Source organism: Babylonia areolata, chromosome 22, assembly GCF_041734735.1.
Source record: "Babylonia areolata isolate BAREFJ2019XMU chromosome 22, ASM4173473v1, whole genome shotgun sequence".
Classification (NCBI taxonomy): domain Eukaryota; kingdom Metazoa; phylum Mollusca; class Gastropoda; order Neogastropoda; family Buccinidae; genus Babylonia; species Babylonia areolata.
This window is the reverse complement of record NC_134897.1, coordinates 27,042,112-27,114,200: the sequence shown is the minus strand read 5'-3', so window position 1 is coordinate 27,114,200 and position 72,089 is coordinate 27,042,112. Positions and strand designations below refer to the sequence as shown.

General features: G+C 41.1%; 2 protein-coding genes across 2 annotated transcripts; both read left to right on the top strand.

Annotated features, from left to right (window-relative positions):
- The first annotated feature begins 9,869 nt into the window (after positions 1–9,869).
- On the top strand, positions 9,870–23,374 carry LOC143296929 (uncharacterized). The gene is made up of 2 exons (XM_076608954.1): positions 9,870–10,032; positions 12,070–23,374. The coding sequence occupies exons 1-2, from the start codon at positions 9,922–9,924 to the stop codon at positions 13,465–13,467; spliced, it is 1,509 nt and encodes a 502-aa protein (XP_076465069.1). The 5' UTR covers positions 9,870–9,921; the 3' UTR covers positions 13,468–23,374.
- Positions 23,375–33,109: 9,735 nt separating this feature from the next.
- Positions 33,110–62,476, top strand: LOC143297233 (organic cation transporter protein-like). The gene is made up of 11 exons (XM_076609471.1): positions 33,110–33,292; positions 38,911–39,282; positions 42,422–42,641; positions 45,043–45,273; positions 46,845–47,041; positions 48,131–48,673; positions 50,205–50,339; positions 52,986–53,071; positions 55,300–55,402; positions 57,504–57,576; positions 60,441–62,476. The coding sequence occupies exons 2-11, from the start codon at positions 38,975–38,977 to the stop codon at positions 60,573–60,575; spliced, it is 2,031 nt and encodes a 676-aa protein (XP_076465586.1). The 5' UTR covers positions 33,110–33,292; positions 38,911–38,974; the 3' UTR covers positions 60,576–62,476.
- Positions 62,477–72,089: the final 9,613 nt, after the last annotated feature.

Here is a 72,089-nt window from a genome sequence, read left to right as displayed (position 1 = left end):
GAGTATATGACGACATGACAATTGTTTAGATCAATCATAGCTGAGCTGTGACTAACATGCCAAAGCAATAACTGAACAAAGCAATAACTGAACATACTCATATGAACACAAGTACTGTGTCGAGCAAGACAATTTACAAATCAACACATTCTACACACTAGTATTTACAGTGATACGTAGCGAGTTGTGAGAACACAGGACACACACTCACACTGCCAGCGATGCAGCAAGAGAGAGAGAGAGAGCAGCTCTGGTCAGATGACTGACCAGGTATGAAATGACCACTCATTACTCACTGTGCCAATTTATGCAGGTTAAGCGAACTACAAAGACAATCACGTGGGCTGCGAAGCAGATTGGTCCAAATCTGGCCAAATCTGACAACATCTGTGTTTCTTACAAGGTGTTCAGTGACAGATTTCTAAATGATTCCTGAACCGATTTGCGTCGGATAAGTTGCAAAAGAAAAAGCTTAACACCTACTTTATAATGAGTATAAAACGAAGTGTTGATTATTTACTATGAATTTATAATCTTAATTTCTGAATAGGGTCAATTTTAACGAGCTCGTCGCTGAAAATTACAAACTGCGTTAAATCAGTTTAACGTAGGCAAACACAAATGGAATAGACTTAAAGACGGATTCGCGACGATTCTGCCAGTATATAATGCTTGTAGTTTACTGATCTGACAAAAGATATATTAATTAAATACAGTGGACCAGAAACACAGATTCCAGCTCAGCCAATAGCACACCACAACGCTGGTCGAGGAGTAGGCTGTCTGGCGAGAACAAAATGATGTAAGCAGCTTTGCGTTCAAACTGGGAGTGACGTCACACATGTTCTGCCAACGGGTTAGCTGCGAAAACTGTTGTCTGCTAATACAGCTTGTGCATCAATCATTATCTGAAGCCTAAGAGCACTGTCTGAAGCAGGATGAAGCTAAGCGATTGGCTACATATATATCCCGAGTAATGCAACAATCAATATAAAATGTGTATATATCCCATACACAGGCACACACACACACACAGGCACACACACACACACACACACACACACACACACACACAACACACACACTTCTACTTGAACCTTCTATCCTCTGATGGATGCAGAAGTGACAAAAGGACTTTTGATGTTTCGGCATGCGTGTGTCTGATGAGTATAGTAACTTACTCCAGTGATGTGGAGCGGCAAAACCTATTCTGCACCCAGAATGTTAAGTCCTGTTGTTTGGACTGTGAAACAGTGTCTTGTATGCATAATACGTCTCTCAGCATTGATACACGCTCTGCTTCGTCGTTTATTCGCACACTGCCACATGGTGGTTAAAGCGATTTTGTTGTTGTTCTTCTTCTTCTTCTGTTTCTGTGTGTGTGTGTGTGTGTGTGTGTGTGTGTGTGTGACTATGCATTTTTGTTGTGTAGAACAGGGAGAGCAATGGACGTGCGATTTGCAGTTAAAGGGAAAAAACTCGACTTCGTCAGTATACTTGGAAAACGATTTCCTCCCTTCTGTGAGTCAGCGCGTGCCCCGGCACACACACACACACACACACACACACACACACACACACACACACACATTTCGCGAAGGCACCACACACATACACACACACATACTCACACACACACACACACACGCGCGCGCGCGCGCGCGCGCACACACACACACACACACACACACACACACACACACATTTCCGTCGCGAAGGCACGCACGTGTACTTACACATGCACGCGAACCAGTCGCACGCACTGCACGGACACACGTGCACGCGCTCATTTGAACGACTTACGTTTCCAGACGGAAGTGAAGAGAGAAAAGGGGGGGGGGGGGGGAAAAAGGAGGGGGGGGAGAAAAAAGTTAACTGTTCAATGAACATTAAGAAAAAAAGAAACTAACCAGAAAGTTAGCTAACAGTAATTTTGTTTAATTGGCAGTGAGTAATCCTGTTTAATTAGCAGTAATCAGTCCTGGCTGTCTTTAGTTTTCGCGCACAAACGAGATGCTCCGCAGAGGCGTCGTATCAGACTATGTCCTTCAAAGACTGCAATATTGATATTGGGTTTAATAACTGATGATAATAATAATAATAATAATAATAATAATAATAATAATAATAATAATAATTGTCACGGATCGTGGCATTCATTTGTGCGCGTGTTCGTGTGTTCGTCTCCCTTCCCCTCCTCTCCCCTCCTCTCCTCTCCCTTTCCCTTCCCCTTTCCCCTCTCCCTTTCTCCCTCCTTCTCTCTCCCCCTTTTTGCTCTATCGTTCTCTTGTGTGCTCAGTTCTGTTCCGAACTGAAGCACGTGAATCTGTTGCGATGTGTGTCTGACATGTCCTTAGTCCTTCTATCTCTGAACTCTTGAGATGAGTTCGGAGTTAACATCTTTTTTAAAGGAAAGGTTTTGCTTTGCCTTTGGTGCCGAGCTTTGGAAGAAGAAGGGTCGCCGTTCCAGCAAGCGAGCTGTTGGGTGCCATCTTGGACAGTCGTGAGGTTCGATTCTTGTGTGACCCCCTTCTGCCTCTGTGTGGGTCTGTGTTCTCTCCTGGGCCAGTGGTGTGCCTGATTCCTGGTGACAGGTAAGGGGGGAGTTGTTTAGTTAGTTTGTCCTCGTGGTGTTAGTGTTGTAACTTGTGACATTAATAAATTTGTTGGCATTTTGGGATTGTTTTAACGGAAATCTTTTAAATTCAATAGTCTTTTATTTCTAGATATTTTGGGGGGAATTAATAAGGTTGTGTTAAGTGTGTTATTTTGACATGTATTCAGCTCGAGTTATTGTCTCAAACTTATTTTCTTTTCAATGAAAACTGTCTAGATTTTCCAAAGCATTTTTGTATCGTGATTCGGAGACTTAATATTGCCTATTTGGGTTTTGTTTCTGGAGAAACCAGTTAGGTAAATATTGACTGTCATTTAGGGTTACTTGTAATGGCTCTTTCAGTTTGTGTGTGGCGTAACTCTTTATCGGAGAAACCATAAGTTCATGTATATTTGGCATTAGTAGTTTTTTTGGTGTGGAAGCGACTGCATCAATATCCGCTTACTCGCCTACTTAGCGTAATGTGTATTGCTTAAGGAAAGGGAGGGGGATGGGTACTCTTTCATAACGTGTTAGAGCAAAGTCTACAAAGATATGGGAGTCTTGTTACAGATTTTTTCCCTGTGAATTATTCCTGTGAGTTCCCCCTGACTGCCACCCCGACGGGACTCCAGGATTCGCCTTTTCAGTGGTCAGCATTCTACTTCATCCCCGTCCGTTCCAAACTCCCTCACTCCCACTCCTTTCCCCGACCCCCATATTTTCCAACGTCCTCACCCACAGTCCCTCATCCCGTTCCACTCTCTCCGATTCTGCAGGCGTACGACTAAAGCCAGTTCAGTGACGCTGGCCTTCAACGGGGGAGTTTGAGTTTGGTTTAAGTGAACTGACTTTTTTTTCGCGCAGATCTGTGCTGCCGTTATTAGGGCCTACTATGTCGTGGTCATATTGCTATGGTGTAGCTAAAAGAGAATGTTGCTATAGTTAATTGTTTAAATTTGTGTCTGGACCAGGGTATTCCAAGTGCAACAACAGTAAAGAATTGAGCTGAATTATCTATGTCTGTTTTTTGTGTTGTCGGGGTGTTAGTCTGGGAAGGTGCGGAGGGGTTCATGGGCAACCCCTTATGGGTTGTGACAAGAATAATAATAATAATAATAATAATATAATGACAATAATAATAACATATAAAAATCTTCAACAAAGACTGCAGTTGGGGGCCGTTTGAATTATCTTGAGGGAACTTCAAAAGCCAATTGTATGCCCGATGTGATTGCAGTTACGTCCCATGTGGAGTGAGAAAAACACTGGTGATGATCCGACAGGGCAACAGGCCGACATACCATCAGTCCGACACTATTTTCCTCCCTTTTGTTCGACGTGGTATTGGTCCGACGTTCGACAGCCCGAAAATATGCATAGTTCTGATCACACAGTGCCTGCCATTCTGGGTGTTTGCATCTCTCTCTCTCTCTCTCTCTCTCTCTCTCTCTCTCTTACAAGAAAGTACTGATGAACGTGTTAGATGGACTGAACTAAACCACATGTTTCTTCACCCACAAAACAAAATGCTTGTTAATCACAACCAGACAAAAGAGACAAAACACTATATATAATTTTTCTTCCATCCAAATTAAAGGTGAACCTACTGAACAGGTCAGTGATCATAAAGTTCTGGAGATCATAATTGACAACAATCTCACTTGGAATCCTCACATAGATTCCCTTTGTAAAACGACAGCCCAGAAAACCCATCAACTGTCCAAAATCAAACATTTCTTTGGCCTTCACTCACGGAAATGATTTTTCAAGCACACTATATCCAGTCTACAATAGATTATGCATCAACACTATGGGACTCCGCAAGTGCGAACACCATGAAGCCATTACAGAATCTTCAGTCATGAACGGGGACTCAAGCTGGTACTCCTGAAAAAGACTTCCATTTTAGACTCGGACTGCAAACAAGCGAATATTCTCCCACTAATCCGTAGATTAGAATACAATAAAGGAATCACGATGCAAAAGATTATGACAGGTAATGCACCACCAACATTGATAGACAAATTTTCTGTAAATTAAATCATACTGATCACACTGATATAAAGTTAACCACTGTAGTGGGACGGGAAACATAATTAGATTTTGATTTTTAATGTCAAGATTCGTGTGGTTTTATTGCTTCTGTCCGTGTGAGAGCGCCTTACAAAGAGTCGCAAGGCAAGAGCAGGTGAAGGTTACGTAAGCGTGGTTTGTTGGTCATCAGAGGAAAGCGTGTAGCGCGGTACAGTAGCCTATATGTGACTGACTGCTGCCCGGCCGCGCTGATGCTGATCTGTGGGCAGGACACCGCGGCAGTTTCAGTTTCAGTAGCTCAAGGAGGCGTCACTGCGTTAGGACAAATCCATACACGAAAAAAAAGTAGTAATAATAATAATAATTAAAAAAAGACAACAATTATGATAAATAAGCAAATAAATGCAAAACACGGAGACACACATTCACACATACACCAACATATGCATAACAGATATGCGCCAAACATGCAGTTTCACAGATACGAAAGCACAGTCAAATACACATCAACGTACATCAGCCCCAACACTGACACACACACACACACACACACACACACACACATTACCCCGTGCACCTCTTCTACCCCCCTCCTTCACACACTCATTTCTAGGCTACGTATCGCAGCTTCCATGCCACACACACACACACACACACACACACATACAGATGAACCCTTACTTGTACAAGCACACACACATACGCCCATATCCCCCACCCCCACCCCACACACATATATACAGAGATATATAGATATGCACACCTGCACGTTCCAATATTCCGTTGCTCCCACAGTGTAGGCACTGCACACACACGTACTTCATCATCCAAACCCCCCCCCCCCCCACACACACACACACACACACACATACGCATGTGCACAGAACTCTCCTGACACTTGTGTACACTTACACCCTCGCGCATGCACAAACGCACTCAAACACACAGACCCACACATACACACAAACACACACGCACAGAGGCTGCCACTGACTGGTCGCAAGAGGGATGGGGAAAAATCCCTGATGCCAAGAACGTGGCGTCTAGTGTGTTTCTCAGTCTATTGTATTTGGAACAGCCCACAGAGACCTGTTCCGTTTTGAAGAAATTTGCGCTATGTTGGTTTGGAAATGATGCCGATATTTGATTTGCAAAGCATCGTGCTCTACCTTTCATGCTAGACTTACGACCGCTCCCTCTCTCTGCTTTTATTTCTTTGAGGCGATCGATGGTGTGATGGCCTCAGTTGTACCTGTTCTTTTTGATATTCTTTGACTCAGTTTTCTGAGGATTTCCGATTTTCCTAGATGTAGGCCGCTCGTTAGTGTTGCGTTACCAGCAAGTCTGTCAGCTCGCTCATTTCCCTTAACACCTGCATGTCCCGGGCAGTATGACCATGTGAGTTTTTTAATCTGAAAGTTGCGCATTGCCTTATGCCACTCTGGGCTTCCCATTCCGTTTTCAATTTTCTGTATGAGGTTCATTGAGTCGGTTAGAATCATGGCATGTTGGTTTCCGGGCGTATGGATGGACGATAGCCTCTGGAGGGCATGTGTCACAGCTTCAACTTACATCGTTTGGCTGGAGGTTGTGACTTTGTAGGCAGCATTCTCTTCCCTAATTGTTTTTCCATAGTTTTGTTTCGCAGTGAATCCCCATGACCGGATTGCTCTTTGGTGTCTGAGCCATCTGTGTATATGATGATATCCTCTTCTTTACTGTTTTCTTCTATGAGTAGCTTCACTTCCGCATCAGTTTTGCCCTCTGGCCATTCCCGACAATGTCTTCCAAGAGTGGGTGAAATGGCTGTGTTGAATAGATGGTTGAGGTTTTCAAAAATATTGAAATGACAGTCTACTGAAAAACAAACCACTGATTCGAAAAGACATTCCATTCACAGAATCACAGAAATGTTTGCCTATAGGCTAAAAGCCTTTTGCCCTCGTAATCAGTGTCCATTTATGTGCTTTTGGATCACTTGTTGTGAACAAACCCTTGTTTAAATCTGGCATAGTGTATACTATATTTATCTACAGCTCAGTAAAGATTTAACTCTGTGGAAAATACATGGTTCTTTAACTTTTTGTCAATGTGATTTTTGAAGGCGTTTACCGATGGTGCATTGATGGTGTCATAGGAAAGGTTATTCCACAGATTTATGATACGGTTAGTAAAGAACTTGCGGAACTGGTTAGTTACGAAATTAGTTTTGTTTATTTTGAAGTTGTGCCCTCGAGTTTTATCGTAGTTAGCCATAGTAAACAATGAAGAGGTGGTGCAAGAATCATAAATATTGTGCATGATCTTATATACTTCAATGAGATCACCTCTTAATCTTCTAAACTCAAGGCTAGGCATATTAAAAAGAGCCAGGCGCTCCTCATAACTAAGATCACGAGTACTAATAGTATTACTAGTTATACACTTGGTAAATCTGCGTTGAACTCCTTCAATCATATTTATGTGCTTTTTAAGGTAAGGGCACCATACTGAGTTTCCATATTCAATAATGCGTCTAACCAGAGCTTTGAACAATGGAATCATAATTTCGGGAGATTTATTAGTAATAGTTCTCACAAGAAGACCAGAAATTTGATTTCCCTTTTTCACTATATTATTTATATGTGCCTCAAAGCTTAGTTCTGGGTCCATCGTGATCCCTAAATCTCTTTCCGCTGTTGTACTATCCATTGTTCGAGTTACCCCCTTTTCCTGTATCGTGTACTGATACTGTGGATTATTCTTTCCAAGGTGCAGAACTTTGCATTTCTCGCTGTTAAATTGCAACAGCCAAGTATTTGTCCATTTAACCAGATTATGTATACACATTTGCAAGTGATCTCTATCTTCTATATTTCGGATGGCAGAGTAAGCCTTGGTGTCGTCTGCAAAAATTTTTACTTTACAATCTACCTCACCAGGCATATCATTTATAAAGTATATGAACAAGGTTGGGCCAAGAACACTACCTTGTGGTACACCACTAGTTACCTTAACCTTTGATGATTTACTACTATTTACACTTACAAACTGTGATCTTCCATTTAGAAAATCTCTGATCCACAATAGTAGCTTGCCTTTTATCCCATAGCCTCCTAGTTTATTCATGAGTCTGTGATGGGGAACTGTATCAAAAGCTTTCCTTAAATCAAGGTAGACTGCATCGACTGGTACCTTCTCATCTAGCATGACTAACCAATCTTGTAATGTAACAAGTAGTTGTGTAACACACGAGCGCCCTCTGGTAAATCCAAACTGTTCTCTAGATAACAGATCATGTTTGGTTAAATGTTGGCAGAGAGCGTCTCGAATAAAACCCTCAAAAACTTTACATACAACTGATGTTAGACTGACTGGACGATAGTTACCCGCAGAATTTTTGTTACCTTTCTTAAAGATAGGACGTACTTCTGCTTCTTTCCAAGCTTTTGGTATTTCACCCTTATCTAGTGTTCTATCAAACAAGATCTTAAGTGGGTGAGCAATAACTTCAGCAAGCTCTATTAATACTCGTGGGTGTATCTCATCAGGTCCTGGGGACTTTGATGGGTTTAGGCTCTTTAGAGCTTTTTTCATCTGTTCAACTGTGACCTCCACGTTGGAAATTTCAGTAACCTCTGTCTTACATGAAAACTCTGGGACATTTACGTTACTCTCCTCGGTAAAAACACTAGCAAAAAAATTGTTTAGCACAGCTGCTTTTTCTGAGTCATTTTGTGTTAAGGTACCATCTTCCTTTATTAGATTAGCAATTTGTTCTCTTGGCAGAGTTTTACTTGCAACATAACGGAAGAATCCTTTTGGATTATGCTTAGATTCTTTAGCTAATTTAATTTCCTAAACTTTCACGTTTTTTCTTGACTCCCATGTTACCTGGTTTCTAGCACGTGCATACATTTTATAGTTCTCACTAGTGGGATATTTCTTATATTTTTTAAAGGCTCTACGCTTTTGATGAATTTTATCTAAAAGTGACTGGGGAATGGGATCACGTCTTTGTTTATTGGAGGGTCCTTGTTTGAATGATTTGTTTTGGAATAAATTTGTTCATGGACTTTATTATTACATCATGAATAAGTTCCCAGGTTTCATCCACAGATGTCTCATTTTTCAAAAGGTCATCCCAGTTAATCTCACCTACGTAATGCTTCATGCCTTCGTAATCTCCTTTATCTAGTTGATATTTCACAGAGTGACCAGATGGATGTTCCCACTTGATCTGAACATCAAAGTAGAGGGCAGAATGGTGGCTCTCCCCTAGAGGGGGCCAGTAATCCAAAGTGTAGACGTTTTCATAAGAGTTAGTAAACAACAGATCTAGCACATTAGGTTTTTGTAAACCTCTATAATGAGTGGGCTCGGAAGCCATTTGTACAATGTAATTTTGTTGAACACAATCCAAAAATTTCGTAGCTGGGTGGTCCTCATTTTTACAACTTATCACATTTTGCCAGTCAATTTCTGGATAATTAAAATCTCCAGAGACAATAACCTTGTTTTTAAAACTGTTAAATACATAGTTTATTAGTTTAATTACACTAGCATGATCCTCATAATCTGAGTTGGGGGATCTGTACACTACACCAAAAATGATGTGCTCGTTACTACCAGGTAATGATATTTTACAAAAAATTGAAGGAGAAAAGATCCTTTCAATTTCTACAATCCTGGACACCTCCCACCCTTCCCGCACGAACAGACTGACACCCCTTCCCTTGTTGTTTGTAAAACCTGTATAACCAGGAAGTACAAAATTTTCAATTTTAACCTTGGAGTTTTTTGGTAATACTTCAGTTAAAGCAATAATATCAAAGTTGTGTATGTTACACAAATAAACATCTAAGGAAGATTCAAACATGTGCTTTAAGAAAAATGTTCACGTCTTCAATAAAACCATGAATATTGGATTATCGACACGTCGGACCATTGCTACGTCATACTGAAATTAATGTTTCAGATCAGCGGTTTCGGACCATTGCTACGTCGGACAATCGACACGTCAGGGAAATATACGTCGGACTATTGACAAGTCGGACTGTTGACACGTTGGACTATCTGACTGTAGCCGGTATAACGTATAGTATGTGGATTTGACCAAACCATAGACACTATAATTTTAGTGTATGTCCGAACGTGGTAACGTCGCCACAGTGGAGAAACTGAAACAAATGTGATCGCGCTCTCCAAGGAAGACAACTTGAGTTCTTTCCGAAGAGTTCCGTCCCATAGAATTACATCCGGGTAGGAGCTGGAGTCAACGAGTCGGTACTTTGAAGACAAAACACACCATGGAAGACAATGCAGAAATTTCCCATGACAACGTCACAGATTCTTTGCTGGAAAAAAATATTAAATTCGACCCGTCAGACTATCTACCAAGGCGCACAAGTCGAGCATCGGTAAGTGCTAAAACTAGGATTGGGGGGAGCTGGGGGAGATAATCCGCTTTTTAATTTCAGTTCAATTTTCATTGTCATCTGAATCTGTGCCGCAGCATTAGCAGACGATCGACTGCGGATATGAGGATTTTCGCATGAGATTTGTCATGAGAAAATAACTTAAATGATGAAAAATGACCAAACATAATGCATAACAATATGATTTGAATATTATACTTGGAATATGATTCCCCGGCATATTTACAATGATTTCGTGTACAAAATGAATATTCACCAATTCAGTTGTTTGTTTTTAACAGATTTGTTAAGCTAATTGGATATATATTAAATCTAATTAACTATAAAAACGTGATAATCAAAATGAGAGCCCTCATCAGCCCAGAGTCTAAACTGTTCTCATGATACTTAATCTTATGCCTTATCAAGTATTGGCGCTTTTTTAATTTATCATTATCATACCGTGAATTTCATGAAAATAATAATGCCAGTGATTTGGATATATAAGATCAAAAGGCTTAGTTGGTATACTGTTTATAAAAGTTTATATATATATATGCTTGCTTATGCATGCACACATGTACAAAATAAACATGCACACTCACACTCACACACACACACACACACACACACACACACGCGCGCGCGAAATTGCAGGACTGTTTTCTCAATGCCCATCAATCCATGAGTACTGCACTGTCAGTCATGAGAAATGGTTGGATATGTAAAGTTTTGGTGAATCCACAATCAACTGATCAGGGTTCAGGCAAGTAGTAGCAAACATAATGTTAACGTGAAAAGAAGAGGTGGTGAAAATCAGCAGCCCATTTCATCTGATTTTCAAACTAAGAGTGGGCATTATCAGTCAGTAGCAAAGGATACATAGCTAGATTCATTTTAGGACAATGTTGTGCACCTTCATATTCTCAAAAGTGTCTCAATATTATTCCACTGGTCTCCGGTCTGCTTTGATTTCATAGATCATTAGATGTATCAGACATGTAATGATGTATACATCATCTGTTCAGTAACAAGGGAGTAACTTTTTGATAACCTGTACAGGCTGTAGTAAGTAAGTGACTTTTTCCAGTGTTAGCAGTCTGGTAATAAAGTTACCATTATTTCTGTTAATAAGTTAATAACCAGTCAGCGGTGATGGTGTAAGCATGGCTGATATAATTTTTCTCAAACAGATGTTTTGAAACTAACGGAAACAGTAGAGCAACTGGAACTCTTGTTCCCACCATTGGAGCCCCACAGTAGCTTAAAACAGTGGTAACATTAACAGACTTAGTAATACATAAATTTAAGACAGCAGCAATTCAAGGACCTATCATTTTGCCTTTGCTGGAACAAGTTGTTAATGAAGAAAAAAAAACTGTTCTCAAGTGATTGAGCAGATGACATATTTTGTTAGGAAATGAAATCAGACTGATCTGCATTCAAAACATCAGTGCGCCCAGTGACTCCCATCTTTGCATTGTTGTGGGTCATTCACTCATAGTTTCAAAGACCCACCACCAGTGATACAAGACACAATCCTAAATGAATTTTGCTGCTGTTTGTTCCAGTTCACTTCAAGATATTTCCTCCCAATGGTTCCTTGGTATGTTTAGCTTTTCACTTTGACTCTTTGGTTTTAGACCATGAAAAAGACTTGGACCAGTCAGCCGACAGCTTGTGAGACTCAACAGGAGATTAGTTGTTTCTTTTGAAATGAAATCATGTTCATGATGTTGTTCATACCTCTAGCCAGTCTGAGGAGAGGACCATAAAACAAGTTTGCAAAATGTACTGCACTTGGATAATACCACCACCAGCCACTTAGCAATGACAGAGGACAAAAATGTTTGAGGTCATTCAAAATAACAATCAAATTAAACAGAATGTATGCCTTAAAAAATTTTTTTAATCTTTTTGCCTTAGTTGACAGTATAAACTGACACCAACTGACACGTTATCACCAACAGCCCCCCATCCAAAAAAGTAGTACACTTTCTTTCTCAAGTTCTTACTGTAATCCTCTTTTTGTGTGTGCAGGCTCATGCAGCATCAGAAGCCATCAAGATGTCTGTGAAGGATGAAAAGGCAGATCCCAGCAAGGGGAAAGCCAATGGTGGGTCAGGCAAAGAACAGAAAAAGGAACCCTCTAGAGCTGGAAAGACGAAGAGCTCTGTCAAAAAAGCCAAACACCGGCGGCGCTCTGGCAAACCCTATGACTGCTGTATCAAACTTGTCCGATGTGATCAGGACCATAAGGTGAAGACACGGATGCACAGTTCAGAAGATGGGTGTGAGGAACATGACTCCACGTACAAAGTGGTCCGTTCCCCTGTGGCTGTGTCAGAAAATGACAGAGTGTTCAAGTCCCAAGCCAACGGCAATGTTCAGCAAAAGAAAAAAGACAGTCCCTGTGGATCACAAACAGTGCACAGTGGTGCTGAACAGAGGAAAAGTAAATACCTGAGTGGTGGGCCAGGCATGTCCAGGCAGCGACAGACTGGTGTCAAGCCGTCCTCGCTGAACGTGGTGGTGGTCCACCCCAAGCCTGGCTCCAAGATCATCAACACGGCTAAGGGGCGACAGAGTAAGTCTGTACGTCTGCAAGAGCTGATCTCTGACCCCAGCATGGTGATTTCCACAGAGGTGTCACGGATCATGACCACTGGCGGCAACGCAGAACTGCAGTGCTCCCGCTGCAGCAAGACCTACATGGTGGCACGAGACCTCATCAACCACAAGCGCATGGCGCACAAGGTCTCGGAGTACATGTGCACCACTTGTGCGGACGAGTTTCCCTCGGCATTACAGCTGAACAACCATAAATGCAAAGCAAAGTATCGCTGTGAAATCTGTGGCTGCTGTTGTAAATCTCCATCTGCCATGTTGAAGCACAAAAACATGGCGCACCCAAAGACACTGGGCAGCTACATGTGCTCGGTGTGCTGCTTCAACGCTGGCTCCCAGCAGGAACTCAACGCTCACGTCTGTGGCGGAAGGCCCAAGATCAAGTACTCCGCACGGGCCTCATCGGCGGTGATGGTGTACCCCACATGGGAGGACCAGCCCCAGGCCAGCAGCAGCTCGGCCCCTCGCCCCAACATCTACGTGGACATTCCAGGGCCGGTGGTGCCAGGGAGCGAAGCTGTGGGCAGCAAGGGGGATGCAGGGTCCAGGTCCAGTCCCATGCAGTTCCTGTGCGAGGTGTGCCTCAACATGTTCCCCACCGCTGCTGCCCTGGCCTCCCACAAGTGTGACGCAGATGTGGTGGTGGACATGGATGCTGACCCTGGCCCCCAGCCCAGTGTCTCTGCCACACCCAGGGTGCCACCCCAGCTTCCCAGTAATGCTTCACCCATGGTGCCGCTTGGAATGGAGGTCATGCCCGAAGTGGAACAGCTGGCCAAGTTCTACAGTTCTGTTGTCTTCATGGAATGAAGTGTAATACAGTATATTCCCTGTCTCTTTCCACGGTTCTGCTTCTATGATAACACTTTTTTAAGACTTGGGGTGAAAAAAGGGAAATTGTAAAGCGACCAAAACCCTTGATGATCACAGTGAAACTGTTGAAGCCCCACAGTAGTTCTAACTCCATGACTAACAATAACAATACCACAGTGTCACAAGGCACAGTAAAGCCATGATTCTCTTAGTCTTATTCTCATTAGTCATTGGTTTATATTGCCTGTTCACTACAAGGTGATGTAGACACAAGAAAACAGAAAAGTGGGGTAGGTTTGTTTTTTTTCTTTTTCTTAATGAAGTTGGCAAGGGTGGAGGAAGAATTAGTCATAATATTTCCTGCTGCTGAATGGAATATGACTACAACAGTTGATGTTACAGATTGCTGAGAATCATATAAACATTAAAAATACCTTGAAGTTGAATATTTCACTGAATCCTATGCTCAAATCTAGCCCTCACCTTCCCCCCCTGTTCCCCTGTCCTATTGAGTTCAGAGGATAGGACAGACAGGTATTTATTTTGTATTTAAATTTTAATTCAGAGATCTAGAACCGTATTGTCAGAAAGATAAATGTTTCACCATGGCCGAGATGACCATAAGTATAGCACCTGTAACCAGGGCGACCACTGTCATCATTGAATCATTGTCATTGTGTGAGTGTCGTTGGTGGTGTAACATTTTCATCAGTGTCATTCATTACTGGAATGGAAGTGACTGACAAACATATCAAGATGGTGTATGCATATATATATGGATACATCACTGCTGGCTGTCAGTAGTGTCATGCATGTGACCATCCTGTGCAGAAAAGATCGAACATCCAACTTCACATCACATTGTGCAATTTATTATTTGAAGAACAGATAATTCAACTTCATCTACTCTGCTCCACAAGTTGCAGAACTCCCAGACTTTAGTTACACACACACACACACACACACACACACACACACACCGTGCTTAATGTTTAGCTTTAAAGTTATTTTCCTTGGTTAGTTTCACCTCACCAAAACAGAGATAGATGAATCAAATGAATGTTTTTTATAATGTTTTAAGACCCAATAAGAAAAGCGTTCACTACTTTGTTACTTTTTTTCTTTGTTCAATCAAGTTATACTTTTTTGCTTATTTGTTCATTCAAGGCTTATGTTGTTTTTTTTGTTCACTTGTTCAGTTTCTAGAGGAAGGATTGTTACTGTTGACATTTGGAGAGAGAAAGTGTTTTTTTATTTGGATTGTTGAAATGCCTGCCTGTCTGTTACTGAATTGTATGATATTCATTATTTGATCTGTTGTTTGTAGAGGGATCCACATTGATCTTTTTTAGAAGTTGTACATTGCCAGAAAGGAAAAGATTAACTTTTTTTTTTTTTTTTTTTCTCATTGGTTTTTTTTGTTTGTTTTGTTTTGTTTTTTTTACAGTTCCAGTGTGGTCTGTGATTTGCTTTCTCTTTACATTAAAGGGTATTAACTTCAGAGTACTTGTTCTTGGGAGTTGCTTACTGTTTGTCTTTGGAAAATTCAATAAACATTGAAGGGGAAAAAAAGGTGAACAGACTTTAAGTAACAGGCTTTTACAGAGTTCATGGATCATATGACAAAAGCATGCCATGAAGATGAAGACAACTCCAGCTCTTACTGTCTTAATCTTGTTCCTGGTCTGATAGAAGCAAAGTACACAAGTCACAACTTGTAGTTGTGCCTTGACTACTGGTATGCCAGGCCAGTGTGTGTCATGGAAATCAGTTTCCAGTATCTGTTGTGGAAAATATGATTACATTTATTTATTTACACTTGTTCTTAGAAATCAGCTGTACATGTATACATCTCGTGTATGGCAAGCAAAATGTCAAAGGCATACAATGTGGTATGATTTGGATTGTTTTTCTACAGGTCTCTGTCTTACTTTCAGTGCCTAGTTCTGAAAAATAACTTTGCACCATTTTTTTTTTTAACTGGGGAGGAGACTGCTGCAGTTGTCTGTGGCTGTTTCTGCCCTGTATCAATCCCAGAAACTTCCAGGTCTGGATAATGCTTCAACTTATGCTTTGTGGGAATTTTGTCCTTGAGAAATGTATATTTTGTCTGGAGCTGTCAGTGTATTATAAATGTGTGTGTGTGTCTGTGTATGCTCCGTGCATGAGATTTTAGATTGATAGGTAACACACTCTTCTGCACATGTGTAAATAAGATTGGTTTGGAAGTGCACCGTTAGAAATGTCCAATGTGGCATCAATCTCAACAAATGGGAGAAAGTTTACACGTATGCAGATTATATGGGGGAAAAAAATGCGAGCATTATTTTCGCAATCACTGAGTTGAAATAAACACAGAATAATGGCAATGCTAGCATGGTAGTTCTAACATAATGTAAGTGTGGGTTGTCAAACATCCATTGCACAAACCAGGTCACAGAATGAGAATGCAGCTTGAGAAACTTCTTCTTTTTCTTCTTTCTTGGGCTGCAGCTCCCACATTCACTCATATACACGAGTGAGCTTTTACGTGTATGACTGTTTTTACTCCGCCATGCAGGCAGCCATACTCCATTTTTGGGGGTGACAAACTTTTTAATAACCGATTCTGACATTCTCAGAGTCAGCAGTGTGGTGGCCTGCTGAACTTCCAAATGAACGGTAAACAAAAACATTTTGGAACCGTGATGCAAATAATGTAGGAGCCAGAATTTTGCCCATGCCAACTTCAAATAACCCTTGGGTGATGGTCCAGTGTGCATCATGTTAAAGAACCACAGCAACTGTCATCTCTGGCAAAGCAACTTTGATCTGGCACTGGTGGCACCCTTCCCATTAAAAATGGATTGTGACTTTATAGACAATGATTCAGTACAAAACTTTTTTTTAATGTGAGTTTGGCAATACAACTCAGTGCAGTACAAAAGTACTCAGTATAGTGTTGGTTTTTTGTTTTTGGTTGTTTTTGTTGTTTGTTTGTTGTTTTGGGGGATTGTTTGTTTTTTGAGTCTGTTCAGATAATGATTACAAGTATGCTCTTGCTGGTGATGAAAACAAAGAAATTAAATATTCTCTTATATTCATCCTTTTTTTTTTCTTTAATTTCTGGTAGTTGTTAGATCTTGAAGCAGTATAAATTTTAAACTTATTCGATACATCTGATGTTGAGAGAAAAATCATTTAGAAGAAAACAGTTGTTGGTTTCAGTTACTTTTTCAGTCTCTTTTTGAAGTTTCATCTGTTACTGATTTAACAGTGACATAATCTGGAGCCATTCTCTACATAAATGGGGTAAATGACTTTAGAAAAGCAGAAGAAAAAAAATTAAAGTAATGCTTCATATGATGGAATGTGTTTCTGTAACTTTCCTAGATATCTCAGTGGATTCGCAGATAATGGTCAGTATATATTATATTCAATTTGCCTCTCAACGCCTGGCCAGTGTGTTAGGGTCTGTGCACAGATCAGGCGTCTGTTCCCCTTTCTGTTTCTTCTTCTTCTTTTTTTCCCCAAAGCAGATGGATCAGTCCGCATATTCAATGCCTACTTGAAACTTTTATGTACACATATCATTAGATTTTTCTTTGGTTTTGGTTGAAGTTTGTGAAATGAAATACACTGTTTACACTGTATCTTATGTGTTGTTATTTTGTGCTTGGCTGCAACCAGATTTTATGAAGAATCTGATGGGCATCTAGGTCAGGATAAACTTGTTCATATTGGGAAATAGAGTGAAAGAGTGATGTGAGGAAATCATAATTCATATTTTATATGTATACTCTTGATATCTTTGAACTCCTGTCTCGATGTGATCAAGGTCTTTCTGATTGTGCCAGCACCATGGGGATAGGAGAGGTGGTAATTATTTAATTTTTTCACTCTCTTCACTCTCATACGATCATACATATTCCTGCATTGCCCTACTCTGCAGTAATTTTGGGGAATCAACTAACCAAATGAACATCAGAAAATGATTCATTTATTGTATATTTGTCATATATGTATCTCAAAATGGTAGTGTATGCCAATAGATGATTTGTCAGTAATCAGTTTATTGATTGCTTTGTCAAAGGTGCTTCGTTATATGTTGTTGGCAATGCTGCTTCGTTGATTGACCAAACTTGGGAATTCTCTGAGTCTGAGTAAGCCTTTTCCTGCTTTTGTGGAAAATGTGTGTGTATGTATGTGTGTGCTGTACTGTTATAGGGCTGTTTTCATGTCCTATGCATATGTTCATTCATAAGCGAAGGGATGGCAAATTTGTTATACAAGTATTTCACTTTTCTTGTACAGATAGATATTTCTGTATTGATACCAGAAAATGTGCAGTATATTTTGTCATATGTGTGTACAGTTGCCAGTCATTTTCCTTCTTTTCCTTGTAATCTTTATTCAAACAAAACATCAGATTGGAAATACAGTTTTCTTAAATGATACATCATTCTATTTCCAAAGAAAAAAAATCTGTCTTTTGGGGGGGAGGGGGATGGGGGGGGGGTGTTGAAATATCACCATTAAATTCAAAGTATACTTAGCAGATATTTATTTATTCGTGTGTTGGTGTTTGTTTTGCTTCACTGTTTATACTTGTCCCCTTTGTACTGAAATGAAGAATGTTTTTTTAGAAAAACAAAACAAAAAGATAAATAAATAAGTTTTAGTTTTATGCCACTGTTTCCATTCAAGAAATTCATATGATTAGTTTTGTCAACAGAAAAATTAAAGTGCTTCAGTTCAAAAGGGTTGTTCCCCCTCCACTGCTTTTACTCTGGAGGGGGACTACTCTCTCTGTCAAGCCACACTCCTGATTGGATTTATAACTCATTTCACTGTCTGAAGGTTGGCAGTGATGTGTACCTGTATACATGCTTGAGTTACTTAGACCTACAGTGTAGTTCTGGAGGTAATGCTTGATGTTGTGACTACTAACAGATTATCTGTACATAATTGTTGTTTGTGGTGGATAAATTTATATCTGATTCAAATGAAAACTATGCTTGTGTGTGCTTGTGCCTGTGTGTGTGCATGTGTGTGTGTGTTACAAAATGAGATTTCAGATCAAGGCAATCTAATATTTGTGCAGAAGTTCACATTTTTCTGAGCATGCAAAGTGTAAAAGATGATGCCACTATGACCGGGTGGATTGTAAATTGTTTCATTCTGTGTGAGCACAGTGGCCAGTGTCAACATAATGTAACCTTCAGCCAAAATGTGAACATCTGTCAGCATGACTTTGTAGTTTTTGTTTATTTTGTCATTTGGTAAAATATTTCTTGTATCAGATAAACTCATCTTTAAAGGGGTTTTCAGAGGACTTTAATTCTAGAAATTTGTATCTCTTCTGGTGTTATTGTGTTGTGATTGAATGCTAATCGATGCAACCAGCTTTATAAATTCTTTACATGGTTAACATACATATTGACTTGTATGAAGGTGTGAATATAATCAACTGACATATCTGAGCCTCCACCATAGGATAATACTGATAGAGTCACCATGTCTTGGGTTGGTTGATGTATTTAACTAGTGGCTCAGTGGTCAGGGTTCAGGGCCCCAGACAGTTTCAGTACAGCATTGTGTCCTTGGCAAAGGCTTTTGACTCTTTTCTTCACTCCACCCAGCCGTGAATGGGTACCTGACTTTGGGGAAGGTTAAAATGACGTAAGAAGAGGACTGGGCTCCACCTTCAAACGCTGAGCTTTGGACACAATGGATATGAATTCACTGCCCCAAGGACCACAAAAGGCTATGGGGCCTCTAGCCTTTTTTACCTTTACAGTGGTGGTCTGAGTACTCGCCTTTCGGATGAGACAGTAAACCATGATCCAGTGAAATAACCCATGGCAACAAAAGGGTTGTCCTTGACAAAATTTTGTTGTAAAAACTCCACTTTGTAAAACTAATGCATTTGCAGACAAAAGAAGAAGAAAAAAAATATATATATATATTTTATATTTGTGGTACTGCACTATAGTGACACACTCTTCCTAGGGAGAGCACACCAATTTTTCACACAGAGAAATGTGTTATAACAAAAAATAATGCATTACAGTACAGTATTTCTGGTTAAAAAAAAAAAAGAAAAAGTGAAAGATCCTATGGCCTTTAAGGCCATTGGAGCAGAAGTCATGTCCATTGTGTCAAGGTTCCTTCATAGGAGCAAGGCCCAATCCTTTCCTTCCACCACTTAACCTTCCCCTACCAAAGTTGGGTAGCCATTTAGACCTGGATGAATTGAAGAAAATTATGAAAAGTGCCTTCCTCAAGAATACAGTTCCATGCCAGAAGTGGGCCTTGACTCCTGATCACTGGATCTGATTCATCTACAGCACCTCTGATGTACATGTGTACACTAAGTAAACTCAGTTTAACCGTCTTCACCAGAGAAAAGGAATTAGGGATCAGAGTTGTTTCAAAAAGTGACCTTCTGGTCCTGACAATGTTGGCAATTATTTCAGAGTTGATTTGTTGGATGAAGGGTGCCAGCTGTTAAGATTGCCTACCCTGTTACAAGTTTGTGTTTATTGAGAGAGAGCTGTGGAGGTGGACAGGGGGCATGTTTGCGGTACGTTGAAAGTCACATTGTGTTTGACATGGAACAAGATGTCTGAGGAGCAGAATAGGCTATGAAAAAAAATTCAAAACAGGGAGTGTAGACTATGTCCTGCATGTGGAGATACTAGGGAGGGTTTGGAGGCCCGCCTTTTGAGGGGACCTTTTGTAGTTTGCAGAGCAAAAAGTAGGTCATGTTATGCCGTGGGCATCCCACCACCATAACTAGCTTTTCTGAATTTGCACTGCCTTTGTTCAGACAACTTTTCAACATTGTTTATAAATGGGTCAGTTCAAATACATAATGGTAGAGAAGTGACAAGAAACAGGCTCAAAATAAACATAGAAGACTAAAGCAAATATTGGGTGTAATTATAAAACCAAATATATCTCCAAAATCCTTTCGTCAGGACAGCAGTTTCCACCACAAAAAAATTTTCGGTGACCTTGAAAAAAACAGGAAATGGAGACGTGCATATGCACGCGGTTCTTGCTAAAACTATCTGAGGAATCTCCACGAAAATCAGACGAAAGTGGGTTTGCAAACCTTTCCTAGTGTTCCAAATGGTAGGAGAAGCGCCTTCCTGTTTCTGAAGGCAACATGGTAATTCTTTGCAACAGTAGTAGTAATATTAGAGGGATGGCCTGTAATGCATCATCTTACATTTCTCTTTGACAGAGTCTCGATAACATTCTCATTCAGATCTGAATTTCATTGTTTGATCATCAAAATAAAAATAAGAGACTTTGTATTGGTTTGCTTTTTGTTGTTGCAATTGCCTTTCATTCATATATATTTGTTGCGTTGTTTGTAATCTTCTGCATGCAGAAAAATAAATATTTTGAGTGTGTTTCAAAGTAACATTCTCATGTGACATTGTTGACTGTTCATTTCCATGCTTTGATTGAGCAATCCACTCCAGGAGAAAGAACACAGGTGAATGATAACTGTCAGTTTATCATTTGTGTGATGGTATTAAAGTTTACCTTTGTGGTTTCATTGTATGAATGGAAAATAGATGAACTGATGTAAGTTCTATGAATTAAAGTATGGTAAAATGAAATTAAGATATGAGCCTTGCTGAAGGAGGCTCACCTTGTTGACAGATTTGCCTTTTTTCAAGCATGCAGGAAAAAAGAAGCGTTACAGGGAACAAATCAGTTACAGAGAGAGAACAAGTGATATATTGAACACAGTCGTTATCTTTTCTTTTTCTCTGTGTGTATGTGTGTGTGTGTGTGTGTGCGTGCATGTGTTTGTGTGTGTAGGAGAGGGAGGTTGGTAGTGAGGGATGGAGTTGAAAGGCATGGAAGGAGGGTGTAGTTCACCAAGTAAGCAGCAGTCTGGAATTCTCCCAGTCGAAGTTAAGAGAACAGAAGGGAAAGTTCTGTGGCATCAGATGTGGGGCTGGAAGGGAGACTATTACCAGGGTATGCTCAGAGCCATGGAAGTCTGGGGAAAGTCTTAGAAAAGTGAGAATACCATTTCCAGGACTGGAGAAGTCTTGGGTTTTGGAATTTTAATACAACCCTTAACTAGTACCATTCAATGAGGAGCTCAATGCATTTATTAAACCAAACAAAAAGTTATTAAAATTGAACAAACAAAGAAAAAAAGCAATGAAAATTGAACAGAACATTGAGACCTGGGTATCCACCTATCTCTTTCATCAGCATTTTAACATTTGATGGTTTGGGTGGGTTTTTTTTCAATTCATTTGGCTTTGTGTTCAGTATGGACATTTTTCAGTCTGATCTGGAAATGGTCTGAAAAACGTGTGGAATTTGTTTGATCACATTTGCGGAAACCTTCAATGTTAAAATAATGTCCCTGTTTTTTGTGTGCATTTAGCCATGGTTCTGCATCCATTTTTTCCCCCTTTTTTGTGATGTAAACTAAAAGCTCGTCACTGTGTATGATTTGCCATAATATATATTTATCATACATGTATAAAGATTATTTTTATAAAGAAGATTCGGCAATTTTTGTGAGTTCAATTTTAGTTTGATCAACAAAAAAGCTCTTTAGAAGTTTACTTTCCTTGCTTAAGAAAATTATAACAATGAAACCAATAGACCTACAGATGAATGACAGTGAAGATTTTTATGTTTGAGGAGGAAATTGATAGAGAATTGTGTGCATGTATGTGTGCACATGTGTGTGTGTGTGTGTGTGTTTAGGGGAGTTCATTTCTTTCTTAGTTGTCAGTTGATTTCTTGGAGGGGGGGGATGAGTTGTTCTGTATGCTGCTAGAGTGAATTGGAACTATAAACTTTTTGTTGTTGTTGCCATTTTTAATATACGAGTATAATGAATTTACAGTTTCAGAATGGTCAAAAACAACTTAGTGTTGTGATGGGAAAGACCATAATGACAGCAAATTGTTATAAATCAGAACAGATCGCTCTTCATAGAAATACTTTTTTTTGTTTTGTTTTGCTTTGTTTAACTGTATTCAGAGTGTCAGCAATTTCTCTGTCAGAGATAATGAAGTATTCATGAATTTTATGTTATGTTAACCACTCTCAGGTCAAGTATTCAAAGACAGTTCTGCAGAATCTTGGTCATGGTACAGTCTCAAAAGCAGATTGTGAATTGTGAGACACTGTTGATGTTTGTATGATGCAAGGTTTTTTGTGGGTTTTTCTTGTTGTTTTTTTCTTTGTTTTTGATGTTTGTTTTTTCCTGGAAGGTGGACAGAATGAAAATATCCGGCTGCTGCACACAGCAGGCAACAATCAGCTACCGCTCTCTTCTCCCTCAGTACCACCATCCCTCCACACCACTCCTTTGCTCTCTCACTCCATCTGGTTGGCTTGTTGTTGTTCTTGTTTTTCCTGACCTATGGTTTTAGCAGATGTATAGCATATGGATTTCTTCACACACTTTGACAGTTTAAAACTGATTGATCATAGCGTTGACTTTAGCAGTGACATTTAACTGATTGATCATAACATTGACTTTAATAGTGCCTACTGTCATGGATATTTCAACACTGTTACAACTTACTGAATAGATAAGAGTTTTAGTGATTTAAAAGTATGACAGTTTTTGTGAAGCAGACTGTTTTGAAAAAAAAAAAAAAAAAAATTCAGTCACAGTTGTAACTGTCTGTATCTCTATCATACTAGATTTCCTCTCAAGCACCTCACAGATCTGCCATTACTAATTTCATTTCTATTCCAATTATATGGATTTCAAGACAATACACTTTGTTCCAAGTGAAAGTGGGTGTTCTAAGTGAAAATGAGTCTGAATTGTTTTATGAGATGCTGACATTAAAGATAGATTTAGCAGGTTTTTTTAATGTGCATAGATTCATTTGTTTGGACAAAGAAATAAAACATTGGGCAAAATAAAAATCTGGTTTATTTTATGTTGGTTTACTTGGGGGAAGCTGTGTGTGTGTGTGTGTGTGAAATATTTCAAAATTTCACTTTCTAATGTTATGAGGGCATGATGAAAATAAGTCTGATTTCTTTTTCTCCACAATAAAATCTCTCTCTCTCTCTCTCTCTCTCTCTCACTCTCTCTCTCTCTCACTCTCTCTCTCTCTCTCATGCAGTTATGCTGCTGACGTGTGGGGAATGGAAGAAGAATGTAGCAAATTGAAATCATTCATACGTTTGCCCAGAAAAAAGTCTTAAATGTCCCCTTTGACCTTGCATGCCTTAAACAAACAACTTTATGGGGAGACTAGAAGACACCCACTGCACATCAGAATATCAGTAAAATGTATAAGATACCGATTGAAACTTTTTACCCTTCGTATGTCCAGTGTAGACAGAGACACAATGGGAGAGACAGAGAGAGGGGGACAGACCGAGAGAGAGAGAATGTGTGAGTGTGTGTGTGGTCTGTTCATTTGTCTGTCTGAATATCCATTTCTCTGTGTGGGTACGTGTTTTCCTGTGTACATGTATATGCCCATGAGTATGTGTGTGTCTGTGTCTGCGTGTGTGGTTGTGGGTGTATGTGGGTGTACAATGTGTGTGCGTGCGTTTGTGTCTGTGCACGTGAGCATGCGCACGCGTGTGTATGTATACTTCCAGTGGACCTTGAGTGATGGTATAGGTGCTAATCATTTGGATGATATGGTCAATTGTGTATCGCATGCACTAAGCGCACGTAAAAGAACCTGCAGCAACAAAAGGTTTGCCCCATGCAACACTTATGCAGAAAATCCACTTTGACGTAGAAAAACTATACACTTGCAACACAGAATAAAAAGTATGGATGGCACTTGTTGCGGCATATAATGTTATTATTGTCGCCAGTTATATATTGTCGACAGTATAAAGTATTGTCGCAGGCGACAATATGTACCGACCCTCATTGCACACATTGGCGCTAGCAAATATTGTCACCAGTGTATACTGATCTTCAAAACAAAGAATTCAACTTAGAGATGAATATAGTATTAATAATAATTATGATTATCAGGATCATCATCATAATAAAGATCCAGAGGAGGATGTGTGGCTGTGTGCTCTTCCTTTTCAGTTGTTTGCTGGATGCACGCGTGTGCACACGCGCACACACACAAAAGCACAAACACACGTGTGTGCGTGCGCAAGCACACACACAGAGACGCATGCACACACACACACATACGCACACACTCACGCACGCACACACACACACACACACACACAAACATGCTCAAGCTGACACACTTGCAGAGTTGAACTTTGGGTCAAGTTGAGTCTTGACGTTGTCCACTTGTGGAGATCTCGGCTGACACAGCAAAAAAATCGCACATTCATCACGAGCTACACGTTCAAGACGTGAGAGTTTGCGGTTTATGAACTGGAAACCTCGGAATTACAAATGATTACAATGATTTCCGTCAACGAGGAGGACCTGTTGAGAAGCGTAACAACATGGAATGTACGAGCTGACGTGGATTATCAATTTGCACGGAATTTCTCTCTGTCAGTGGAAGTAAGGTAAGTTTTTTTTCGGCCGAATTTTAATGCAACTTTTTCGTAGAGTCCCATAGTTAACAAAATGTTTACAGTCACCAGTACTGATGTGGGACGTGACATTACACAGAATTTCCTCCTCATGGGTCTCTTTCGTATGTTTTTTCCCCTGTATTCTGGTACTGTAGGCTGTTAATCGGGAACCTAGGCAAATTGCCATTTAATGCAGTGGGGGGGGGGGGGGGGGGGGGGCCTCAGAAGATTTAAGGCGTACGTGTTTATGATACACACGAGTGTGTCGCACTAAGTGAAACACTTTTCCTTGACAACCGGAAATTAATTTCAAAACACATAACAATGAGACATTGAAATGTGCACAATACGACACAGTAGCCTACGACTGAAAATGATTCGAATCAAAAATAAGTGAAATCAATAAAATCGTGGAAATAGAATTACACATAAAACCTTGACACAAGTTAACAGCATAATCAGACCGATAAAAAGTATATAAAACAATCGGCAGCAGTCCTGGCCTGGGCGTGCTGACCTCAACACCAAGCTCTGGGGGACGGCAGCCGATCTTCACCGGACATCCGAGTTTGTGGCATCCCTCGGACTTCGACCCTGACTGCGTATCTGTCGAACGCAAAGAAGAAGAAGAAGATATAAAACAATCACTGCAGGAATAACCGATAAGAAGTACATCACATAAAACCCACACCCGATCGCCGGAAGATGAAAGTTGTGATCTAATTTGAAGATGTAAAAGCAACATGGTCGCGGACGGAAGAGAATAATGTATAAAACATGCATACAATAACATAATTAAACAAGATGAAGATTATAAATCAAGAACTGAACAACTGGTCAGTTTCAGTTTCAGTTTCAGTAGCTCAAGGAGGCGTCACTGCGTTCGGACAAAACCATATACGCTACACCACATCTGCCAAGCAGATGCCTGACCAGCAGCGTAACCCAACGCGCTTAGTCAGGCCTTGAGAACACACACACACACACACACACACACACACACACACAAAAAAAACAAAAACAAAAAAAAAACAAAAAAAAACAACACACACACACAAAAAAAAAAAACAAAAAAAAAAAAAAAAAAAAACAACAACAACGGGGGAATAAATAATAGATAAGCTTGCATAAATAAATAAATAAATAATAATTATAATATAGAAAAAGGTAGTAGTAATAATATTAGTAATACTAATAAAATGATAATAATAAAACATAAATAAATAAATAGATAAGACAACAATGGTGATAAATAAGCAAATAAATGTAAAATATGAAGACACACATTCACACATACACCCACACATGCATAACAGAAATGCACCAGACATGCAGTTTCACATATATGAAAGCACAGTCAAATACATATAAACGTACATGAGCTCCAACACACACACACACACACACGCATTACCGTGCACCTCCTCTACCCCCCTCCTCCACACACTCATTTCTAGTCTAAGTATCGCAGCTTCCACGGCACACACACACACACACACACACACACACACAAACACACACTCACAGAAATGAACACTTACTTGTACAAGCACATATGAAAGCACAGTCAAATACATATAAACGTACATGAGCTCCAACACACACATACACACACACACACACACACACATTACCTTGCACCTCCTCTACCCCCTCCTCCACACACTTATTTCTAGTCTACGTATCGCAGCTTCCACGGCACACACACACACACACACACAAACACACACTCACAGAGATGAACACTTACTTGTACAAGCACACACACATACGCCCATATCTCCCACCCCCAACCCCACACACGTACATACAAAGATATATATATATATACACGTTCCAATATCCTGTTGCTCCCACAGTGTAGGCATGCATACACTCACATACCTCATCCTCTACCCCACCTCCCCCCGCACTCCCACCTCCCCTCACACACACACACACACACACACGTACACATATCTCTCCTGACACTTGTGTGCAATTTCACTCTCGCGCATTCACAAACGCACTCAAAAGCACAGACCCACACATACACACAAACACACACAGCCGCCACTGACTGGCCGCAAGAGGGATGGGAAAAGATCTCTGATGCCAAGAACGTGGCATCTAGTGTGTTGCTCGGTCTATTGTATTTGGAAAGGCCCACAGAGACTCTGTTCCGTTTTGAAGAAATTTGCGCAATGTTGGTTTGGAAATGATGCCGATATTTGTTTGATTTGCAAAGCATCGTGCTCTACCTTTCATGTTAGATTTGCGGCCGCTCCCTCTCTCTGCTTTTATTTCTTTGAGGCGATCAATGGTGTGATGGCCTTGTACCTGTTCTTTTTGGTATTCTTTGACTTTTCTGAGGATTTCCGATTTTCCTAGATGTAGGCTGCTCGTTGGTGTTGCGTTACCAGCAAGTCTGTCAGCTCGCTCATTTCCCTTAACACCTGCATGTCCCGGGCAGTATGACCATGTGAGTTTTTTAATCTGAAAGTTGCGCATTGCGTTATGCCACTCTGGGCTTCCCATTCCGTTTTCAATTTTCTGTATGAGGTTCATTGAGTCGGTTAGAATCATGGCATGTTGGTTTCCGGGCGTATGGAAGGACGATAGCCACTGGAGGGCATGTGTCACGGCTTCAACTTCCATCGTTAGGCTGGAGGTTGTGACTTTGTAGGCAGCATTCTCTTCCCAAATTGTTTTTCCATTTTGTTTCGCAGTGAATCCCCAGCCAGACTGGTCTTTGGTGACTGAGCCATCTGTGTATATGATGATGTCCTCTTCTTTACTGTTTTCTTCTATAAGCAGCTTCACTTCCGCATCAGTTTTGCCCTCTGGCCATTCCCGACAATGTCTTCCTAGAGTGGGTGAAATGACTGTGTTGAATAGATGGTTGAGGTTTTCGGGGTTTTTCTCCCATTCTTTTGTTTCTTTCAGGTCTTGAAGTCGGCATACTAGCTGGATTGTGTCTTCTGCTTGCCCCATCCATGATCTTCCTCGTCCTAGACGGCTGCCTTTTTGTTCTTTGACTGCGTCATGCAGTGGGTTTTGAGGGTTTTCTAATGCTTTGAAGTAGGTCTTGACCTGTTCTAACTTGTTTCTGGCCTGCACTGAAGGAAGGTCAAGCAGGTATCGCATGGTTTCTGTGGGCGTGTCTTTTGTTGTTCCAAGGATCAGCCTCATAGCTTTATTTTGGACTCTTTCTAATTTTAGGAGGTTGCTTTGAGACGGTGTTGTTAGCCCAAGTCCGTAGTCGATCACACTGAGGACGAGTGATTGGTATAGCAGGAAGAGGTGGCGTTGTTCAATTCCTTTGGTTGCCATTGCTTTTAAGACTGAAAGGCCCTTTTTGCATTTGAGAACAGTGTTTTCCGTATGTTTTCTGAAGGTCAGCATCCTGTCGAAGTGTATTCCTAGGTAGCGTAGGCATTCAGTTTTCTCAATTTGAATCCCATCGAATGACACAGAAGGTGGTGATTTGCTCGCGGTTTTGTTGTTGAGGGTGCACAGCAACGTTTGGGCTTTCGCTGGATTGATGGAAGATCCTGTGTCTTTGCACCATTGAGCAATATTGTTTAGTTGTTTCTGGACGGCTTCAGTTCTTTCCTGAGCATTTTTTGAAGTTTTGAAGACCAGGCCGTCATCCGCAAGGGTAAGCACCCGAGCAATTCCATTGTTGTTTAAGTCTGCAAGGCCCTTCGTGTAGACATTGTAGAGGACAGGAGAGAGTGGAGACCCTTGTGGCAGTCCCATGGATAGTTTAGAAGGTGCAGACATCCAATCTCCGAGGCGTAGGACGACGGTTCTTTCCTGAAGCGCTGCTGCTATCCATCTTGTCAGTGTCAAACTTACTCCATACCTTAGTAGCAGCTCCATGAGGTGCGCAAACTGGACTTTATTGTAGGCATCTTCAAGGTCAATTGCTACTGCTAGTGTTTCTTCTTTTCTTTGAAATCCTTCATACACCTCATATGCAAAAGCAGCTGCATTTTCCCATGTGGACTTGCCTGTTCTGTAACCACCTTGATTTGAAGGGAGAATGTGCCTGTGTTCAAGATCCCTTGCAAGTTTCCTGGCTATCATGCGTTCCATGAGCTTTCCAACAATGTTTTGCATGGTTAGGATCCGGTAGCCGCTTACCTGACGATGGTCCTTTCCTGGTTTTGGTATGGGTTTTAAGAAGCTGTGTGTCCAGTCCTCCGGCACCTGTCCATTGTGGAAACTGTTTTGATATAGAGTGAAAAGTTCGCTTCTGTCTTCTTCCGATAGCTCCTTGATCTCTGAGTAACGAACTTTGTCTGGGCCAGGAGCCGATTCTTTCTTGCATTTAGCTATTGCCTCGTTTAGATCATCCATTGTCAAGTCATCATCAGGTCCAGTCTGCATAAGGGTTTGGTTTAACTCCTCAACATATTTCTTTTTCTCATCTAAGTTTCTTTGATCACTCTGTTGTATGAAACGTTTGAGCAAGGCAGATCCTTTTTCTTCATTTGTCTTAAGCTTGGTTCCGTCAGTGTCTAACATGTCTGGGGTTGTTGTTGTGCACGTTTTCCCTTCCATGCGACGATAAAATTGCCAGAACTCTGTCAATGTTGTGTCATAACTGAGTGCCTCGCAAAACTGTTTCCACTTGTCATTTTTGGCCTCTTGAGCAATGACTTCAAACTGTTTAGTTTTTTCTTTCATTTTTGTTTCAATATCTTTGTCCGGAGATGGTTTTGTTCTTTCTTTTTGCCAAAGTTTGACAGCCGCATGTTTTTCTATCCAGGCTCTCTCTGTGTCGGTATTCCACCATGGGGGCTGAATAGTTTGCATCCTGTTCAGTGCCGTTCTTTTGTTTCTTCTGCGTCTTAATTTTTCGATGACGGTTGTCTCTTTGGTTTCATACTGAAATGGATCACGCAGTTTCATACAGGGTTTATCGGACAGTTTCTGTAGACTGAAAGCTACCGGGAGGTGGTCGCTGCCTTGGTATGGAAGTGTCTCTGCATTCATTTCTGCTCTGAATTTTGGAGATGTTAGAGCGATGTCGATCACACTGTCACTGTCCCCTTGTCTTGTTCCAAGGCGAGTTGGGGATGTGGTTGTTAAAGGGCTAAGAAGTGCTGGTCAGAAGTGCTTTACATGAAACCCACCCGTAACCATTGACTGAAATAAAATAAACTGAATTAGAAGACCAAAATCACTTAATACGACACTCTTGGATATTTTAATTCCTTTTGCCCATGCCCTTCGAACCCCCTCAAACACGTGCTAACCCCTCCCCCTTCCCGCCCCCCCTGCCACACACACACACTCACAGGCGCACGTACACGGCACGTACGCACACATGCAAATCAACACATAATCCCACGAAATGTATATCTGTCTTAAAACCTAATGTTTCTAAATATGTTGTGGAAAAACATTACGTTGTGCTTTAAAAGATGAGAGAGTGGTGGAATCACGCAGATGTTTGGGAAGAGAACTCCACACAGTTGGGGCATAATTGTTTCTGAACTGGTCCGTTTTGATGCGTGGAACTTGTGTCGCTCCGGCGTCAGTATCAGTATCAGTAGCTCAAGGAGGCGTCACTGCGTTCGGTCAAATCCATATACGCTACACCAAATCTGCCAAGCAGATACCTGATCAGCAGCGTAACCCAACGCGCTTATCACGGTCAGGCCTTGAGAGCTGTTGTGGGTGGATCATCAGTGTGGCAATATCCACATTAATTTTCTTCCCCTGTACTTTTCCGTTTGTAAGATGGAAAAAGTTGTAAATAGGTCGATGAAATTGTGAATATATAGAGTGTAGGGGAAGAGTATATACCTATATATTACAGTGTTATTGACCAGTTTACCATTTTTCCGTCTTCCGAACGAAACAGAATGGAAAGAACACTCTAAAAAGAATCATATCAGACTTTGGTCTGATTCGCAGACCATTTCTGAGTTTAACTCTCAGACTATTATCAAATTCATTACGGACCAAGTATTGTTCTAATGTCAAGTGCATATGCTTTAATAACCTGACAATTAAACATATAATTTTTTACTGTAGCTTGATGAAGTTCAAGTTTTAATTATCCTTTCACTCCTACAGTATTGGAGTATGGAGGATTACCGCAAAATAATCTTTTCATGCCCAGAACAAACATTTCCAAATACACAACAATGTCACATAAAAGTTGAGAAAACACACTGAAATGTCTTTTAACTCCAAAAGTGAAGCGACTGAGGCAACATTTGCAAATCTAATCATCTTACAGCTAAAATTACTTCTTCTTCTTTTTTTTCCCCCTCCTTTGAGCATATTACTAAAATTAAAAACCGATTTTGGAGACTTTTTTTTTTTTTAGGAACATATCTATTTCGTAACTGATCATAACTGGGACATTCCATTATAAAATGAAACTCATCCCCAATCACAGACATGTTACAAACCTTACAAAGCCGTAACTCTCGTGGTATGCCTTTGTGTCTCCCTGTTTCTGTTTCCAGCTTACGATTACTACTTCGAAATCTGAAGAAGCTGACAACGTAATTATCAGGCATTTGACTTATATATGTATTTTCTCTTCCAAATCCACTTTTGAAATTTCGATAAAACAAACATTTACTACTCGCCTCTAGAGAATGTCTCCATGGATTTTGAAAACTATCTCTCAAAGCAAAGTTGACATTCTTGCAGAAAGATTCCCTCTCTAAGAAGAATTGTGCATCCCAAATACAGTCATACCCTGCTTCTATTAAAATTTGTCTGATGCAACTCATCCATTTTGAAGAATAGATACCATTTCGATATAAGTCAAGTAATATCAAATATATTTTCCCATGATATTTTGTGTGTGTTTGATATCACTAAGCTGGTCCAAAATCGAACTAATCTCATTTTCACTAACACACTAATTGGATAAATACCAGTTTCTCCATAAACAATTTGGGTCATAGTATTCCTGTTCAGTTTGAACAAGCGTTTCAAAAATTTTAATTCTAACATGATTTTTTCAAGTATATCTACATTCTCATAATCCCGTATTTCTGCACCATACAACAAAACAGGAACAATCATGGACTGGTACATGTCCAGAGCGATATGTAAAGGTAAATCTTGATTTCTGGCTGACTGAAGTAACGAAAACATATAGCTTTTTGAACCTGCTCACACACACACACACACACACAGAGTTATATTGAAACTGTCTGCAGTGTCTCTCTCAACACACAAGTTGAAAGGAACACACACACACACACACACACACACACACACACACTTGCGTTCAGTGAAATTTGAAAACAATATATTTGCATGCACACCATTCAAGATATTTAAAAACTTCATGTTTGTGTTGTTTTTCAGTTTATGTGTGTCAGATTATAGAAATACCAAATCACCATTCACGTTGTTATTTTTCTTTTTGTTGTTGTTGTTGTTTATTTTTATTAATTATCTATTTATTTTTAATGACATCTTTTATTATTGACAGCTGGAGATCATTTAAAATGCGTTTTAATTCAGACCATCTCTCTCTTTCAGTTTTCACCTCCTCTGTTAACAGGGCTCTGCCCCGCTTGGACCCCAACTTTTAAAAAATTATCATTCCCCTGCCAGTTGCACCGATGCGAACCACTGCTTCTCAATCTCAATTGAAAAAGTTGAATTGTTTATCTCCCTTTTCGAAGAACATGCTTTTCCAAGGATTTTTTGTCAGGCTGTGTGGCTAGCAGCATGTGTTTACGTAGGACATATAACACACTAAGTCTTCGGGATATATGAGCATATATCTTGCTCGGCACATCTATGTGGTTCGTCCGTCGGGATCGACGAGGACCATCTGGTCATCCTTGGGGTGGGTAGGTTGGGCTCTGTGGGTGTGCATATGACTGGTCAGGCCAATCCGCGCCCGGAAGGTTCTGACGCAGTGTGGACAGGGGATGGTGGCGGCTGTCGGGGACTTGCTGGCACTGCTTTTCCTGGCCATCTATACATCATGCTTGTACACCAGTAAAGTTCTTTTAGAGTTTTGGCACCCTCTCATTTTTGCTGTTTGTGTCCCGTTTCCGACAGATTGTTGCAATCAGCATTACCTCCCTTGCCTTGTTTCGCCATGTGAGTTTGTCGACAGTGCTCTTGTTGCCGTTCTCATTGCGTCATCGAGTCCGCTGTGGAAACGAAGTGGAACCTGACCTTTCACTTCAAACTGCAAAGCAGCATGCAAGCAACTGACAGTGTTGCATCAATGTCGTTGTCAGTTGCGCTTGTGCTGAGCTGTCCTGCCAAGGTCATATTCAGAACCATAGCAAACTGGTGCTGAAGATTTCGGAGCACTTTGCTGGGAACAGTAAGTTTGATTGTTTATTGTTTTTGCCGGTGACATTGAATGAATGACTTAATGCTGGTGTTTTATTTATGAGGGTAGTTGATTTTTTATACTGGAATGTTTTGACATGAGTGAAGAGAACTGCAGTAAAATAAGCAAATCATATGTACAAACTCAATTAGTAATTTGTTTTGCAGTGTTTTCGGCCCACAACGTTTATTTTTTAGCAGGATTTCAGTGACAGCAGTTATTTTCTCCAAGGACCCCCACACACATACGTACACACACACACACACACACACACACACACACGACATTAATTGTAATACTAAATTAACATCCATAAATATCAGTTTTAATAATCGAGTTATCAAACACTGGAACAGCCTGAACACTAACATTAAAACTGCACGTCTGAACAAATTAAAAACAAAAAAATCTGCTGGACGTTTTAAAGATTTTGATGACTAGGATTTTATTTTCATTGACACTAAAAGGAAATCAGTGTTGTGAAGGCATACAAAGTAAACCAGTATGAAAAGTATGTAAAAAGGAGTGTAAAAGGACCGAGGGGTCCCAAAAATTATCCCGTACTACTACTGCTACTACTACTACTTGTGTGTGCGCGCACACACAGACACACACACACACACACACACACACACACACACACACAGAGTGACACACACACACACACACACACACACACACAGAGTGACACACACACACACACACAGTGACACACACACACACACACACACACACACACACACACACATACACACACACACAGAGTGACACACACATGTACACTCACATACACACACATGCACAGTATCCTTCTTCAGCATCACTGTTTTGAGTGGAGATAATGTGGAGACTACAGTAATATTACCAAGTCTGGTTCAAATCGGGGGAAAAATATTAAGACCTGTATTCTGAAGGAGGAGAAATGTAATTATGTATATAATTATAAAGGAGAGGGTCAGAAAAGGAGAGAATTTGACTGTCAGGGCACAACCAATAGGTCGTTAAACTAAAGGAGGTAAGGTGGTGCGCAGAAGGGAGCTGACGTTACATTTACATGTAACTCATGAGACCTCAAGGGGCTGTATTTTTAAGCACTGGAATCAGTTTTGATTATGGTCGTTAGGATTAATTCTTTTTTTGTTTTGTTTTTTTTGTTTCTAGTTGTGTTTTTTTCTGTTTTGTTTGTTTGTTTGTTTTTGTTTGTTTTTAGACACACATTAGTTGTCAAAAGCAACCTGCATGTATATGAAAGACAGGGCACATTTCATCCCCTGTATTCTTTCCATTCAGTTTTGTTTCAAACTCAAAGACAGAAAAAGTTGTAAACTGGTTAATAACATTGTAATATATAATCTGCGTTTCTTCCTCTCCACTCTTTGATTATTATTATTATTTTATTTTATTTTTTTATTTAAAAAAAATTTTGTACGCTTACAGTTGACTTCAGTTTTTGCGCCTTATGAATAATATTATTATCAGTAGTAGTTCTTTTTTTATGTATTTATCTATTATTTATTTATTTACTTATTTCTTTTTATTTTATTCATTTATTTATTTATTTTTTGTTTGTTTTGTTTTATTTTAATTTAATTTTATTTTATTTATTTATTTATTTTATTTTATTTTATTTATTCTTTTTTTTCTCTCAAGGCCTGACTAAGTACGTTGGGTTATGCTGCTGGTCAGGCATCTGTTTTGCAGATGTGGTGTAGCGTATATGGATTTGTCCGAACACAGTGACGCCTCCTTCAGCTACTGATACTGATACTGATGCTCTTTGATTGGCCTTCTTTAGATTATTTGGGAAGGGAAGAAATGTAGAGTGTATAATATATATATCTATATCTATATCTATATATATATATATATATATATATATATATATATATATCATCATCATCATGGCCTGGCTTCGCTGACGAAGATCTAGGAAGGGCGTTGTCCACGTCTGATGCAGGCACGCTCATGGCTGACAAGGCCAATGCGGGAAAAGCAGAGTCGGCCGCAGCGGTTGCAAGGGAAAGTCTGGTCTGGGTTCGCGGCTGCAGCGTCGTGGTTCTTCCTCCTTCTGCGTTTGTCCTCAAGGCTGGCCCTGCGGTTGTTTTCGAAGGAGGAGACAGCTTGGTGGATGGTGCGTCGCCAGGTCTCTCGATCAGCGGCTACTGCGGACCACTGGCGATGGTCAATGTGACAGGCACCGAGAGCTTTCTTCAAGGAGTCTTTGTATCTCTTCTTGGGTGCTCCTCTGTCACGGTGGCCAGTGGACAGTTCGCCATACAGCGCGATCTTGGGCAGGCGGTGGTCCTCCATCCTGGACACGTGTCCTGCCCAACGTAGCTGGGTCTTTAGCAGCACTGCCTCGATGCTGATAGTCTTTGCCTGCTCCAGGACCTCGACATTTGTGATGTAGTCACTCCAGTGGATGCTGAGGATGGTGCGAAGGCAGCGCTGGTGAAAGCGATCAAGCAGTCGTATGTGGTGCCGGTAGGTGACCCAGGTTTCGGAGCCATACAACAGGGTGGGCAGTACAACAGCTCTGTACACGCTGATCTTTGTGTCTTTCTTCAGGTGTTTGTTGTTCCACACTCTCTTGTACAGCCTGCCGAATGCGCTGTTTGCCTTTGCAAGTCTGTTGTCGATCTCCTTGTCGATCTTGGCGTCAGACGAGATGGTGCAGCCTAGGTAGCTGAACTGGTGGGCCGACTTCAGCTCTGTCTCACCGATGTTGATGTGAGGAGCGTGGAATTCTTCCCGTGGGGCAGGCTGGTGGAGAACTTCCGTCTTTTTCAGACTGACTTCTAGGCCGAAGAGCTGCGCAGCCTCTGCGAAGCAGGACGTTATACGCTGCAGGGCCGCTTCTGTATGGGCGACGAGGGCAGCATCGTCGGCAAACAGAAGCTCTCTGATGAGTTGCTCCAGTGTCTTGGTGTGGGCCTGTAGCCGCCTCAGGTTGAATAGGCTGCCATCAGTGCGGTATCTGATGAAGATACCGTCGTCGTCGCCAAGATCTTCAGTGGCCTGTTGGAGCATCATGCTGAAGAAGATCGTGAAGAGGGTCGGCGCGAGGACACAACCTTGTTTCACTCCATTTCCAATTGGGAAGGGCTCCGAAAGGTCGTTGCTGTGTCTGACCTGTCCACGCTGTTCCTCATGTAGTTGGATGACCATGCTGAGGAATTTTGATATATCTATATATATATATACAATATTACAATGCTATTAACCAACTTATGAGGTTTTTTTCCATCTTCCAAACGAATGAGTACAAAGGAAGAAATGTGGATATTACCGCAGAGAGAGAGAGAGATAGGTTGTGTTCTGCTGTTGCAGGGTCAGTGCACTAAGAAGGAAAGGTCAGTGAGCTGTGTGTTGAATGTCTCCAGTTCAGAGAAAAGGCCACTCTTTGTTAATGAATAGAAAACAAATTTTTTTCTGATTGGCAGTTGAACTTTTCTTTCACACTGAATTTGACAGCTGCAGCTGAATGTGGCAGGAGGAAAAGAAAAGAGTGTGGCCTTTCTGTGTTGGCTGTGCTCACAGTGTTACCACACTTCATTTCACTACACTATGCTACACTGTGCTACACTGCACCACACCACACCACACCACACCACACCACACTGCACTACACTACGCTACAGAACAGAACACATTACAATAGACTGCTGGAGAGCTTTGTAGCCATCTTGGATCTTGTGCATGTGCATCTAACTTTTACTCAAAATCACAAGTTCAGTAACTGAACCGAACCAAACTGTCTCTCTCAATCATGTTTGTTGTTTGTTTGCAATTTCGGAGAGCCAATCAGCTTCAAGAGCACAGATCATGTGACATGCCTAGAAGCTATGTCATGAAAGCACTACACTATGCTACACTACACTACACTATGCTACACAACACCACACTCCTATACAGTGCAGTGCAAAGTACTGCACAGTAAAATACAATATAATACAACTGTTTTGTAAGATAATGAAGATACCTGCATCATTCATTTCATACAAAAGCCCACAACATAATCTTTCTTGTGCAAATATGTCGCAGTAACAGATCTGGAACAGCACTTGTGGTGTTTGCAATGAATCGTTTTTCATCTTTTTCATCGTCATGTTTGATGTCATCACTCCAAAATGTCTGAACGCCAATGCCATATCACCCCCTCTCCTTCATGTCCACATAATGTGTAGATGATGTAGATCATTTCCCACTTACTTTTTTGTTTTTTGTTGTTGTTGTTTTTGTGTGTGTGTTGTTTTGTTTTTTGTTGCTGCCCCATTGTCTGCACCACATGTCCTGTCTGTCAGTTGTCATATAGTCATAATAGTGCATAGCGGCCGCTCACTTACCCTGGTTTATGTAGCCACCACCACACTGCATGCCATGACTGTCACCGTCACTGGTCCACTAACCTGGTATGGTCGTGGGGTGCTGCATTGCTGAATGCATCACCAACATTCTCTGTTTCTGGCGGTTGTCAGATAGGGCATGAGTCCTGGTACAGCTCCTCTCTGTCCACTCAGTGATGTTGTCTGCCAACTTCTGTCACTGTTTGCCTCCATGACTGAATTTTATTGACATTAGCTCTCTTGAAACTTCCTGTACTGTGCTCTAGTTTAACCATCAAGTGGTTAAGTGCAGCACTTTGCGCTATGATTAAGAAGAGGAAAAATACATAACGTCCAGCAAATTCTGCTTTCTGTTTCCCATGTGATGTGCATGTGAATCTAGCTACAGAGGGGTGACTTTTTAGTTTTGTTTTTTTGCTGCAAATGTACTCAGTGAGTCACGGCTGTATATCAAGTGCACCATTGTGTATGTAGCGCACATGAAAATCTCACAAGTTTTTATATTTTTTATTTCATTTTTTGCTGATCATGCTTTTCTTAACGCTAAACTAAAAGCAGTTAATGCAGTTTATCATTAAAGAGATTTTTTTCCCCATATTTATAACTGCAGCACTAGTTGTAGACATGTATTGGTATAGTCTGTGTTGGTTTTTGGCAAGCATTGCAGATCATTTCATTTTTAGTATCAAATGTTTTGTTTTTATTGTATGATAGTCGGTCATGTTCGACTATGACCATCAGAACAGCAGAGGAGGTAACTGCTGTCCCAACTATCTGGGCGAGAATTTGATTATAGTGGAGAGTGTCTTATCCAAGTTACATCCCCACTCTCTCGGCCAAGAGGGTTTTAGGAGCACTGACTGACTAAGAGCCAGTGCAGTTTTGCCTCCTAGTTTGAGAGTCATAGTCCTTCACATAAGACTAAGCTGTAAATTTTTTTTTTTTTATTGTAGACACACAGTGACACACACAACCACACACACACACACACACACACACACACACACACACACACACACACACACACACACACACACAAAGCGCACACTCACACGCACTAACACACACACACACACACGCACGCACACACACACACACACACACACACACACACACACACACACACACACACCACACACCACACACATAATATGTATACATTATAGAGAGAGAGAGAGAGAGAGACAGAGAGAGAGTGGGAGGGGTGGGGGGGGGGGGGGGGGAAGATAACACTTTAATTAACTCTGTTTCTGTCCTTGTCAGCACCCAGTCAGTGAGTCACTGCAGAGCAGCACAGGTGTTGAGGAGCCAGGTAACACCTCCAGCCATGGAATCCAGGGAGGTGGACGTGGACGGAATTCAGCACCGGCTGGGCAGTGGACGATTCCAGATTCTGGTGTTCCTTGCCCTGGGGCTGATCTACTCGCGGGGGGCGTGGCACGTCTTCGGCATCATGTTTCTGGCAGGGGACCCGGGACATCAGTGTGCTCTGCCCCACCATGCTCAGCCACCAGCGTTGTCATCGTCTGATGATTACTCGTCATCGTTGTTGACTGATGATGATGGCAAGTCTCCTGGGCAGCCGTCAGATTTCCTGTCGTCACCCAACCACACTGGCATCTATGATGACAGCAGGTCAGAGTTTGTTTTATTGTTTGAATTAAACATCTGAGCTTTTTTTGTATATTTTTATCAAGTCACCTCGGGGGTTCTCCTTTGCTGTTCATAGCCATATGATCCAGGACTACCCACCACATTAAGAAAATCTCGTCAGGAGAGTAATGGGCCCTATTAGATTTGACTTGCCACCAAGACAAGGAAAAGATTGCTGGAAAAGACTACAGATTAAATGGAAAAGATTGTACAGAGACCTTACCAGATCAGTTGCAGTTTGGATTAACAATGACCACGCCATCAACTGGTGAACAGTTCTTCTGTGCTGTACCCCAGTGACTTCACATTTGTGTTTGCGCTCATTACAGGTCTATGTAAGATAAGATAAGAATAACTTTATCATCTCAGATTAGACACGTTTGGTCAGGTGCATTATCACAACATAGATAAGTAAACAACATGGAAACCATGATTATACAACAACAAAAAAACAACCACCAAAAAACAGCTATTAAGAATATATTGAAAACACAAGTGTAAAAATATCACACACTGTTTTTTTATATATATATTTATTCCACACATTGCAGGTAATATTTCAAATGTAAAAGAAGAAAGAATTGATAAACATTATTTTGAATATATGAGCATTACATACTATATTGCACTTTGATTATAGATAAGAATAACTTTATTATCTCACAAAGAGAAATTGCATCAGGTGCTGCAAAACAAAACCAGACAATCAGCCAGCACACACACACACACACACACACACACACACACAAAAGAAAAAAAAAAGAAAGAAAAAAAAGAGAAAACATTGAACATTACTTGATTACACAGAAGTAATAAACATGTAAGTTTTTCAAGTAAAAGCATTTCACATATTCGCTTTTAAGACATTCTAATTGATAATGATTACATCGTAATTGTAAATATAAATATTTAATCAATATTTAAAGATATGGATGTTGACATTAAGCATACCATATTGTACATTCATCCTGCATATTGCACATTCATAATACTATGTAATGACAAAGGTGTTTTTTTCTCTGGAAATATCTTGTCTGTCAACACTAAATTTGGTTTATATGTGTCCAAGTGCACAGTTGGCTGCCATTGCGGTTTTGCAGCGCAAGCCGCTAGCTGAACTGTAGCAGACAATTTTTCACAGTGTACCAGCTGCCCTTCAGTGACTCATGCAGAATGTGTGACGCCATTCCAAATTTGAATGCAAAGCCCATTCTGAACAAACTCTCAGAACAATTATTAAATCAAGTTTCTGTATCATTCACTACCAGAAAATGTCAGTTGTGCTAACACACACACACACTTGAATTAGTCAAAAGCATATTTGATTGTAGTTTAATCGTTCATCAGTGCAGAGATTTCAACTGATGTTAAGATTACGTCATTTTGTCTTTTCGTCACACATAATGCTACAGTTACAAATCTGTATGTGACTGCTGTTGGAAACTAAAACCACACTATTATGGTGTTTGGATGAACCTAGATCAGGCATTTAGAAGATACAAAGCTGATTTTCATTGTCAACACTTAATGACAATCACTCCACAACTAGTGTCACTTGACGGCTTTGGCTGAGGTGAAAACTGTATTTCCAACACTCCGAATTTAATTAGATATCTCTTTCATCAGATCAGTAAACTACAAGTATTACATACTGGCAGAATTGTTGTAATTCCATCTTTAAATCTATTCCATTTGTGTTTTCTACATTAAACTGATTTAACACAGTTTGTCATTTTCGGCGGCAAACTCATTAAAAACTGATCAGTCCAGGTGACTTAAGTTAAGATTGTAAATTTATATTAGATAATTAACACTTCATTTTATACTCATTATAAAGGTGGTGTTTAGCTCTTTGTTTTACGACCAATCCGACGTAAATCGGTTCAGGGATCATTTAGAAATCCAACACTAAAGACCTGACAACAAACACAGATTATCCAAATATTCAGCCCAACATACGCGATTTGCTCGCGGGCATTGAGTGTGATCATGTAACTTGCATAAACAGCGATAGAGTGGTGACCACTGATCACTTTTTCACCTGTGCTTGCTGTGGCGATAGCTAGCTAGCTGACCACTGACTGTGTGTGTCACACACTGTGTGCTGCCCCAACAGCCAGTGTCTAGCCACATTGCTGCATTCTCTTCTTCTTATCTCCTTATCTTCTGAATAACTATCGTAGAAATAAAACAATAGTAAAACCCTTTTTGTGACTGGCCTCTACATGGTTTTTTTGGCCAGTGTGCGGATCTTTTCCTTTCATCTGTATACTCTTTGATTCAGTAAATCAGTAATTCTTTTGTACTGTCCCCTTTCGTATACCACTCGGTTTACAACACGGCTACATATAAATTGAAAAACATAAGTTCTTTCCATACTAATTATAATAATAATGCAGTTCTTGGAACTGCACAGAAAATTGTAAAGAACTTAAGAAGCAAAAACCTGTTTCCGGTCAGGTTACAGTTACATTTCATGTTTCTTACTTTTATTGTTTAATAACAGGCATCATATCATCACTTTTTATTTTATTTTATTTTTTTTTTTAATTTTTTCCAGTGAATTCATATCCACTGTGTCAAGGGCTTGGCATAGGAAGGCAGGGCCCAGTCCTTTCAACAGTTTAAACCTTCCCTAACTGAAGTCGGGTACCTGTTAACACCTGAGTGGAGTGAGGAAAATGGGGGTAAAGTGCCTTTCCCAAGGAAGGACACAACACCATAAAATGGTGTCTCAAATCCTGATCATTGGGAATTAACTCATTTTACTCCAGGTACAAGTGAATTCACACCATGATTATTTCCCTTGTAGACCAAGTATCGGTATTTTCATACCAACACACTGTTCCAGTTTCATTTATTCTTGCTCGGTATAGTTGGTGTTCTAAACTGAACCATTTACAGATTCTAGAAGCATGAAAACAATGCTTTCTTCAACTGATTACATCAATTCTCCATCGATTTTCGCCGTTTCAGTGAACCGCCCTGTTTTGTCTACAAAGGTCTTATGTAGTGCTGGTCCAGGGGAGTTGTAGCAGGCATGTGGCTGTGGGGTAGAATGAGTTAAAAAAAAAAAAAAAAATGATACTGATGAATACAGATCATGTGCCTCACCTTGCAGGTCTGCTGTGGAAGTTTTGCCAACAACCCTGGACATCCGGCGAGCGGTGTACTCGTCACCAGCAGAGGGGGTCAGCATTGACCTGACCTCCACCAACTGGACGGCAGACAGCTGCAAAGTGTCCTTTGTCACACAGAACGGCAGTGAGGTTAGACTGGCCAGCGACTGCCCCTATGGCTGGTCCTATGGGTCCGTGTTTGAAACCACCGTGCTGTCTGAGGTAATGGTTCTGCCTCTGTGTGTTGTTGTGCTTTGTGTGTGTGTGTGTGTGTGTTTATGAAGAGGTGTGTGTGTGTGTGTTTATGAAGAGGTGTGTGTTGTATGTGTATGAACTGGGAGAGATGTATGTATATATGTGTATGATGAGGTGTGTGTGTGTAGATTGTGTGTGTGTGTGTGTGTGTGTGTGTGAAGAGGTATGTATGTGAGTGTGTATGCGTGTGTGAACCAGGAGACAAATGCAATATCCGACAGATGAAAGTTAAAGCTGTGGTTAAATCCTAAAGCATTTACATGAAACATTAATAGAGCAGTTCTTTTTTCTTTTTTTTTTTTTTTAGCTACCTCTTTGCCCACCTTGTCCAGTGACATAGCTATCGCCTCACCCACTCTGAATCCCCCACACAGCCACTATCAGGTTCACAATGATGATAATAATGACGACATTTATATAGGGCTTCAAACCTCTCAAATCGCTTTAGAAAAACTTATCAGTCAGACGTAAAGCACACAAGAACACACACACACACACACACACACACACACACAAAGCGCACACTCACATGAACACACACACACAATGCACGCAACACACACACACACATATGCACACACACACACACACACAAGCATGGAAATAATTAATATGGATCCATAGAATATAGAGTGGAGTGCCTTAATCATGTTGAGACTACTTGAAAAGAAATGTTTGTAATTTGTTTTAAAGAGTGTCTGTGATGGACTGCAAAAAAACAAAAAAAATAACAACAAAAAATCTGAATTCCAGGTTTGAACACCTGAAGAACTACAACATAGTTTTCCCACCATGTTTCTCTTTCTTGAATCTGGGAATGTGAAAGATTCTATCATCAGGGGAATGTGAATCAAGTCACCTTGTAGTTTGAAGGGACACAGTATTTGCTTGTAAGGTCAGAATTTTTTTTTTGTGGAGCAGATCTAGAATTAAACTTGAAAGCAAAGACTGAAGATGCTTGCAGTCAGTGCCAAGTGGCAGTCCTTGTCAAGCACCTGTTTGATTGGACACTTCTGCCTTACCTGTCTAAAGCTCTCCTGGCATGTATACTAGCATTCACGTTCCCTACATACCGCAAAGGAAAGAAACTTTGAAATACCTAGAATCTATTTTTGGGATACCTTAGATTTAGTTTTTGTGCTCCACTGTCTTCAGCACAAACCAAAACTCCGTCTGTTCAAATCCCAGCCAAAAACTGATCTGTTTTGGGGGGCATTTTTGTGATTTTTTTTTCTCTCCACTGTTTTGAGCTGTTTTCTGCTTATTGGCATGTGTGTGTGTGTGTGTGTGTGTGTGTGTGCTTGAGTGTTGTTAGTCATTTTCAGGAATGGCTGCTTGTGAATTGGTGACTGACAGAGCTTTGGGTGTAACATTACTTGGGGAAATGTGACAGTGGAACCTTGTGTGTTTGTGTGACAGTGGAACCTGGTGTGTGTGTGTGTGTGTGTGTGTGTGACAGTAGGACTTGATATGTGTGGCAGTAGAACCTGGTGTGTGTGACAGTGTGGGACCTGGTGTGTGTGTGTGTGTGTGTGTGTGTGTGTGTCACAGTGGAACCATGTGTATGTGTGTGACAGTGGAACCTGGTGTGTGTGACAGTGGAACCTGGTGTTGGTGTGTGTGTGTGTGTGTGTGTGTGACAGTGGAACCTGGTGTGGGTGTGACAGTGGAACCTGGTTTAGCTGTGTGTGTGTGACAGTGGAACCTGGTGTGGGTGTGACAGTGGAACCGGGTGTGTGTGTGTGTGAGACAGTGGAACCTGGTGTGGGTGTGACAATGGGACCTGGTGTGTGTGTGTGACAGTGGAACCTGGTGTGGGTGTGACAGTGGAACCTGGTGTGGGTGTGACAGTGGAACGTGGTGCGGGTGTGACAGTGAAACCTGATGTGTGTGTGTGACAGTGAAACCTGATGTGTGTGTGTGTGACAGTGAAACCTGGTGTGTGTGTGTGACAGTGGAACCTGATGTGTGTGTGTGTGACAGTGAAACCTGATGTGTGTGTATGTGTGTGACAGTGGAACCTGATGTGTGTGTGTGTGACAGTGAAACCTGTGTGATAGTGAAACCTGATGTGTGTGTGTGACAGTGGAACCTGGTGTGTGTGACAGTGAAACCTGTGTGACAGTGAAACCTGATGTGTGTGTGTGTGACAGTGAAACCTGGTGTGTGTGACAGTGAAACCTGATGTGTGTGTGTGACAGTGAAACCTGATGTGTGTGTGTGTGTGACAATGAAACCTGGTGTGTGTGTGTGACAGTGAAACCTGTGTGACAGTGAAACCTGATGTGTGTGTGTGACAGTGAAACCTGGTGTGTGTGACAGTGAAACCTGATGTGTGACAGTGGAACCTGGTGTGTGTGTGTGACAGTGGAACCTGGTGTGTGGGCGGAACTTCCTGGTGGAGCTGTCCATCACTGTTTTCATGGTCGGGGCCACAGGGGGCGCTCTCCTCATCATGCCACTGTCCGACCGCTGGGGCCGCAAGAGGGTGATGATGGGCTGTCTGCTGTGTCAGGCCTGCGTCGGCACTGCTACAGCCTTTGTCCACAGCTATGCAGCCTTCACTGTCCTGCGTTTCATCATTGGCATGCTCAACATTGTCAGTGGTCACTCTGTGTGTGTGTGTGTGTGTGTGTGTGTGACAGGAGAGGGGTGGTGGGAGGTTGTCAGTTGACAGCGTATGTGGGGTCGAGGGTTATTGTCAGTTGACAATGTGTGTTGGGGTGTGGGGGTATTATCAATTAACCTGGAGAGCATGATGAGCCATGACCGTGGCTTTCCCTGTGAAGTGCAATGGGCCACGATCGTGGCTCTGTTTACATAAGGTCCAAAATCTTTCGGCTATACTCGGTAGCCTTTGTAAAATTACCTTGTTCTGGAGTTACTACCTCCCTGCTTGTGTTTGCACAAACTTTGACCGAGTTTACAAGTCCAGATCTCCGTATTTTTGTAAACAATGAGTGACAATGATGTTGACAAAGCTCAGGAAATGAGTAACCTTGTCACCAGTAATGATTCGTTTGCCGACAGGGATTCTGGTGAAAATGGCTTTGTTATTTTGACACTTGGGCATGCTGGCTTTCTTGTTGTTCATTCAGTTTTGTGTCGCCAGCTACAAAAACTGGGGGTTGGGTGATGGGGGTGGGGAAGGGTGGTAAAGTAGGTTAGGCATGGATCTATTGCTAACTCTTGACCAAATCAAGCTAGAAAACTGGGAATTATTTTGATTTAAAGCATTCTTGCTGCTTTTGAAAGCAACATGAGCTAAAAGAAAACATTTATTTCTATTTTTGCCTGTGATTGCATGAAGTATTGTAGATGTTCGTGCGTGGCGTCGGTGGGCGTCTCTCAAACAAAGAACACAATGCTTATAATTTCATTGTTTCAGTTATATTCATATCATGATTCTGCAGCCAGAACATTTTATTGTACAGTTTAATGCCAATTTTGAGATTTTGACTCTGTAAAAGATGTGAAAACATTGTGGTTGACGTTATTTGGGAAATAAGTGTGCAAAATTTGTTGATTATATCCTGTGGAATATCTCCAACTACATACAAGCCTTTCTTACTTTTATCTGATTCTTCATTCACTCCACTTTCCAAAAATGTATAGGTTTACCTATTTATTATTACTGATAAGCATACAAATGCCCCAAATAAGAGCACGGGTAGTGGAGGCAAACTATCCCGTTGTTTTAAGCATGATTTCTGTATGTGTGTTTTATTATATCCAGCACTTTGAGGGTTAACTGTCGGGTGGGTGGTGGGAGAGTTATTGTCAGTTGACTGTGTGTTTGTGTGTGTGTGGGCAGGGGGAGGGTATTATCCGTTAACTGTCGGGTGGGTGGTGGGAGGTTATTATCAGTTGACAGGGTGTGTGGGCAGGGGGAGGTTATTATCAGTTAACTGTGGAGGGTTGGTGGTGGGAGGGTTATTGTCAGTTGACAGTGTGTGTTTGTGTGTGTGGGCGGGGGGGAGGGTATTATCAGTTAACTGTGGAGGGTGGGTGGTGGAAGGGTTATTGCCAGTTGACAGTGTGTGTTTGTGTGTGTGGGGGAGGAGAGGGCATTATCAGTTAACTGTGAGTTGGGTGGTGGAAGGGTTATTTTCATTTGATGTGTGTGTGTGTATGAATTAAAACCATGGCTGTCTGTGTTGTTCCCCACAGGGTGTGGGTCTGTGCTGCTATGTGCTGATGACGGAGACCTTCCCGGCGGCCCAGAGGACAGCGGTGTCCATCGCCTTCCAGGCCTTCTGGGCGCTGGGCGTCATGACGGTGGCCGGCTTCGGCTTCCTGCTGAGGAACTGGCGCCACCTGGAGCTGCTGCTGAGTCTGCCCAGCCTGCTGGCCCTGCCCTGCTGGTGGTAAAGGGGCTCACCTTTGTCCTTTCATTGCCTCTTTCTTCAGGGAGGAAAGTGGCAAAATAGTTAAAATGCTCAGCTGCTAATATAGAGTCCGTGAGGGTGTGGGTTCATCAAATCTCGCTCTCACCCTCTCTCCCAAGTTTGACTGGAAAATCAAACTGAGAGCGTCTAGTCATTTGGATGAGATGATAAACTGAGGACCTGTTCGCGGCACACACGTGGCGCACTGAAAAAGAACCCACGGCAACAAGAGTGTTGCCCTATGGCGAATTCTGTAGAAGAAATCCACTCTGATAGGTACACAAATATATAAGCATGCACTCGAGGCCTGATTAAGCGTTGGGTTATGCTGCTGGTCAGGCATCAGCTTAGCAGATGTGGTGTGGTGTGTATGGATTTGTACAAGCGCAGTGATGCCTCATTGAGAAACTGACACTGAAACTTAGAATTTATTTTTTCGGTACAACATGTGTTGTTGATTTAAAAGAAAAAAAGCATGGTGTTCGGTATTTTTTGGTTTTTTTGTAATGTTTATTTGTAAAAAGTGTACTAGAACACATGCATTCTTTATCAGTTATGTCAGTTAAATTCATCCTCTGTATTATCTTTGGCATGCTCTTTTTTATGTATTTTTATTTGTAAAAAGTACGCAAGAGCAGATGCATTTCTTATCAGTTATGTCGGGTAAATTCATCCTCTTTCTTATCTGTTATTCTTCTCCTCTTCCTGATCAACTGTGTTGGTTATTCTTCCCTTCCTCCTCCTCCTCCTCCTTATCAGTTGTACCAGTTACTCTCCTCCTGTGTGTGTGTGAGTATGTACACATGTGTGTGTGGATGTATATATGTGTGTGTGTGTGTGTGTATAAGTATGTGTGTGTGTGTGTATAAGTATGTGCGTGTGCGTGTATGTGTCTGTTCTATGTGTGTGAGAGTATGTGTCTGTGTGTGTGTATGCATGTATGTATAAATGTATGTGTGAGAATAGAGAGAGATATGATAAAATCCAATGCGCTCCGTCAGTGGGTGAATAAAAGTCAGACAACAGCCTGACCAAGTTTCACGCCACATAATCATCATCACGTTGCAGGCTGCTCCCAGAGTCGCTGCCCTGGCTGATCTCCCAGAAGCGGTGGAGGGAGGCGGTGAGCACCATCACCACCATCGCCGCCGCCAACGGCAAGGATGCTGCACCCATCACCCTCCTCATCCCCTCCACCACCCACACATCCGACCCCACACACCCCACCTGCTGTCACCACGACAACACCATGTCCTCAGCCAATCATGACGCAGCAGACAGTATGTTCTCCTCCTCTGGTGGTGAAGGCGTTGCGGAAAGCGACATCGACGCCGTGATTGACAGGGAGGGGTGTGGCAACGTTGCGAATCATGTCGGCAATGGTGTACACCATGCTGATGACGTCAGCGCACACATGTTGGCTGCTCGCCCAGGGGATGCTGGGAGAAAAGGAGGGTGCGGAGATGTGGGCGGTGGGGAGCGCTGTGTGAATGGAAAGCGGCAGTCGAGTGGTGAAGAGCAGACGGCTTCTCCGCAGGTGTCAGCCTCCATCCTGGATCTGTTCAGACACCGGCAGATGTGTGTCTACTCCTGCGTCATGTTCTTCCTCTTGTGAGTCTGGCTGATACATGGGGTGTGTGGTGTGTAGTCTGGCTGATGTGTGGGGTGTGTAGTGTGTAGTCTGGCTGATGCATGGGGTGTGTAGTCTGGCTGACACATGGGGTGTGTTGTGTGTACCGTAAAGTTCAGTCTATTGAGTACACTGGTATATAAGCCGCACCCACTAGATTTTGGAAAAAATTGAACTTTATACATTCATAAGCCGCACCGGTTTATAAGCCGCACTTATTTCCGGTACCAGAACACATACTGATAATACAGAAAAGCTGTCGATATTGTAGGTTATGAAATAAACACAAGCGTGAACAACACAAAGAAAAGCAAGCGAAAATACTGCTAGTGCCACAAAAAAATAATAAATAAACACAACGAAAATAAGATCCATAATTTAGGGACAGTGTCATCCTGCTCACTGAATCCACTAAAATCTTCATCTTCATTGTCCGAGTTGAAGAGAACCAGCGCAGCTTCCTCCGCCATATTGTCACTGACTTCAGCCTCGCTTTCACTTCATGAACATGAAGGTGGAGGTCGCTGCTGGTTTGTCGCTTGCACTGTCGTCTGCTAGGTCGATCACCTTCAATTTGAAGGCTGCGTCATAGGCATAACATCGCGTTTTCTGCATGATGAGGGTGTATGCTTGAGCAGAGTAGAACTGAATGTTGATCTGAAGCTTTAATGTGTGCGGATTTGATTTATAAAACGTGAACAGTTAGCACACTATCCTGAATCTCATCCAAAAATTCATGGACAGAAATCATGATTTTGGTGAGTTCAGACCGGAAGAATGGCAGATGCTTGGGATGGGTTGAAGACTCACTGGAGAAATGAAGAAGAAAACAGGTGCTTGTCAGATGACACCACACGAGCAGGTTGATTTCTCTGATAATCTTAACAACTTTTACTGTCAGTTTGAAAGGAGTGATCTGGCAGGGGAACTAGATAGTGTGGTATCACAGCTGCAGGGAAAGGTCAAAGACAGAGAAAGTGAACAGGACCACACCACACACACACACACACACAACACACTACACGACCCCACACCACTCCACACCATACCACACACACACACACACACACACCACACCACACCACACCACACCATACCACACACACACACACACACAGAGACACACACACACACACACACCACACACACACCACACCACACCACACCACACACACACTTACCACACACACACACAACACCACACCACACCACACCACACACACATACCACACCACACCACACCACACACACACACACACACACACACACACACACACACCACCACCACACCACACCACACCATACCACACACACATACCACACCACACCACACACACACACACACACACACACACACACACACCACCACCACCACCACCACCACACCACACCACACCACACACACACACACACATACATACACACACACACACACACACACACACACACACACACTACACCACACCATACCACACACACATACTGACTAACATCATGACTTGTGCCGTACAGCTTCGTCAACAGCCTGGGCTACTTCGGCATTTCCTTCAGCGTGCCAGTCCTCCATGGCAACCAGTTCGTCAACCTGTGTATCATGGGAGCCGTGGAGCTTCCAGCCAACGTCGTCTGTGTCTTCGTCAGTCACAGGTCAGTCCATGTGCCCCTGGGCCCAGTGGTTAGAGCGCAGTGCTGGGTTCAATTCGTGGCTTGGTCTGGTGGGATGGAGGGTGGTGATTATTTCCCCTGGACAGATGTGCGGACCTGCCAAGTGGCAGAGCACCCTTGCAGAACATCACACATGCCCGTGAAAGGTCCGGTAATCCATGTCACCGTTTGGTGTTCATTTTCAAATAATGAGACCAGGAGATGAAATGATTAACAAATAGTAAAGAGTGTTAACTCTCTCCATTCACAAGGTACACAACTTCAAGTCAGTGATGCTTATGCGACCGATTCAGCTAGCACACAGGTAAATAAAAGGTACATTGGAACAAACCCAGACACTTCCTCAAAAAAGGAAGCGCCGGACCTGTCCTTATACCAATCATTTGACATGTGCACACAGCAGCAAAGACGGGAGAAATGTGCAAACACAAATTAGCTTTTATTCAAGACTGGCATAGCCTCTTTAATCCTGAACAAACCACACAGAACCCATGGACAGTACAGAGCAAACACATGGTTGCCTTGGTGGTTTGTCAACTGGTGTTCAGTTTCAGTTTCGGTTTCTGAAAGAGGCGGAACAGCGTTCGGATTGATTTATTTACACTGCACCACATCTGCCAAGCAGATGCCTGACCAGCAGCTTAACCCAATGTGCTTAGGCCTTGAGGGAAAAAAAAAATTAAATGAATGAATGATTGAATAAATAAATAAGGATAAACAGATAAATGAATAATGAAAAAACAAATGAATGGATGAACGAATGAATTAGTAATGATAATAACTATAATAGTAAGAATAGTGTTTTGTGGGTTATTGAAACATAAACATACCCATTATCCACTCCACCACCCCCACCACCCCTCCAAAATGTAGTTTCATTTTTCTTGAAAGCCTTGAATATTTTTTTGTCTTTTTATAGATTTGATATTTGAACACTCTTCCTGTGTTGTATTCTTTTTTTGCTCCTAGGATGTGAGAGTTGTACTGTAGCAGTTTTTGTTTTTGTATGCCTGTTGTTGTATAGAATTTTCTGTATGATCTTTAATTGTGTTTGTGATTAGGTTAGTTGTTGTTTTTTTTAACTTTCCGTGAACAAGTGATTGATGGAATATGACATGTACTTGCACCCAGTTTTCTTTTCCATTTGTGTGTGTGTGTGTTCGTTAAAACATTTTTTGAGATAATGATATTAATGAAATTTGGTAAATTGATTTGTTAATTATATTCTTTTTAAATTCATATCTTTTTTTTTCTTTCCTCAAAATAGAATTTCTTTGTGTTGCTCAGTTAATATTTATTCAAATGGTTGTGAAAATGTCAGTACAACAAAAAGTTAATCTGACAATAAATGGTTTCAGTCAGTCAGTGTGTGTGTGTGTGTGTGTGTGTGTGTGTGTGTGTGTGTGTGTGTGTGTTTTATCCCCTCTCTTTGTTTTAATGTGTGTATTTATTTATTTGTTTATTTATTTTATTTATTTATTTTTTCCTTTTCATTTTTATGATAATATTTTGCACAAACCTTGAACGGGCCTCAAGGCCTGATCAGCGTGTTGGGTTTTTATGTGAAGGTCAGGAATCTGCTGTTGCTGTTGTTGTTTTTTTGCAGATGTGGTGTAGCGTTTATGGATCTGTCCAAACGCTCTGAAACCACATTAGAACTCAGAAACTGAAGTTGAGCCCTGATAATTTTTATGGCCTATGTTGGTGGGCTGGACATTTAAGGAAAAATGATGAATTTATAGATAAATCAAAAAACACATGATGTGCCGTGTGCATGGACTGTTGATATCAATTGGTCTGATTTCTATTGATTCCTGATAGTTTTTTTTTTTTTTTTTTTTCTGATGCCTCACTCCTTGATGTATATTTTGACTGTGGTGAATGTGATGTATTTTATTTTGCTGTGTTTTGGGCCTGTGTGATATGAGACTGCCTGTGTTGATTTTTGGGGGTCAAGGTGTTTTCTGGAAACTCACAAGCTTACGATGAAAAAACACCACCACCACCTCACAAAACACATGATGTGAATGACCAGGGACAAAGGCTGGGGATGTATTGAATGGACAGGATCTTTTAATTGGGCCTGTCTGATGTGAGACTGTGATATTGCCTGTGTTGATGTTTTTTGTACATACTTTTATTATGTCACTTATTCTGTAATTCGTATATACATTGTATTGTAAAGCTTGGTGGGCCCCATCTGAGATGGAGGTACTGCACTATATAAGCCTGCAATTTGTTCCTGTTAGTATTATTAGAAGCAGTTGTAGTATCATTATCATTATTATTATTATTATTATTATTATTAATATTGACACTATGAAGATAGGAGAGTGTCGGTGATGGTTTCAGGGTGGGGTGACATATCATTTTTATCATTATCATTATTATTGATATTAGTATTGAGACTGTGAAGACAGGAGAGTGCTGGTGATGGTTTCAGGGTGGGGTGACGTATTATTATCATGATTGTCATTGTTATTATTGATATTAATATTGACATTATGAAGACAGGAGAGTGATGGTGATGGTTTCAGGGTGGGGTGACATATTATTATGATTGTCATTATTATTATTCATATTAATATTGACACTATGAAGACCGGAGAGTGCTGGTGATGGTTTCAGGGTGGGACGACGCTACCCCAATGCTGCGTTCCTCCTGCTTTGCGGGGTGGCCAACGTTGCTGCCATCTTCTGTCCGCCGCATATAGGTGGGTAAATGGGGCCTGGGAGGGTGTTGGGAGGGTGTGGGTGGGGGGGAGGGTGGGGGGTGGCTGTCTCCAGTTTGATGTTTTTCCTTGTTTTCCCTTTAGTTTAACCCCTTAACTGCTGATTCCTGAACCTGGGTGAAATGAGGTCATTGTGGACGGGTGCAATAGCCGAGTGGTTAAAGCATTAGACTTTCAATCAGAGGGACCTGGGTTCGAATCATAGTGACGGCGCCTGGTGGGTAAAGGGTGGAGATTTTTACGATGTCCCAGGTCAACATATGTGCAGACCTGCTAGTGCCTGAACCCCCTTTGTGTGTAAACGCATGCAGAAGATCAAATACGCACGTTAAAGATCCTGTAATCCATGTCAGCGTTCGGTGGGTTATGGAAGCAAGAACATACCCAGCATGCACACCCCTGAAAGCGGAGTATGACTGTCTACATGGCGGGGTAAAAATGGTCATGCACGTAAAAGCCCACTCGTGTACATGCGAGTGAATGTGGGAGTTGCAGCCCACGAACGCAGAAGAAGAAGAAGAGGTCATTGTGGTATGAATCTTTAGTACAGTTACCTCTTTTTGTGTACTTCTAAGTGGTGTCATTCCTTTTGTCAAACAAAAGAATAAGATAGAATGTCAGGTCAGAGTGATGGGAACACTGTCTGTCCCTGCTGTGAGCTGACAGAAAAAGCTCTGATGGTGCTGATGTCAGGTCATTGATGGGAAGACTCTGTCCTTAGTGTGAGCTGACAGAAAAAGTTCTGATGGTGCTGATGTCAGGTCATTGATGGGAAGACTCTGTCCTTAGTGTGAGCTGACAGGAAAAGTTCTGATGGTGCTGATGTCAGGTCATTGATGGGAAGACTCTGTCCTTAGTGTGAGCTGACAGGAAACGTTCTGATGGGTCTGATGTCAGGTCATTGATGGGAAGGAAGACTCTGTCCTTAGTGTGGGCTGACAGAAAAAGCTCTGATGGTGCTGATGTCAGGTCATTGATGGGAAGACTCTGTCCTTAGTGTGAGCTGACAGAAAAAGTTCTGATGGTGCTGATGTCAGGTCATTGATGGGAAGGAAGACTCTGTCCTTAGTGTGAGCTGACAGGAAAAGTTCTGATGGTGCTGATGTCAGGTCATTGATGGGAAGACTCTGTCCTTAGTGTGAGCTGACAGGAAAAGTTCTGATGGTGCTGATGTCAGGTCATTGATGGGAAGACTCTGTCCTTAGTGTGAGCTGACAGAAAAAGTTCTGATGGTGCTAATGTCAGGTCATTGATGGGAAGGAAGACTCTGTCCTTAGTGTGAGCTGACAGGAAACGTTCTGATGGGTCTGATGTCAGGTCATTGATGGGAAGACTCTGTCCATAGTGTGAGCTGACAGGAAAAGTTCTGATGGTGCTGACATTGGGTCATAGTGATGGAATCACACTTTCCTTGTATTAGTAAAATGGGAATATACAAAAAATATGAAAATTAGAAGTATGCTTGTGTGTGTGTACTTACTAGTAAAAGGAGAATATACAAAATATATATATAAATTAAAAAACAACTAAAAGATTTATTACAGCAAGGGAAGTTATGAATTAATCAGAACAGTTCGGTCAATATCAACAACAACAAAATTACATCAACATGTAAAATCAGTGAACACAAAGTAATCCCCCACCCCCAAAACAAAAATACACCAAACACGAAGCAGTGCTATAATACAGCCTGTCACATGACAGGAACACTCCAGTGGGACTGTCTAACAGGAGTCTAGCAACAGTTTCAGTAGCTCAAGGAGGTGTCACTGCGTTCAGACAAATCCATATACGCTACACCACATCTGCCAAGCAGATGCCTGACCAGCAGCGTAACCCAACGCGCTTAGTCAGGCCTTGAGAGAAAAAAAAGAAGAAAAGAAAAGAAAAAGATAAATACATTAAAAAACAACAACTACTACTAATAATAATATGTATAAGGCGCAAAAACTTGATGAAGTCAACTATAAGCGTACAGAAAAAAAACCAAAAAAACAAATAAATAAATAGATAATAATAATATACTTTTCAATAAATAAATAAATAATAATAATAATAATAATAAAATAATCAATATTTAATAAACAGTCATATTTGTGTGTGTGTGTGTGTGTTTGATGATGATGGTGTGTGTGTGTGTTTGATGATGATGGTGTGTGTGTGTGTGTGTGTTTGATGATGATGGTGTGTGTGTGTGTGTGGTGTTACAGCATGGCTGAAGCTGACATGTGTCATGGTGGGGAAGTTTGCCATCACGGCCGCCTACTCCACCATCTACCTGTACTCTGCCGAGATCTTTCCCACAGTCATCAGGTTAGTGTGTGGGTGCTGGTGTGTAGGTGTGTGTTGTTTCTCAGGTTAACATCTGTCCACATTTTGTGATTTTAGACGGAAAAAAAAAGAAAGAGAAAAGGATCCGTGTTTAAAGGAGCTAGAACCTAGAACAAAGTTTTGCATACATTTGATGGTGGAGGTTGGTTTCATCATCAGTTCTAGTTGAACTACTGTGTGTATGTGTGTGTATTGTTGGTGGTGGGAGCATGTATACTTTGTGTGTTGGTGGTGGGTGCATGTGTACTTTAGTGTGTGTCATTTGTTGTGTGCCTTTTCCTGCCACATTGGGTACATTTTCCACCCTTCCAGACCATCTCTTGTACATGTGTGTGCGTCTGCGTGTGTGTGCGTGTGTGTTTGTATGCGTGTGTGTATGTGTGTGTGCTTGTGTTGTGAGTGATGTTGCAGTTCTTTTTTTTTTCTTTTAAATACTAATTTTCATTAGTAAGTATCTTAAGTTAGTATCTAAGTTTTCTAAATTAGTAACTAGGCCTAGGAAGCAAGAGAATCTGAGTGCACTGGTTCGGATCACACTGTGACCAGTATTTTCTCCCCCTCCACTAGACCTTGAGTGGTGGTCTGGACACTAGTCATTCAGATGAGACGAAACAGGTCACCATGAGAGCAGGCCTTGTAAGGCAACATGATTTGGGACTTTTCTTTTTTATATTGATGGTGATGGAAGAGGAGAATGGCAATGACGATGATGATGAAGATGATGCTTTGGAGGTCCCTTTAAGTTGGGGACTCCGTGACAAGGCTGTACTCTACACTTCCTGTCATAATGATATCCTGGCGTCAGCCGGGTTTGAGAGATACAGACACTTGCAGTGTTGGTCAGGAAATTAGAGCAACACACCCAGAGCTGCATCCATGAAGTGGTTGATTGGACTGTGTGGTCCCAGTCTCCCCATTTAAGCCCATAGCACACTTAAGTCTGGGTAGGATCCGGCCGTGGGCAGAAAAACCTATCTCTGCTGGGATTCGCACCTGCATCTTTCCAGCCGTCAGTCCATGATGCTAACCACTTTGCCACTGCAGCTAGTATTACATCACTTATTTTACACACACATACATGCACACACACATACAATAATTGAATCTTTCTGTGGTTTCACTGATGTGCCTTTCACCACAGTTTCAGTGTGTTCACTCCTTGTTTTCATTTGTGTCCTGGTCTCTATTGTTTTGGTCGTAGTTGAATCAGAACCATTTTTGACTCACTTGTGTAAACAAAGTGAGTCAATGTTTTAACCCAGTGTTCGGTTGTCTGTGTGTGTGTGTGTGTGTGTGTGTCCGTGTGTCTGTGTGTCCGTGGTAAACTTTAACATTGCCATTTTCTCTGCAAATACTTTGTCAGTTGACACCAAATTTGGCATAAATATAGGAAAAATTCAGTTCTTTCCAGTCATCTTGTTTAAAACAATATTGCACCTCTGGGATGGGCCCAAAAAAATAAAAAAATAAGCCTAATTATATGCAAACTGCATTTACTGTGATATTTATATTTTTTGTATGCTCTAAACTTGGCACTTTGACCTCTTATTCTGACACAACAACAAGAGGAGTAATTATTATCATTTTTTGTTCAAACAGGAACTTCTTTTGCTAAGCATGGAATTTTTATTTATTTTGCAAACGTTTTGGTGCAGATAGTAAAAAAGGGAAATTACTCTGTAATTAATGCTAGGGGACTTAATTTATCACAAGTGAGTCTTGAAGACCTTGCCTCTCTTGTTTTGTTATGTTTGTAGTTGTGTTTATGTCTCTTTTGTTGTACTTTGCCCATGTAGATAATAAGTTATCCCATTATTGTGTTTTTGTAAATGGTTTGTACAAACCTGGAGAGACTCTCAAGGCCTAACCAGCATATTGGATTCAGGTCGGGCACCTGTTCCTTTTTTTATCACTTTTTTTTTTAATAAGATGTATAGTTAGTATCTATGGATTAGTGTGCATGATGTGAGCAATGACACCACCTTGAAACTGAAATTGAGATCTCAGTTCAGATACTGTTTGATTGTCCTTGTACACATGTAAATTTTTTTTTTTTTTTTTTTCCCCCAATGTTGGATTTCAGAAACCAGGCGATGGGGATGTCTTCTGTGTTTGAGAACGTCGGCAGCATTGTAGCACCATTCATTGTTCATGCCGTGAGTACTGCTGTTCTGCTTTGATAATATATATATATAACTTTTTTTTTTATAGGGCTTAATGTTTCGCTGAAACAAATCCAGGTGTTTCACTTCCAACTTTGACATGCATGCTTAACTCCGGAGGAAAGGAGTGGAAAAGAAAACTTATACATGTAGATAAAAGGCCATAGAATCCTTGGATGGAAAGAGGGAAGGGAGACAGAGGGGTTGTTTTGGAAAGAGAGAGGTTCTAAGGCCAAGGTGAAAGAGGAAGGTTTTCAGGCCACACTTGAAAGAGGTAGGTTTTCAGGCCACACTTAAAGGTTTTCAGGCCACACTTGAAAGAGGTAGGTTTTCAGGCCACACTTGAAAGAGGTAGGTTTTCAGGCCACACTTGAAAGAGGAAGGTTTCCAGGCCACACTTAAAGGTTTTCAGGCCACACTTGGAAGAGGAAGATTTTCAGGCCACACTTGAAAGAGGAAGGTTTTCAGGCCACACCTGAAAGAGATAGGTTTTAATTAAGGCCACATTTTAAAGAGGTGCTACGCCGCTGGTCAGGCATCTGCTTGGCAGATGTGGTGTAGCGTATATGGATTTGTTTCGAACGCAGTGACGCCTCCTTGAGCTAGTGAAACTGAAAATAAAAGAGGTAAGTTTTTCAGGCCAGACTTGAAAGAGGAATGTTTTCAGGCCACACTTGAAAGAGATAGGTTTTAATTAAGGCCACATTTAAAAGAGGTGCTACGCCGCTGGTCAGACATCTGCTTGGCAGATGTGGTGTAGCGTATATGGATTTGTCCGAATGCAGTGACGCCTCCTTGAGCTACTGAAACTGAAAATAAAAGAGGTAAGTTTTTCAGGCCAGACTTGAAAGAGGAATGTTTTCAGGCCACACTTTGAAAGAGCTGAGTGCAGGTGATTTGACAAAGTGAAGGAGGGAGATCGTTCCAAGCGTGAGGTCCAGAGACAGAGCGGTGGCAGACTGTGGAGTGTTTGAATCAGGGAGTGTGGACCCTGACTGGGTCTGAAGCTGCTGGTAGAGAGAGAGATGGTGTGGAGAAGTGAAGGCTGTGAGAGACATGTAGAGTGATGGTCTAGAGGTAACGCGTCTGCCTAGGAAGCGAGAGAATCTGAGCACGCTGGTTTGAATCACGGCTCGGCCGCCGATAATTTTCTCCCCCTCCACTAGACCTTGAGTGGTGGTCTGGACACTAGTCATTCGGATGAGACGATAAACCAAGGTCCCGTGTGCAGCATGCACTTAGCGCACGTAAAAGAACCCACGGCAATAAAAGGGTTGTTCCTGGCAAAATTCTGTAGAAAAATCCACTTCGATAGGAAAAACAAATCAAAACACACGCAGGAAAAAATACAAAAAAATGGGTGGCGCTGTAGTATAGTGACCCGCTCTCCCTGGGGAGAGCAGCCCGAATTTCACACAGAGCAATCTGTTGTGATAAAAAGAAATACAAATACAGGATAGAGGTGTAGTAGTAAGGCAGTTCTCATACATGATATATGCTAAAGAGTAATATTTATTACTCTTGTTTAATCAAGTAAACCCGTGTGTGTGGGGTGGGTGGGTGCGTGTGTGTTCTGATTATCTGGTTGTGGTTTTCCACAATTTATCTTTATTCTTATCTTATCTGTCTATTATAATCAATGTGCAGTATAGCAGGCTATGCTTATGATTATATTCAAAACAATGTTTCTTAATTCTTTCTGTTTTTACATTAAGAATACCAGTTATTACCTGCAGTGTGTGGATGTATGTATGAAACGGTGTATGTGCTATTTTTTACATTTGTGTCTTCGTAATATTCATAAAAGCTGTTGTTGACTTTTACAGTTATGGTCCCCATGTTGTTTATTTGTCTATGTTGTGATAATGCACCTGACCAAATTTCTCCAGTTGGAGATAATAAAGTTATTCTTATTCTTAACACTTAATTCATTTGTTTATTCTATTTGTAGGTCTTTTCCATAAAGTGATGTCTCTTGACATAGACATTATTGTTGTTAATGGCTCAGAAAAAAATTACCTATTAGTGTGTATTTGAGTGAATGGGCTTTTTTGTTTTCCCTTTTTGTTCTTTTGACATCACTGTTTTTTGTTTGTATGGTATGTGTAAAAGAAATATGTTTGTAACTTCTTCTTCTTCTTCTTCGTTCGTGGGCTGCAACTCCCACGTTCACTCGTATGTACACGAGTGGGCTTTTACGTGTATGACCGTTTTTACCCCACCATGTAGGCAGCCATACTCCGCTTTCGGGGGCGTGCATGCTGGGTATGTTCTTGTTTCCATAACCCACTGAACGCTGACATGGATTACAGGATCTTTAACGTGCGTATTTGATCTTCTGCTTGCATATACACACGAAGGGGGTTCAGGCACTAGCAGGTCTGCACATATGTTGACCTGGGAGATCGTAAAAATCTCCACCCTTTACCCACCAGGCGCCATTACCGAGATTCGAACCCGGGACCCTCAGATTGAAAGTCCAACGCTTTAACCACTCTGCTATTGCGCCCGTCTGTTTGTAACATTTCAGTGCCCCCATGGGGCACAAGAAATAAACTCTTTGCCTTGGGATACCGCTTACATAAGAGATGCTGTCAATGTTGGCATGCAGCAGGTTATGGAAATAAGAACAAATCCAGCATGCACACCCCTGAGAACGGTGTGTGGCTGCCTACATATTGTGGTAAGAACGGTGATGAAACACAAACAGTCACTTGTACGTGGAAGTCTCAGTCCACAAACGCAGAAGACGAAAAAAAAAAACCAGACAGAAAATACGGCACCAAGTACACACCACCACCACCACCACCACCACCACCAGCAGTACTGATTCAGCGGCTGTTGTTCCCCCTGTGCAGGCCAAGTCAGTCCCTGAGGTGCCCCTGGTGGTGTTTGGCGTGCTGACGGTGTGTGGGGCGTGTCTCACGCTGCTGCTGCCCGAGACACACCGCCGCCCCCTGCCTCAGACTGTGCAGGAGATCACTGCCTGGTGACACGCCCCTGTGGGCTGCTACACGTGTTGACATGGTACTGTGTACTACATGTGTTGACATGGTGCTGTGCACTACATGTGTTGACACGGTGCCCTAAACTACATGTGTTGACACGGTGCCCTGAACTATACATGTTGACATGGTGTTGTGTACTACACATGTTGACATGGTGCTGTGTACTACATGTGTTGACACGGTGCTGTGTACTACACGTGTTGACATGGTACTGTGCTACGTGTTGACACGGTGCTGTGTACTACATGTGTTGACATGGTGCCCTGAACTACATGTGTTGACATGCTGCTGTGTACTACACATGTGTACTACATGTGTTGACATGGTGCTGTGTACTACATGTGTTGACACGGTGCCCTGAACTACTGTGGGGTGGTTGTGTCATGTCTTAGATCAGTGTTTTATTATAATGACACTTAATCTGAGACTTCTATACTGATGCGCGCTGTGTGTGTGTGTGTGGTGTGTGTGTGTGGTGTGTGATGGTCACGTTGTGACTGTGGAAGAGTGTTGAAACAGTCCATCGAATGTGTTTAGTGGTGATTATGTGGTGAGGTTTCATGTGTTCAGTGGGAACCAGTACTGAAACAGTGTGTTGAATGTGTGTAGTGGTGGTAGTGCCTGACCTTAGTGGGAACAAAGCAGTGATTTTTGTCAGAAAATGTCATTGTATGCTTGCTACCGTATGGTTAACATCTGGTAGTTTTGGTGGTACATATTGTTTTGAGCTCCCTGTTGCTCAGAGAACATTCAGTAATTTGGGCAGGATGGCATCATCTGATGTGCAGATAACAAAGCATTGCTGGATCGCATTGTCAAAATGATTAACAGTGGCTTCGTGAATATGTCAGTTATTCTATCAGAACAATTACCGTTGCTGTGTGAATAAATTTATGGTTGCAACATTGACAGTAAATACAGTTGCAGTGTGAATGAATCTGGTCATACATACTGTGTGAATGTGTGTGCACACTCATAAATGCTTTGCATATACTTATGCATAGATCTACAAATGTTAAACCAAAATGTGCTCAGGTTGTATACAGACAACCATCTCAGACAATTTCATTGACAAAGCGGTTGCTCAAAGGACCATTTGTGGGCATTGGTTTTAGGCATTATTTGTGAGGCATGAGCATTTTCATCTGATATCACTTGTGATTGTGAAAGTTATGAAACTAAAGAATGAACAAACACAGGCATTGATTATCATGGCTTGTATGGATGAACTATTTCTTTAATCTGTCTGCTTGCTATACGTGCAGAAGACGAATGATTCCAGAATATAGGTGCAGTGAGAATGGAATGCTTGTTGACAGTGAAGAGACCAATGATTTCCGAATGTAGAGAATTAATAGATAGAGTGCATATTGACAGTGAATATTTGACAATATAATGTCAAATACTCACATATTGACAGTGAAAATGTAACATTAGAATGTCAGTCACTCACATATTGACAGTGAAAATGTGACACCAGAATGTCAGTCATTGACATATTGACTGTGAAAATGTGACAATAGAATGTCAGTCATTCAGATATTGACAGTGAAAATGTGACAATAGAATGTCAGTCATTGACATAATAACTGTGAAAATGTGACAATAGAATGTCAGTCATTGACATAATGACTGTGAAAATGTGACACCAGAATGTCAGTCATTGACATATTGACTGTGAAAATGTGACAATAGAATGTCAGTCATTAACATATTGACTGTGAAAATGTGACAATAGAATGTCAGTCATTCACATATTGACAGTGAAAATGTGACAATAGAATGTCAGTCATTGACATAATGACTGTGAAAATGTGACAATAGAATGTCAGTCATTAACATATTGACTGTGAAAATGTGACAATAGAATGTCAGTCATTGACATATTGACTGTGAAAATGTGACAATAGAATGTCAGTCATTGACATACTGACTGTGAAAATGTGACAATAGAATGTCAGTCATTGACATATTGACTGAAAATATAACAATAGAATGTCAATCATTGACATATTGACAGTGAAAATGTGACAATAGAATGTCAGTCATTGACATACTGACTGTGAATATGTGACAATAGAATGTCAGTCATTGACATACTGAAAATGTGACAATGGAATGTCAATCATTGACATATTGACAGTGAAAATGTGACAATAGAATGTCAGTCATTGACATACTGACTGTGAATATGTGACAATAGAATGTCAGTCATTGACATATTGACTGTGAAAATGTGCCAAATAGAATGTCAATCATTGACATATTGACTGTGAAAATGTGACAAGAGAATGTCATTTACTTGCATACTGACAGTGAAAATGTAACAATAGAATGTCAATCTCTCACATATTGATCTTTCTCTGACCTCAGTATTTTCCTGGTGTTACCTACATCACATTCTTTATAGGTAATTTGGAATATCCTTTTGTGATGTTGTGTACTTTTTGTATTGTTTGTTATTATTGTCCCATTTTATGAGGGAAGGATGAAAACAAGCCTATTGTGCTTATTCCTTTTTTCCCTCAATTAAAAAAAAACTTTGTTCATTCTCTCTCTCTCTCTCTCTCTCTCTCTCTCTGTGTCTGTCTGTCTGTCTATCTCTCTCTCCGTCTCTCCCTCCCTCTCTCTCTATTTTCCTCTCTTCTGATATGAATGTTCTCTCTTTATTTATTCTTGTGCGTTTCTTTTTCAATTTGTACCCCAGGGCTGGGTGGAAAAAAGCATTCTTGTCATAATGCTTATCTCAGTACCCTGGGAAAATGAAATTTCATGCGTTCGTTCGTTCCCTCTCTCTCTCCCTCCGTCTCTCCCTCTCCTTCTCTCACTCTCCCTCCCTCCCTCTCCCTCTGAGGTATTGTTTATCACTGCCTCTTTCATTCCCTCAGTGTTTCCTCATGCTGCCATCAAACTTGAGGATGTTTTTGCCTCTGTTTATTGTTGACTGCTGTCCAGTTGTTGCAGCGTTTGTTTCTCATTGTGCCGTGTTTTGGGAACAGGTGTCTCCATGACTGTTTCTCTTCTTCCGCCTCTCTGACAGAGAGGTGCCAGGGGGACTCTGCACATGCTGTACTGGCTTCACAAAAAGATAAGAAGGGCACAACAGCTGAGTGGTTAAAGCGTTGGACTTTCAGTCTGAGGGTACCGGGTTCGAATCTCCGTCACGGTGCCAGGTGGGTAAAGGGTGAAGATTCTTCTGATCTCCCAGGTCAACAGATGTGCAGACCTGCTAGTGCCTGATCCTGCCTACACACATGCGGAAGGTCAGATACATGTGTTTAACATCTTTTAATCCGTGTCAGCGTTCTATGGGTTTTGGAAACAATAAGATACCCAGTATGCTTCCCCTGAAAAGGGACTATGCTTACATCACTCCTATTTTGCAACATCTCCATTGGCTGCCTGTCTCACACAGAATAAAGTATAAGATCAGCACTCTATGTTATAAAAGTATTCACAAATCTGCCCCTTCCTATCTTTGTGGCTGCCTTCACCTCTACACTCCATCTCGCTCTCTATGATCGGCTTCGGATCCTCTCTGTTTACACATACCCAGATTCAAACTGTTGGACACCATTCTTTCTCTGTCTCTGGACCTTGCATTTGGAATGAACTTCCTCTTTCGCTCGTCAGGTCTCCGCACTCAGCTCTTTCAAGTCTGGCCCATGGCAATGAAAGTATTGTTCTCTGGTAAAATTCTGTAATAGAAATCCACTCAGATAGGTACATAAATTATATGCATGCACTCAAGGCCTGACTAAGAGCATTGGTTATGCTGCTGGTCAGGCACCTGCCAAGCAGATGTGGTGTAGCGTATGTAGGTTTATTTGAACACAGTGACGCCTCCTTGCGAAACTGAAACTGTTTGTGAAGTATGTATATTGAATCTGAGCTTTGTGGATATTCTGCCATTAGCATTTTTATCCCTTCTAGAAATGTTATCATTTTGAATACCTTGTTTTTATTCTCTCTGTTTGTTTGTCCTCACACCTGACTGATGTATCTTTTTCAGCTTTTTTAAAGTCTTTTTTGGCTCTTGTTTTGATTAAAAAAAAAAAAAAAAAAAAACATTTTAGGACTCTTTCTGGTGTTTTACAGTGATTGTCTAGCATGCTACACAGAAATGTTTGGATGTTTCATAGGTTTGTGTGGTGGATGGGAATGACGACATTTTTGCACTGTTGCACACTTTGGCATAAACAGAATACATTGAGATGTAAGTGTGCATTACACTGATGTGAATGGGAGAATAGAGGGAAGAAACAGCCATTGCTGTGATAATGATTTCTGTGTGCCAAAGAGAGCTGGCTTCTTAAGATGTCATGTAGATAGATCATTTTTGTCAATTTATTGCCAGCATGGCAGTGTTTGATTATTTGATCAGTAACTTTTAGCTCCTTTGCATATCATGAACAAAACAGCAGACAGTTTTATGTTTGCTTTCCATGGTCCTGTTTTGATGCGATTGGTTGGTTTGCAGTGCGATAGTTATGTCAGTGTTTGAGTTGGGGAACTGAAACCAGTTTTATCTTGTTAGATTCCCAGAATTCCCCAGCTGGAATGTCAGGTTTTGCATAATTTGACACAAATTACAACCAGAATCTCATTTTAATTGGGAAATTAGTTTGCACTTTGAGCGTTTCTGTATATGCTTGCACTGTTTAGTGGTGATTATTTTGTCATTATTTTGTGCTATTATGTGATTGTTTTGCACTGTTTTGTGATTGACATTGAGTTTTATCAAATGCCTTGCAACTAATCGTTTGATATTTTATTCATACTGTCCAACACTCGGCTTATATCACAGATTGACATAAGTTTACGTTTGGGCCAACAGCAAAGTGAGAGCTGTATTATCAATGGTTTCTCCAGTCAATGGAAAACCATTTACAGCTTAGTCTTTTGTGAAGGACTATGACTCTCAAACTAGGAGGCAAAATTGCACTGGCTCTTTGTGCTGCAGCCTTGTGGGCTAGTTGGCCTTTGGGAACAGCCCTGGACACAGTGGATGTGAATTCACTGCCTTCCTATGCCCAGCCCTGGACACAGTGAATGTGAATTCACTGCCTTCCTATGCCCAGCCCTGGACACAGTGGATGTGAATTCACTGCCTTCCTATGCCCAGCCCTGGACACAGTGGATGTGAATTCACTGCCTTCCTATGCCCAGCCCTGGACACAATGGATGTGAATTCACTGTCTTACTATGCCCAGCCCTGGACACAGTGGATGTGAATTCACTGCCTTCCTATGCCAAGCCCTGGACACAGTGGATGTGAATTCACTGCTCTGATGGCCGTAAAGGTTGTGGGACCTTTAACCTTTTTTTTTTTTTTTTTTAAGATATGGGCTGATAATTCTGTCAGGAGAATGTGGACTGCTGTGATAAATGTTCCACAAACGACATTGCTGATGAGTTTCACTACTTGTTTGTGTGTCCTTTACTTGAAAGTGACACACAAAAGTGTTTAGCTAGATATTATAGAAACTGCCCAAACTCCCTTAAATTCCACTTGCTGTTTTTAAAAAAACAAAAACCAAAAGAATAATGTTAAAATTAAAAGCATTTGTTTCTTCTATTTGTAGTTCATTTCAGGTAAAGTTATGTCTGGATGAGGATGAATTATTTATTAATGTATATTGTCTGTGCTTATTGGTCTTTTGTTGTTTTTTTCTCTTTGTTCTTTTGACCTCACTCTTATTGTTTGTATGGTATATCTAAAATATGTATGTATGTAAGGTTTTGATGCCCCCAGGGGGCACAAGAAATCAACTTTTTTGCCTTGCCTTGCATCGCATTAAGAATGTTGCTTACTTCACACTTTCCCCATAGACTTAGAGGACATTTTTAACGCTGAGAAAACTCCACACTTACCCCATTGATTTGAGGACATTTTTAACGCTGAGCAAACTCCACACTTACCCCATAGACTTGAGGACGTTTTTAACACTGAGAAATCTCCACACTTACCCCATAGAATTCAGGACATTTTTAACGCTGTACAAACTCCACTTACCCCATAGAATTCGGGACATTTTTAACGCTGTACAAACTCCACTTACCCCATAGAATTCAGGACATTTTTAAAGCTGTACAAACTCCACTTACCCCATAGAACTCAGTACATTTTTAACGCTGTACAAACTCCACCTACCCCATAGAATTCAGGACATTTTTAACGCTGTGCAAACTTACTGCTGCAAAGATGGATCATGCAACTCAGCCCATGTATTGTGCATTGCAGCACTCACAGAAAACACTGCTCCTAGCACTTGGTTTAAGAAACATTTTTCATACACCTTAGGAAGGCCAAAGGCAGTAATGCTGGAAAAAAAAATTGCTGGCTTTCATTTTTTTGTATGCCAGGTGTGCATATATATATATATATAGAGAGAGAGAGAGAGAGAGAGAAAACCCTTTTTTTTTTTTTTTATAGAATTTTGGTGCATTGTCCTCATTCTGAGTGCTGTTGCTACAAGTTTTTCTCTTTCTTTTTTTTAAAGTTTTTCTTCTTTCCACAGTTAATCAGAAAAATGTTTTAGTTTATGCGGTTACCTTTTGAATTTCTTCATCTTTCTCCATTTTGTCTTTACTTGCAACACCGTGTCTTTCCTAGAACCAGTCAGAACTGAATGCTTTGTAACAGTCTGAAGAGTTCAGCATGCTCAGCTCAGAAAAGTGATCACATATATACAATTGCAAACAAAGCACTTGTTTTGTGTTTGAAGAATGGATTACCCTCATGGGAAAGCTGTAAGCTCTTGTAGTATAAATAGTATCCCCACTCTCTGGAAATTTGTGCAAGAAATTTCCTCTTTTTTGTCACTGTTTCATTTTTTCCCTTTCTTTATTATCTCTTGTTTTCTTTGTCTTTCTGCCTTGCTGGTCCATTCACATGTGTTTTTATCTGAAAGCCTGGAACTTTTTTCATTGTTGTCATTTTCTGGATAATTATTCATTCTTTCGTATTTATTTTTTGTGCCTGAGGCATGTGAGGTGCCCATTGGCGATTGCTGTGCTTTGTGTGCTTTGTTATGTATAAATGTTTGTATTATTTGTTATTATGTTTATGTTCAGGTTAGTTGTTTTTCTTGTTTTATTCCTCTGGCGAAAAATTACAGAAATGGTCCTTGTCAGAGTCGTGTCAAAGATTTATGTGCATGAATATGACTGTAATTGTGCCTAATTTTCTGCATGTATGGGATCAATGTTTAGTTCAGTCCTGCTACTGCCCTGTGTGGTCAGTTGGACTGTGTCAGCAAAAGATAAAATAACTATATAGATGGAGCTGATTGCTCTGTGACAGTCTGAGAGGACAGCATTCACTGGTCATATCATTGTTGGTTTAGAATTTACTGGCCATATGATTGTTGATTTATGATCTTTTTTTTATGTTTGAAGAATTGATTTATATCATCAACAGAAAAGTGTGCAAAGGTATTGCAGAAACGATTTCTCTAGTTCTGTGACTGGTTTTTGATTTTACAAGTTTGTTCATTAAGGACATCTGTGCGTGCGTGTGTACATCATAGTCGGCTTGGATTGTTTTGGTTTTTGCTTGATTATTTTAGCTTCTTTTTTTTTTCTTTTTCTTTTTTTTAAATGAGACCTTGAATAGTTTTAGTGTGAGATTTTATACTAGATTCTTTTCTTTGGTACAATCATGAACAGATTTTTCATTTATGCGAGATTTATTTAAAGTATTCATTTACTTTGGCATGATCATGAATTTTTGTGTGCGAGATTTAATGATGGTGAAGGTATGTGGGTGATATTTATATAATATGAGTTTATTTGTTGTGAAAAAAGTGGCTGGGTTGAGATTACATTATACTAGTATGTGTGTATGTGTGTGGTGGGGTATGCATGTTGTGTGAGGGAGGAGGGGTGTCAAGGGGGTTAAGGGGGAAGGCAAACAGCACAAGAGATGAATACTGCTTGTTGATTCATCGTGCGTCAACAGCTTACAGTTCACTTGTCATGTTTGCATGTACTTTTGTCTTGTTGTGACACAAGTGTCTGCACATGGGTGGTTTTAGTTTGTGAGGTCACATGTACTTGTGTGGTATGGGTGTGCTTAAGATTTGTCAGGGCACAATACATACGTACATATTTATGTATATACATACGTGCGTTTGTGTGTACATTCATAAATACATGCACACACTTATTTCAGACGCACATATCACAGTTTTGCCAGCGCATTTCTTTGCCGGGTGTTATAACCGAGGGCTTAAAGTGTTGGACCTTCAATCTGAGGGTCTCGGGTTCGAATCTTGGTAACGGCGCCTGGTGGGTTAAGGGTGGAGATTTTTCCAATCTCCCAGGTCGACATGTGCAGACCTGCTAGTGCCTGAACCCCCTTCATGTGTATCCACACGTAGAAGATCAAATATGCACGTTAAAGATAATGTTATTATGTTAGCATTCTGTGGATTATGGAAACAAGAACATACCCAGATTGCACCCCCACCCCCACCCCCCGACCCCCACAAACATGGTATAGCTGCCTATATGGCAGGGAAAATAAAAAGCAAAACGGTCATACACATAAAATATTTCATGTCTGTATGAGTGTGTATGCGTGTTGATTGAAATCTGATTGAATGGCACAGGAAACGAATGATGAGCTACCGATGGCACAGCTGTCAGTCGGCTCTACCACGTAGGCAGCCTGTCGTGCAAATGACTACGTGTTTGTAAAGCGCTTAGAGCTTGGTTTCTGACAGAGGACTGGGGCTATAGCATAATATAAGTATCCATATCATCTTTAGTCTACTGGTTTGGGGAAGACCCGCAGTCTGCTCTGTTTTATTCTTCTTAAAAAAAATTTTTTTAATTTAAAAATTTTAAAAAAGAAAAACTATGTGCATTAATGGTTTGGGGATGATGACAATATTCGTTTTTGACTGGTAACGTCTCTCTCAAGAAGTTACTTCTTCTCTCCATCATCTTTGATTTGAGGCGATCGGTGGTGTGATGGTCTGGTTCATAAGGTAATCTGAGGGTTCCGGGTAACGGCGCCTGGTTGGTAAAGGGTGGAGATTCTTCCGATCTCCCAGGTCAACATGTGCAGACCTGCTTGTGCCTGAACCCCCTTCGTGTGTATACTCAAGCAGAAGATCAAATACGCACGTTAAAGATCCTGTAATCCATATCAGCGTTCGGTGGGTTATGGAAACAAAAACTAGAAATACCCAGCATGCAAACCCCTAGCCCTGAAAACGGAATATGGCTGCCTACATGATGGGGGGGGGGGGGGGGGGGGGGGGGGGGACGGCCATACACGTAAAAGTCCACACGTGTTCACACGAGTGAACGTGGGAGTTGCAGCCCACGAACGAAGAAGAAGAAGGTACTGTTTTACCATTGTGACGACTTTCCTAGTTTCCCGTTTTGCTATGATTGCACTTCCGATGATGTGGTAGTGATCGCGCAGTGGTGCGCAGTCGATTATGCACATCATGTGACATTTTTACCTTCTCGTATTCCGCTCATTTGTCTTTCTTCTCTCTCTTATCGTGACTGTTTTTGTTGTCACAAGGACAGGTTGGAAGACTAGGCAATGCCTAAAAACTTTATCCTTGAGTAATAAAGTTCCTCAATCTTGAATCTCTTCTTCGTGCGATTGCATGTCTCGAGGATGCGGGCCTGTTTTTCCCTTGTGTCTCCATGTACCCAAATCGGGTTTCTCGGATTAAAAATGATTTTGAACCTTTGACGAGTCTGTCCGCTCGCTTATTTGCCTTGACACCTGACAAAATATACAACCCACGTAAGCGTTTGCAGCTGGACGTTACAATTTGCTTTAGCATACTCCTTTCTGGGCTCGCCATCCCACATTCAACTTTTTAGAGGAGGAGGTTCATAGTGTCAGTCAGAATAATTGCGTGCTGATTTACAGACATGCCTATATATGGATGCCAGGCCGCTGGACGATGTGTATGTGTGTCTGCTTCTATTTCCATTGTCAGGGTGAAGGTTGTGTGTATTCTCGGCATTCTTTTCCCAAATTCCTTTTGCATTTTGTTTGTCAGTGGATCAACAACAACAAAAACCTGGCGACTGAACGATATATATATATATATGATTATGTCTTCTTGTTCCTTGATTTTTTTTTCTGTCTATGAATAGCTTTACTTCTGCATCAGCCGTACCCTCTTGCCACTCCCAGTAATGTTTTCCAACAGCTGTTGATGTGACTGCGTTGGCTGTTTTGGTGCTTGAGGCGTTTGGTGGGACACCAGTCAGAACCACTTTACACTGAGGTCAGTTCATGCACACAGACACATGTGAAGGCACACATGATACGCACAAACATACAGACACACTAACATAGAAACACACACACACACACACACACACACACACACACTCACACACACACAGAGTGTTTTTCTTTTGTTTGTTTTTTGTTATTGTTTTTTTCCAGTGTCCAGTTTCACTTCTTTTGCAATACAGATCACGGTGGGAAAGTGCATGTAACTGCCAACAGGGAAAATAAGCCCTATAGAAGAGGGGCCGCATTACAGGTCGTGACGGCTGTTGCCACGTTGTCATAGGGAAGATGGGAGGAGCTGTTTGTTTCTCGGTATGCCCGAGACTGTTAGCTTTTGTTAATATCGTGGCGACGACGACGACGACAACAGTAGTAATGATAATAATTATGACAACAACAACAATAATGACGATAATAATAATAATAATAACAATCACTATTATCGTTTTCTTTTTTTTTTCTTTTTTTGTATTTTGTATTTCTTTTTATCACAACAGATTTTTCTGTGTGAAATTCGGGCTGCTCTTCCCAGGGAGAGCGCGTCGCTACGCTACAGTGCCACCCATGTTTTTTTGTATTTTTTTTTCCTGCGTGCAGTTTTATTTGTTTTTCCTATCGAAGTGTGTTTTTCTACAGAATTTAGCCAAGAACAACCCTTTTGTTGACGTTGGTTCTTTTACGTGCGCTTAGTGCATGCTGCACACGGGACCTCGGTTTATCGTCTCATCCGAATGACTCACTCCACATTGTTATTATTGTTGTTATCATTTGTATATTGTATTTGTATATTACTCTTTTTGTCACAACAGATTTCTCTGTGTTGTTGATAATAATGATAATGATTGTAATGATACTACTACTGCTACTACTACTACTACTACTACTAATAAGGAGAAGAAGAAGAAGAATGATAATAATGAAGAAGATGATGATGATCATGATGACGACGATGAAAATGGTGATGATGATGTTGATGACACTGCCATGGCCACAAGGATGTAACCTTTTTGCGGTTCACTCGACGCGGAAGAATTTTTTCATTAGTTTGAATCCCTCTGTCTCTGTGTGTGTAGGCCTACTGTACTTAATTGCTTGCTGCCTGTATTTCGATTCTCATTTATATGATACAGAAGGATTCGGCACGTTCACAGCAAAACGGAAAGAGAAAACACTTCTATGCTCTTCCTTTGGACATTTAATGACATACTTTCTGGTAATAC

Bases quoted from the DNA above. Each gene is read 5' to 3' on its own strand.
- LOC143296929 (XM_076608954.1), top strand. From the start codon at position 9,922: ATGGAAGACAATGCAGAAATTTCCCATGACAACGTCACAGATTCTTTG. The intron at 10,033-12,069 runs GTAAGTGCTAAA...TTGTGTGTGCAG, and splicing joins GGCGCACAAGTCGAGCATCG to GCTCATGCAGCATCAGAAGC.
- LOC143297233 (XM_076609471.1), top strand. From the start codon at position 38,975: ATGGAATCCAGGGAGGTGGACGTGGACGGAATTCAGCACCGGCTGGGC. The intron at 45,274-46,844 runs GTCAGTGGTCAC...TGTTCCCCACAG, and splicing joins TCATTGGCATGCTCAACATT to GGTGTGGGTCTGTGCTGCTA. The intron at 47,042-48,130 runs GTAAAGGGGCTC...ATCACGTTGCAG, and splicing joins CTGGCCCTGCCCTGCTGGTG to GCTGCTCCCAGAGTCGCTGC.